The following is a 72,089-nucleotide window of genomic DNA, read 5'->3' on the forward strand; positions in this document are numbered from 1 at the left end:
CCAAAACATTAAAAACATAAAATAGGGGCTGTGAATACTCACAATATGCAAAATATAGCAACCAAGTTTATACGAGTCAAATAAATACAATGAACATAAATGGTTTAGGACATGCTTTTCCACCCCAAAACATTTAAAAAAACCGAAAATAGGGGAGTCATGAATACTCATAATGCATTGAGATGATGCAAATGATGCCTTGATCTAAGTTCCACTTGTACCACTACCGAATCCTACAATAATGGTATACGCTACTGAGTCTCTAGTCGAAATCTAATGCTAATATACTTATTACTACAATAGAATTATGCCAATATTGTGTCAAAATTTAATATTGATAAGTTACAAACATTTTTCTGAAATGGTGAAAATTTATAACTCATGTGATTAAGACAATTTTTGGATATTAATTTCCAGATTTTTATAATATTAATTGAGGGTATTTCAACACATTTAAAGGTGTTTTAAGCTCCTAAAAATCCAAAGTATTATCAAACAGTTTCCAAAAATTTTCAAACTTTGCATTTTCATTCCAAATACAGTATAGGTCTTCCATAAATTTTCCCTTGAATTTTTGATGTGATTAACTATTTTTCCCAATTTTTAAGCCTTCATAACAATATAAATTCGTGAAAAATAGTATCCAGATGATAAAAATTCTTAAACTTTTTATAATACTGCCATTAAACATACTTAAGCTGGGAAAAATCTAAAAATGAATTTCTGAACTGTTTAACCCATTTTTATGATTTTTGTGTATTTAATCTAACAAAAATTGAAATAAATATAAAACAGTTTACAAAATTTCCCAAAATTTTTGTAACACTGTTATTATACATATAGAAGCTGTGAAAAATATAAAATATATTTTTTTTTAATTAGTTTTGTTATTTTCTTTGTTATATGCTCTTGAATAATCATTAAATGGTGAATAATTACCAAATAGTTAAAGTAAATTACCAAAACTTTTGTAAACTCCATCTACAGTGTAAATAATCTGGGAAAAATACCAAAGGTGGTTTTTATCTACTGGAATCCGATTTTGTGGATTTAAGTGTATTTAATCTTAGAAAATAGGAGAAAAATAGTATACTGAATAGAAAAATCATCAAAAATTTTATTTAGATTTCTAATATAGTTTAAGGTCTTCTGGTAAATTTTTATGAATTTTGGAGGCGTACAAATATTTTTCCCATTATTAGTCCATTATAAATACAAAAATCGGGGAAAAATAGGAATTCATTATGAACAAGTCTGAAAATATTTTTCTGAGTACTCCACAGTAGGTAGGATCTGTGAAAAATAGTATATAGCCTTTTCACATTACTTAAACTGGTTTTATGATTTATTTGAATTAAACAAAAAGAAAATTCAAAACCATAGCAAACAGTAACAAAAATCGATGAAATTCACTGAAATATCATCATTCACTTTAGGCATTATCCACGAATTTACCTAGGATTTATATACCTCAGAAAGTATTTTATATGAATTATTGCCCTATTTTCTTGCAATAATTATAATAATTCGAGAAAACTGAATTATTTTCTGAAAATTTGTAGAACATCTCATTTTGTTGATGGAATTCTGGGAAAAATTGGATTTGATCAGAAAATAAGTTTTAGATATTTATTTGGGAATAAATCATTTATGAACCCATTTGAATGCTTTTTAACAACAAACTTTGATGATCAAGCCTCTAAGCTTGAAGATCATCACATGCATGTTGGTTTTTGGGTGAAATAATATCACCATAATCATAAAAATCATGGTTATGAACATGCATGTGAATAATCTCAAAGAAAAGTGTTTATGGAGAAGAAGAAATAGTAAAACTTGAAGGAATAGTGAAGTAGAAATCGATTTTACCTTCAAGAACACCACAATATGATGAAGATTTCAAGTTTGAGGAGTGTTCTTGGGTTTGTTTTTTGGAAAATTTCGTGGTTCTTAGGGGGAGGAAGAGATAAAATGTGTGTGAGAGAGAAAGGAAGTGTGGAGAAAAGGAGAAATGATTTATATTTTTGGGGAAATAGAGTATTAGGGTTTTCAAGTAAGAGAGAGAGAGAGAGGAGAGAGGTCCGAAATTTTTGAGGTATAATAACCTCTTTCTCTTTTACTTTTATAAAAAAAATTCCATTCTTTTATAAAATTATTAAAATTTTTATAAAATATACACCCTAACCTACTTTTTATTCATGAAACCTTGATTTTTGACTTTTAAATTAAGGGTAGATGTTAATGACTTAAAATTTTATTTTCCTTGATTTCATTTTTCCTGAATTTAGTTATATTAAATTGATATTATGTGGTTCATAACAAATTTTATGGAATTTTGGGTGTTAAAATTTATAAATTTGAGTTTTTAGGGCTTTTTAGGGTTTTGAGGAGTTTGTAAGTCTTTAGATATCAAAATTAATTAAATTTTGAGACTTCAAACTATTTTAGAGTTTCATAACTCTTATTCAAGTTAGAAATAATGTTTGTAATTTATTTTTATTGGTTTATTGACATTCTATGTAGTGATTCCGAGATTCAAGTGAAATGGAGGAACCAAGTATACTAGTCATAGTTTTCAACTTTAACTTAAGTTCGTACGAGACTCGGACCTAATTTCTACTACTAGTTCAAGTACATGATGTGTGTATATGATTCATGAAAAGGTGTTCGAGTCAAAGAGCGACCCGAATATGTATAGTCACTACAGTTAAGTAGTTGTAGAATTCACATATCAATGTGAAATCTAAGTACATTGTCCATCGTTTATAATTGTTTCCTAGTTTTTAGTAGGTTATAAATTAGCATCTAGTTACTAAGTCTAGTATGTGTCGTGCCTATATGTGCACCTAAGTTTAGTCAAATCAAGAACCGACTCGAATTTTGACGGTTGTCAGAATATCCCATTTGAGAATTTTTGGATGTGTAGTATATGTCGCTATTGCACCACCTCAATGAACAAAAATGGGTCCTCAAAGAAGGTTGGGAATATATGTTGGTTATGAGTCAGTCTCTACTATAAGATATGTTGAACCATTAACATGTGATGTTTTTACAGCACGCCTAGCAGATTCCCAATTTGATGAGGCAAATTTCCCATCATTAGGAGGAGAAAAGACGATTCTGGAAAAGGATGTGTCGTGGCATGAGCCTTCTTTATCATATCTTGACCCTCGCACAAAGAAATGTAACATGGAAGTTCAAAAGATAATGCATTTCCAAGAAATGGCAAATCAATTACCTGATGCATTTACTGACACAAAAGGGTGACTAAATCATATATACCAGCTGTCAATGTTCCAGCTCGAATTGACATTCTACATGGACAATCTGATGATAAAGTCACTCAAGAGTCTAAAACACGCCTGAAGCGTGGAAGGCCATTTGGTTCTAAGGATAAGAACCCACGAAAAAGAAGAGGAGCAGAAAATGCACTAGATCATGAGGAAAGTGTTCCTAGAGAAACACGAATTATTCAAATTCCCCCAGGAAAGGAGGATGATGCACAAAATTATAGCCAGACAAATAGAATATGTGAGCAAAATGAAACTGACAATATAGGTGCAATATTTTCTTATTCAGTTGCATGTGATATTATGAATGAGGATCCCAAACCACAATCTGTCATTGAATGTCAAAGAAGAAATGATTGGGATAAATGGAAGGAAGATATGCAAGTTGAATTAAATTCTCTTAACAAGAGAAAGGTTTTTGGGAACATTATCCTCACACCTGAAGTTGTGAAACCATTAGGATATAGATGGATCTTCGTACGAAAAAGAAATGAGAAAGACAAAATTGTAAGATACAAGGCCAGGCTTGTTGCTCAAGGTTTCTCTCAAAGACCTAGAATTGATTATGAAGAAACTTATTCACCGATAATGGATGTAACCACTTTCAGATATTTAATTAGCTTCGTAGTATCCAAAAATTTAGAGATGCGTCTTATGGATGTTGTTAGAGCTTACTTGTATGGTTCACTTGATAGTGATATCTATATGAAAATCCCTGAAGGATTTAAAATGCCTGAAGCGTTAAGTGAAAAACCTAAAGAAATGTATTCTATAAAATTACAAAGATGTTTGTATGGTTTAAAGCAATCTGGGTGCATGTGGTACAATCGTTTAAGCGATTATTTGACAAGTAAAGGTTATAAAAATAACACTATTTGTCCATCTGTATTTATTAAGAAAACAACATCTAGATATGTGATCGTAACAGTCTATGTTGATGATCTGAACAACATTGTAATGAATAAAGAAATCCTTGAAGTGATTGAACTTTTAAAGAAAGAATTTGAAATGAAAGATCTTGGAAAAACCAAATATTGTGTTGGTTTACAGATTGAGCATATGCCTAACGGAATACTTATGCATCAATCAAATTACACAAAAAGAGTCTTGAAACGTTTCAATATGGACAATGCAAATCCTTTAAGCACTCCAATGGTTGTTAGATCATTAAATATTGAAAAGGATCCATTTCGTCCATGCGAAGAAAGTGAAGAAGTCCTTAGTTCAGAAGTTCCATATCTAAATGCAATTGGAGCTATTATGTATCTTACCAATTGTACTAGACCTGACATTTCTTTCGCTGTAAACTTGCTAGCAAGATTTAGTTCAGCCCCAACAAAAAGACATTGGAATGAAATCAAACTTATTTTTCGATACCTTCGAGGAACTAGTGATTTAGGCTTATTTTACCCTAACAATTAAAAACAAGGCTTGATTGGTTATGCAGATGCAGGTTATTTGTCTGATCCTCATAAAGCTAGATCTCAATCTGGGTACGTATTCATGAATGGAGGTAATGCAATTTCCTGGCGTTCTTAAAAACAAACACTTGTTGCCACATCCTCAAATCATGCTGAAGTAATTTCACTAAATGAAGCTAGTAGAGAATGTACATGGTTAAGATCGATGACACAACTAGTTTTAACTTCATGTGGACTTGAAAAGGATACAGATCCAACTTTAATTTATGAAGATAACTCAGCATGTGTCACTCAAATGAAAAAAGGATATATCAAGAACGACATGACAAAACATATACCTCCAAAGTTTTTTTTGAGTACACTTAAGAGCTTATAAAGAACCATCAAGTTGAAATCAAATATGTTCAATCCAGTAACAATGCAGCAGACCTTTTTACAAAGGCACTTCCTACTGCAATCTTCAGGAAACATGTCCATGGCATCGGAATGCGACATATGCATAGAATATAATGTGACGGATGTCTAAATAAGGGGGAGTTAACTATACACTGCACTCTTTTTCCCTTCGCTAAAGTTTTTTCCCACTGAGTTTTCTTTAGCAAGGTTTTTAATGAGGCAGTACATCAAAGTTGAACGCTAAAATGATGTCATCCAAGGGGGAGTGTTGTAAATGATTGGTGGTGTTGTAAATAATTGGTGGATGACATAATAACCGGTGCATGATAAATTTGTCAACATTTCTAACTAGTTACAATTATATGTTAGTAAAATTTGTAGTATAAATACCCCTCCATTGTAAAGAATGATATACACCAAAAAAATTTATAAGAGATATAACTTTCATATTCTCTCTAAATATTTTTTCTTCTCAATTAAAGTTCTTATCAAAGTTTACTAGTTTGATTTGGTTTAAAGTTACATTAGTTACACTTAATTTATAACACACACACACACACACACACACACACACATATATATATATATATATATATATATATATATATATATATATATATATATATATATATATATATATATATATATATATATAGAGTGGGGCACATCAATAATGGGAGTGCGGCCTTTGAATTTCTTTTACATATTAATTTTTGTTCATGTACACATTTTATTACAAATGTATGAGTTCTATTAATTAAAAAATGTTTAAAATGTTTTGATTCTATAGGTAATTTATTTTGAATTTGAGTTTGAATTAATGTTTGAAATATTTGGATTTTATAGGTAATGGTTGGAATTTGGTAAGTTATTTTGAATTTGAGTATAAATTTGTGTGTTTTCTTGATTTTGGTAAGTATGAATTCGGTGTATGAAATAAAATACCTAGCATATTACCTTTGGTGTCTAAACTTTATTAGGAATAAGAGTGTGACTTGCAGCTTATTGGTTGGATAAGTGGAGGGTCATGTCTTAGGTTAATACATGTCATGTTGGAAGGTATCAAAAAACATGACAAGATTGCTTGGCATATGAACATGATTGTCTGGATTCTGGTCACAAGAAAGTAATAACAAACCAAGAGAGAAACATCAAAACCAATGTTTATTGGTAAGTTATTTTTGTGCCTATGTATTGTTCATTGAGTGTTCATGGGTATGTATTGATATTGAACAAATCAAAGAAGCTAATCACAATTTATTGGATTCTAGTCCCAAGAGTAATTCATTTGCATAATTTTGCTATTTTCATCCCCAAACAACCATACAACAGCTTTTGGAGACAACTGAAGGTCTTTTTACAAAAAATTTAAAATACATAAAGGTAGTATATGCTTTCTTCGGAACAATATTCTGGATTCTGTGGAAAACAAGGAACAAATTCATTTTTAGAAAGACGAATTTTATAACTTCAACAGTGGCGGATGACATTTGGCATTACTTATTTTGTTGGGTAAAAAATAGAGAAATTTCTTTTACTCTTAGTGGGATAACATTGGGTTCTTCTACTTTTGTGGGTTGTAATTTATAGGGCGATTTTAGTCGTGCTTTGTTAGTTACTTGCTAGCACTTTTGTCTGTAATAAAATCCTTTGTCATTCAAAAAAATATGCATATTTTAGCTTAAGTGAACTTCACCTAGTAATGGAAATCAACCCAAGAATAACGCTAGACATGGTGTTCTGGTTTTTCCAAATAAACTATCTGGTGAAGCTGAATTTAGAAAATTTGGTGGTGGTGGACAAAAATACTAATATTAATAAACGACAGAGACTTTATTATTAGTATGATTAGATTGTGATGGTAGTATATAATGATAGCAATAAAAGCTTAGCAATTGCTTAGCCCTAACTACAACAAGAATCAATAAGTTTAGAAAATAAACGGGGTGAAAATGTGGAAAACAAAAGGCGTATATAAGAAACCACAAGGGTACTTATAGATTGCGAGAATGAGATCTGTTTCTTCAACACCTCGTCTACCTCGAGATTCTCTAGGTTAAAAACCTCAGCTGATTTCCTCTTTTGGGATCCTGGAGTTTTGACAAATAGGTCTATGGGGGCTTTCTTGTAAAAGAGAGAGGACGAAGACTTTTCTTTCTTGGCCACCAATTGGTCACTGGACATGGCAGAGTTGAGATCGGCGAGAGTTGATCGAGCACCAAAACGAGCAGGCTGGAATCCTAATCATGGCAAAAAAGTTTTATCAGTTCAGGATCCTTCATAAAAAATACAATAAAATTGAGGATCCTTACCAGTAGACATAGGGATAATGGCAGTTGAACTTTCTTGATGGCTAGGGTGATCAAGCTTGAATGTTCTCTCAATATTGGGCAAGGCGAGGAAATTCTTAATCCTGTCTTCAGTGTCTTCAGCAGGAGGAACGAGATCTTCAAACTAGAAAGCTGCAAAAAAACTCAAACAAAATAAGAAGTGTGAATTCCAGGATCCTTAGTATAAAAATATGAAACCCTACCATTTTTAACCCAATCATGTGGTAAGAGCTTTCCACCTGTAAGGGAGTCACGTCTCACAAAGAAGTGTTTTCCTTTCCAAGCACCATCATTACGCTTGGATTTCAGAATGAGGGGTGATTTATCAGTTTTGACTTTTATCAAGAAACGAGAGTTCTTAAAGGTCAAAAGATCATATACATAAGCTAACTCATTCAAACCAATGTGAAGATCCATGGAGCAGTTCAGTCAATCGATCCAATAAAGGATCCTCCAAAGCGCTGACATGGCTTGAATATACGAGATTTTAGTAATCTCAAAGAAATCATAAATAATCCCAGCAAAAAGGATAAGAAAGGCCTAGGGTGAAAGGATATCCGGGAAAACAGACCCAAGAGGAAGAAATAAAGTTTGGCTGGATCTTTGCATCAAAAGATCTAAAAACGGTGTCGTCAGGAAAAGACCCAGCCGATTTCAGAGCTTCGATATCGTTGTCATCAAAGGTGCAAGTTTCCTTGTAATACAAGGCATTTTTATCCACGAAATCATCATCATAAATAACGATGACACTTGTACGAGAGTGAGTTGCTTTTTTTCCCATGATAAAAGACGAAAAAAGTTAAGGAGAAAAGAAACAAGGATATACCTTCGAAAATATGTAACAAACATATGGAAGGAAGCTAAAAGAGTAATGGAAAATCAAAAGGCTGAACATCCTATTTATACGAGAATCATGGAAAGGTAGAAGGGTGATTTCACAGATTACTATGCCTACTTCAACGGCTAGAAATCTATCCAGTGGTTTTCAAATTACCATATCCGTTAAAACCTCAAAATATTTACTCTTCTTTTTATTTTAAAATTATACCTTTAATTATTTGAATTTAACCTTGATATTTCACAGGTATAATTTCGGGGCAATTCTTAGGGCCAAGATCCTCAACCCTATTCAGGATCTCGGATCTTTAAGATCTTTTAGGATCCCAAACCTATCTCAGGATCCCGACAATTAATATTGTTATTTTATAACACTTCTAACGAATATATTTCTAGTCTTTTTTTGCACATGTATATAATTAGTTAACATAACACTCATTCTCAACGGATAAGTACTTCAATCAGGCAAAAGACCTGGGAATACCAAGTCAAACCAACGTGTTTATTTTTATTCAAGAGGATCTCGGGAATATCAGACTTATTGTTACTTAGACTAGACTATAAATACACATGAAATTTGCACACCAAACACACCTAGAGTAAGTGCGACAATTGTACTCGTATATTCATCATTTCATATGTAACTCCTCTTTTAATTAATACAGATTAACAAGGAAGGTGATCATTATCACCTCCCAAGGTTTTGTTCCGGAGATCCTAGCATGGATCAACGACTTTCCTTGTAAACCACTTGTGTCACATACTCTTGATTTACTCACTTGTTTCGATTACAACATCATAGTCTCTTATACAATTTGGTTGATTCACACTTGATTAATTTTCGACCAAAACAATTACTACATGAGGTTATGGTTCTTGACCTGCTTCAAGTTCCATGTGCCTCCCACTTGCTCTGTCATTAGCAGCTTGCTTTAAACTAACTTAGTTTTCAGAAGAATAAGAGAACTTATTCTTGGTGGGTTTGCATATACTAATCTAAGCCACATTTAGAGCATCATATAAATATGTATTTAGTAGATATTGGGTTTAAAAGCTTTAGGCCAACATAGGCCTCTAATCCATAAAACATTTAAATAAGATAGGGATGGAGCCTCTCGATACAAAATCTTATAAAGAAACGTTTTATCTACTTATTAGTTGGTATTTTCACTCAAAGTACAATTGATAGTGTTCTAGGTGTTATCCCAAGGAAATAAAAGGGGGATATTTCTACCGATTAGAAATTAAATCATACTAAGTAATATTTAATTCATCCTTTATTTTCAATATAGCTTTAGATAGATCTTACCGGTTTGATTCTCAACTTCATATTTGAAACATTCAACAAAGATTTCACATTTATGTTTTAACACGTAAAATATAATTTATAACTACTATAGTTTTTAAGAAAGTTGATTTGGTATCTTGTGCTAAGTCTTAGACATTCATTGGAAAGGAAGTCATACATCAAAGTGTATACTTCCTTAATAATTTATTTTCTCTACTACTTAGTGAAAATATCATTACAAATATTTTATATATAACTAGATTTCACATATTTCAAATAAGCTACATTATTTGCCTTCAAAGATTCCTTTCTTGAAGTTGGAATATGTGAATACCATTTATATAATAAAGATAACAATGTCAAAGACGATTTTGAGTTAAAAAAAGTTTAAGTAAAAAAATACTTTACATATAGAACTTGATATTTATAAAACATTGATATTTACTTTATAATTATTGCTAAGAGATCTAGTCTCATAAACTGAATTTTAATCAATTCTGAATATGAAGTTGATCGTTATGAAAAACGATTTAAGTAAATAGTCAATCATTCATAAATTAAAATAGCTGACATATATATTAGGCAAGCTAAATTAAAACATACATTGTTCCAAAACAAACATTGTTTTACATTACAAGTAATTTATGTTCTAAGCATAAATAATAAACTAAACTCCAAGAGCTTAGTTCCAACTTGATTATACTCAGCTAGTTACTCTTCTAAAAATATATGCATGTCATTAACAAATATTAGATTAACATTTAAGTATCAAGTACTTGAGTGTTATGTAAAAAGTAAGAGTTTTATTTAGTATATACTTGAAGTACTAGTCTCTTCTAGACTTTCTTTCCAGATAAGAGGAGTTCCTCTTCTAGTGTCCAGTTTCTCCATAAAAGAAAACATAATCCATCTATGTGGGCCTTATTGGATTTCTTGGGCTTAAAGGTGTCCAGTCCATAAAACATTGGCCTCTTAGATCACATAAGGTGACTCTTTTATTCTTTCACTATTCCAATGTTTGAACTAGTTTAAAAACAAAATAACACTATTGTTTGGTCCAAGATCCTCAGCACTGTTAAGGATCTTGGATCTTCAAGAACTCTCAGGATCCCAAACCTATCTCAAGATCCTGAGCAATATCATTATTATTATTATTTCCTAATATTTCTAACGGATATATTTCTAGTATTTTTCTCACATGTGCGGAATTAGTCAACATAAGACTCATTCTCAACAAAAAAATGTTTCAATTAGGTCAAAGACCCGGGAGTACCAAGTCAAGCCAACATGTTCATTTTTATTCGAGAGGATCTTAGAAATATCAGACTTATTGTCACTTAGACTAGACTATAAATACACATTTATTTCGCACACTACACACACCTAGATTTACTACAATACTTTTACTCATTTACTTACTTTCAATTCTGTAATCGATCTTTCTATTAATACAAATTAACAAGGCAGGTGACCATTATCACCTCCCAAGGTTTTGTGTCGGATATCCTAGAAAGGATCAAGGGCTTTCCTTGTAAACCACTTTGTGCAATCTTGTTTTATTTTGATAAACACTTTACCTACAACACTACAGCCTCTCATTCAATTTGGTTGATATTCACTCAATTGATTTTTTACCAAAACAATTTGGCGCCCAACGTGGGGCCATGGTGTTCGTAACCCATGAAAATCATGTCTACACAACCAACCTTCTCTTCTTCCTCTGTTCCCTCTATTCCTTTGAAAAACCTTCCACCTCCTCCTAGCAGACTCCTTGGTCAAAGGAAAACTTCCGATGTACCGAAGAAGAGCACCCCTCCGGTCGCCCCAGGATTCTTGTGATTCCATGATCCACCTACCTCAGTCTCTAATAATGAACTATTCTCCATGATTAAGATGTTGACACAACAGGTGGCTCAGCAACAACGATAGGAAGACAACAGAAAGCTGCTTAAGGAAGTGGAAAGGATAAAGGCAAAATATGTAAACCTTAGGAGGCCACACCCTCAGTCTTACAACCAATGATCCTGAATTTTGAGAATTCAGGATCCCTGGGGAGACGCCTGGAATCAACAAATCCAACATTCGTTGCTACCCCAACGGGGAGAACGATCCAAAAAATCCAAACCCCTATGACCCAAGATCTTGATGAGACCTTTAATACTCCTAATAACAAAAATACTAGTAACTTCTTTTAAAATAACACTATCAATAATAACTCTATGGATCTTGAGGCAGGAATAAGTCCAATTATGGCCAAAGAACTCCAACAACTAAGAAATATGATCTCAAGTGTACCAGGGGTGGTCCAACCTACACCAGAAGCATCCCCTACTAGTCACAGGATCTCAAAATTCATCCCTTCAATAGTTGAGACTGAAGTTCCTAAGCGCTTCCAAACTCCTAGCATGAAGCCTTACGACGGACGTAAAAATCCTAGAGAACATATCACACAATATAGAGAGATAATGGAGATCATTCCTATTTCACCACACTTAAAAGAATCCTATTTATGCAAAGGCTTTGGATCGACCCTTACAGGATCAGCCTTAAAATGGCTTCTTAATGTTCCTCCTTATTCTATTACCTCTTTTGTTCATTAAGTTAATCTTTTTAATAATCATTTTTCTTGCCGCATAATATTTGAAAGGATCACAAGTGATCTCTACTGGGTGGTCCAGGATCCCAAAGAATCCTTAAGGTACTTTGAAAGCAGGTTTGGTAGAGAATCCCTAAACATACCAAACATCAACATGGCCACTGTAGTTGAGGCCTTTGAGATGGGTTTGAGGAAGGATTCTCCATTCTACGAAGACCTTATGACGACTCCATGCAAACGTATGGACGAAGTCAGAAGCCGAGAACTAAGGTTTATCATATTGGAAGAAGACAAAAAAATACAAAAGAGGGCTAGCACGCCAAGTTCCTATGACAATCCTAACAGGAAGGCTGAATCCTCAGCGTAGATATCCTATAAGTCAAAACCGTATTCGAAACTCGATCATCAAATGGATAATGCCCTCGATGATGAAGGAGAGGACAAAGAATTTCCTAAAATTACTGATTGTTGCTTCTTTGTGGATGTTTCAGGTCTAATATTTTCCATGCAGGATGTTGGTGACAAAGCAAGATGGCCAAGAAAAGGAGAAAGGTCAAACAGATGGAAAACAAATCCAAGTGGTGTGCATATCATGAGGATTTCAGTCACAACACTGAGGACTGCATAGCTCTCAAGAGGGAGATTAGTTATCTCTTGAGTAAGGTTTATCTCAAAGAGATCCAAGGAAGGAATAATGAAAAATCCAAGGAAAAAGAGCAAGCCCTACAAAGATCCTGGAAAAACCAGGATCCCCTCCTTCGGATGTCAAGGTAATCAATGTTATTTTCGGAGGATCTGACATCTGTGGACTTCTTATTCTACGGCTAAAAGGCTTGCCAAAGTTTCCAAGATAGAAAAGGAGGAAAGACCTCGAAAAAACACATCGATAACAAGCAGCAAGGAGATCATCTTTGACGAATTGGATAGAGAAAATATCCAGGAACCTCACTGTTGGGACTAGGATCCTTACTATATTTAGGATCCTCAAATATCCAGGATCCTCGGCAACATCAGGATCCCGGTTAAATACCGTTATTATCAATATTTATAACAGTCACATTTTGTCTATAACTAACACGTGTGCAGAAGTAGTCAAGGGAAGACCAATTCTCAACGAAGAATCATCTCAACTATGCTAAAGACCCGGAATACTTGGTCAAATAATGTTCATGAAGCTGGTCATAGAGGATCCCGAAAATATCAGATATCTTGTTGGCTGGATTAGACTATAAATTGACACCTGTAATCTGCAAAATTCTACGAAATTATATATTCATTTTTACTAAGAAATCATTGTAATCTTTACTTTATATCAATAAAATCATCAAGGAAGGTGATCATTATCACCTACCAAGGTTTTATACCGGAGATCCTAGCAAGGATCAAGCGCTTTCCTTGTAAAGCATCGTGTCATTTTTCCTTTACTACTTGCTATTACACAATCTGAAGATCACATCCTCTCATTCAATTTGGTTGATTAGTACTTGTGTAATTTTTGACCAAAACAATTTGGCACCCACTATGGGCCGTGGTGTTCAAAATCCTTGAAAAAATCATGTCTACACAAACTAACCTCTCTTCGTCCTATGCTCCTTCCATTCCAACCAAAAGCCTACCACCTCCTCCGAGTGGACCCCCCACTCAGAGGAAAACGCCCGACGCTTCCATGAAAATCACCCCTACAATCGCTAATCCAGGAAGTTTGGGATCCTTAGGGCTCCAGGATCCGACTACCTTAGTCACTAATGTAGAACTTTTCGCTTTGATGAGGAAAATGACGCAACAGGTGACCCAACAGTAGGAAGAGAATATAGCACTACTCAAAGAGGTGGAGAGGATGAAGGCGGAATTTAAGAAATCCCAGGAAACTACGCCCACCGTTGTGCAACCAAGGATCCTGGACTTCGATAACGCAGGATCCTCAGAAAATCACCAAAAGGACACAATTCCTACCACTGTGGCATCACCCTGGGGGGAAACTATGGACAACTGAGCGTCTATAATCAATGATCTCAATGAGCCTTTCCACACTCCTAGAAACCTTGACTCTAATAACTTCTTAAACATCAATACTATTAATACTAACTACACTAATGTTGATGCAGGAATAAAGCAGAACATGGCTAGGGAACTTCAAAAATTATGACAAATGATCCCTAGTGTACCCGAAGTGGTCCAACCAATACCAAAAGCGTCCCCTACAAGCCACAGGATCTCAAGATTTGCTCCTGCGATGGCCGATACCGAAGTCCCTAAATGCTTCCAAACTCCCAGCATGAAACTATACGATGGGACTACAGATCCCGAAGAGCATATAGCCCAATACATAGAAAGTATGGAGATCATTACCATCCCAGGGCACTTGAAATAAGCTTGCCTGTGCAAAAGGATTTGGTTCGACTCTTACAGGATCAGCCCTCAAATGGCTGCTAAACGTTCCCCAATACTCTATTACTTCGTTTGCACACTTAGTCAATATCTTTAATAACAAATTTTCTTGCAGCAGAACCATCGAGAAGATCACTAGTGATCTTTACCGGGAAGTTCAAGATCTTAAGGAAAAACTTAGGGACTTTGTTATTAGGTTTGGCAGGGAAGCTCTGACCATCCCTAACATTGACATGGCCACCGCTGTGGAAGCTTTTAAAATGGGATTAAGAAAGGATTCACCTTCTACGAAGACCTCGTGATGACCCCATGCAAAATCCTCCACAGGAAGGCCAAATCCTCAACTCAAAGATCCTATTAATCAAAGCCCTACTCCAAACCGGATCATCACAGGGTTAATGCCCTTGAAGATGGAGAACAAGAAGAACTTCCTAAAATCAATGACTATTGTTTTTCTGTGGATATTTCAGGTGTAATTCATGCCATGCAGGATCTTGGAGATAATGCAAGATGGACAAAGAGAGACATCAAGTCCACCACTTGGAAAGACAAATCCAAATGGTGTGCTTACCATGAAGACTTCGTCCATATGACCAAGGACTGCATAGCTTTACGAAAAGAAATCAGCTACCTCCTTAGCAAAGGACACCTCAAGGAGATCCTCGGGAGAAAAAGAGAAAAAGCCAAGGAGAACAGCCAAGATGATTGCAGGATCCCGGAGAAACCAGGATCTCTACCCCCTGACGCTAAGATAATTAACGTTATCTCAGGCGGATCTAACATCTGTGGTACCTCTTATTCTCTGGCTAAAAGACACGCCAAGGTCTCCAAAACAAAAAAGGAGGATAGGCCATGAAAGAATACCATGGTTAGCAGTGAAAAAGAAATCTCGTTTGACGAGACTGACAGGGAAGGAATTCAGGATCCTCACCACAACGGACTCGTGATAACACTGTACATGGCCAACCATTTCGCCAGAAGGATCCTCATTGACGGAGGATCCTCGGTCAATATCGTACTCCTAGACACACTGAATAAAATGAACATCCCAGAATCAGAGATGGTCAGAAGATCCTCAGTCCTCATAGGATTTTACGGGGAAACAAAACACACAGGTGGAGAAATAAAGCTACCAATATACATCGAATGGGTAAACCATGGATCCACGAGATGAAAGCGGTTCCATCCACATACCATCAGTGTCTGAAGATTCCCACTCCATGGGGTACAATGAAGATCATGGGAGATCAACAAGAATTGAAAGAATGCTACAAAACATCTATGAAATCTACGACCAAACCCCAACAAGAATAGCAATTAAGGCAGGGGGCACGGCATGTTCTAGAGACAAAGGATCAAGACGTAAAGGAAGTGCCCTGGGCATCGAGGATCCTGAAGCCAAAGTCCTAATAGGATCCTCAATGCCTGAGCAGATCAAGCAAGATCTATTGAATTTATTAAAAACCAGAAGCAAGACATTCGTATGGAAACACGGAGATATGACAGGTATAGACAAATATTATTACTCATAAACTTAATATTGATCCTTCTTTCAGACCAATACACCAAAAGAGAATGAAGTTTGCACCCGAAAGGAATCAAATCATCCAAGAGGAAGTAGAGAAGCCCCTCAAAACAGGGATGATCAAGGAAGTAAAGTTCCTAAGATGGCTAGCTAACGTGGTTGCCGTACAAAAGAAAAACGGCAAATGGAGAGTGTGTGTAGATTACACGGATCTCAACAAAGCTTGTCCTAAGGATCCTTTCCCTCTACCACATATTGACTCTTTGATAGATGCGACGGCCGGCCATAAAATCTGAACCTTCATGGATGCTTCTGCATGTTTCTAACAAATCCAAAAGGAACCATCAGACCTAGAAGATATTGTATTAATAACACCAACAGGTATATATTGTTACACCGCAATGCCTTTTGGTCTTAAAAATGCAGGTGCGACATATAAAAGATTAGTGAATCGGATGTTCAAAGACAAACTGGGGGACACCATGAAGTTTATATTGACGACATGGTAGTAAAGTCGATGAAAGCCGAAGGTCACCTTAGAGACCTCAAGGAAGCGTTTGACATCCTGGACGAATACAATATGAAGCTGAACCCACTCAAATGTCACTTTGGAATGAAGTCAGGAAAGTTCCTTGGATACATGGTAACCAAAAGAGGGATGGAAGCAAGCCAAGAACAAATAAAAGCAATCATGGAACTAAGATCCCCGTCTTCAACAATGGACATCCAGAGGTTAGCCGGAAGAGTAGCTGCACTCAACATATTCATTTCAAGATCCTCAGAAAGGTGCAAGCCCTTTTACGATATCTTGAAAAAGAACATGAAATTTGAGTGGAAGGAGGAACACAAAAAATCCTTCTAGGAACTCAAAACATATCTAAGCTCTACTCTACTACTGGTGAAACCTACAGATAGAGAACCATATATTCTCTACCTCTCAGTATCCTCAAACGCGGTAAGCGCCGTTCTGGTCAAGGATCTTAACGGGGAGCAACATCCTATCTACTATGTAAGTAAAAGTCTCCTGGATCCTGAAACTAGGTACTCTCATCTTGAAAAATTAATTCTTGCCTTAGTAACACCTTCGACCAAATTAAGACACTACTTTGAAACACACATTATACATGTAAAAACTAACTATCCTATCAAGAATGTCATGAGAAACCAGAAATGTCAGGAAGGATGGAAAAATGGTTGGTAAACTAAGCAAATTTGAGATCAGATACGAACCAAGATCCACCATAAAATCACAAGCATTAGTGGACTTTGTGGCTGACGTTAGTGATGATCTACAAAACGAAGTAGACATGGAAGCCAAGTGACTCCTAGAAGATGAACACTTAGGAAGATGGATGTTGTTCACAGATGGAGCTTCAAATCAGAAAGGAACAGGCCTTGGGATCATATTAAAGGCGCCACAGGGGGACATCGTACCCCATGCCGTTAGTTGTGAATTCAACACTACCAACAATGAAGCAGAATATGAATCACTCATCATGGGACAACAATTAGATAAGGATCTTCAAATCTAGGATCTTCAGGTATTTGTTGATTCTTTGTTACTAACTAATCGCTACAATGGATCTTATACAGTGAAAGGTGAAAAATTAGCATTATACCTAGAGATCCTCAAAAAATTAGCTTCTGATTTCGAAAACTTTATCCTGACCCAAGTTCCCAGAGAGGAAAACACCGAAGCAGATGCACTAGCCAATTTAGGATCCTCCCTTAGGATCCCACCAGAGACGAAGATTCCTATAACTCACATAATAACCCCAGCCATAGAAACCCTCTCCGACAAGTCAGAAGATCCTAAGCGTCCGACAAGCATAGAAACTATCGAAGATCGTAACCCTAAGATCCTTCCTCTAAGAGATCCCGACGAACAGGATCCTCAAAGAAGTCTGCAATCATGGACCCAACCCATTATGGAATATCTCCAAAATGGCACAATCTCGACCGGAGAAAAAAAGTGAAAGAGCATTCAGGACGAGAGTCTCAAGATTCGTGTTAATCGAAGGTAAACTTTACAAAAAATCTATGGCAGGTCCATACCTAAGATGCTTGGAGGATCCTGAAGATGCGGAAGTCTTAAAGGATATACACGAAGGAGATTGTGGCAATCACACCGGGGGCAGATCCTTATGCTCCAAAATATTGAGAACATGATACTACTGGCCAACAATGAAGAAAGACTCCTTTCTACATGCTAAAAAATGTGATGCTTGCCAAAGACACCACAACATCCTGCACCAATCGGCAGAACCTCTACATCCTATTATCTCCCCATGGCCATTCATGAAATGGGGAATGGATATTGTAGGAAAATTGCCAGTAGCCCCAGGAGGAAAAGTCTTCTTGTTGGTGACGACTGATTACTTCTCCAAATGCATCGAAGCTGAAGCTTTCGTCCCGGTAAGAGACAAAGAGGTAGTATCATTCATTAAACGAAATATCTTGACTAGGTTTGAGATCCCGGCTGAGATCATATGCGACAATGGATCCCGATTTATAAGCAAAAGAACAAGAGACTTTTGCACTAACTGGGGGATCAAAATGATAATGCCCACTCCTGTTCATCCCCAAGCTAATGGTCAAGCGGAATCCAGCCACAAAATCATAGTCAACAATTTGAAGAAAAGGCTGGACAAAAAAAAGGGAAGATGGACGTAAGAACTTCATTTCTTTTTATGGGCAGATAGAACCACTTGCAAAGTGGCCACAGGCCAGACCGCCTATTCCTTGGTGTTTGGGACAGAAGTAGTAATCCTTACTGAAGTAGTGATCCCAACGGCAAGATACTTGCTACAAGACCAAGAAAATAATGACAGGATCCTAGCACAGGATCTTGACACCATTGACGAGCTTAGGGATCTCGCTAAAATACGCATCGCCGCTCACCAACAAATAATCACCAAGGCTTATAATAGGAATATAAGGGTCAGAAGGTTTCAAATAGGAGATTTGGTATTAAGAAAAACATTCCAAAACACCAAGGATCCTAGTGCAGGAAAATTGGCTCACAAATGGGAAGGACCATATCTCGTTGATGTTGAAGCAGGAAAAGGAGCATACTGGATGGCAACACTCGAAGGAGACGTTCTGCCTAGATCCTGGAATGCCATACACCTTAAAGCATACTACATGGAAGTAGGATCAAATGATCCACAACAAAACCAAGGTACACATGTCCTTTACCTTAAAACTTTTATTATCATTGATTTTCTCCTCAAACACATTACTAACTTAAGCATCGGAGGGGTGTTAGCTAGACTAACACCCACCCTTAGCTAACGTTTGCTATGCAGAACAACATTTTGGATTAGGTGTCTAAGCCCATAACTATAATTGGTATGTACTTGACCCGATAGTAGCATGGTCCTTTTGGGTTGCCTTCACCGGAGCAATTTGATAGGATGAATTTTTGAGAAAGAGGTTATTTGTGATTTATTAATATTTTATATGAATAATATATTAATTGAGAAATCATATTATTTAACTGGTATTGATCAAGAATTAATTTGGAATTAATTTAGTGATCAAAAGAGACTGATTAAATTTACATGGACTGAATCTATGTGAGAGTCCATGAAGATTTAGTCCAAAGGGCCTATCATATGGATTATTGGCATACTTAAAGGCTTAATTAAATTAGGGTTTTATTTAAGAAACCCTAAGGATTCCACACTATAAATTAAACCCCTAGCCTTCCTAAAATCGGCCTATCATTTCCAAGGCGAAACCCTAGCCGATTTTGGTGCTTCCTAACCTCTCTCTCATAAGCCTCCTTTTGCTTTTGGTGTTTGTGACTTATTAGAGGTATCACTTTGTAGGTACTAAGCTTTGAAAGGCTAAGAACTACAAGCTACAACAAAGAGGTATTCATCTAACTAGTTTTATGTTGTAAATCTCCAATTGTATGCTAGCTAGGGTTAATGCTTTGGATAAAATGAAATTGCATGTATAACTTGAGAAAACTTAGATCCAAAGCATTTAGGGTTGTATGTGCACCATAGGATTGTTATAGTGCTCAAAACCCATCAGTGGTATCAGAGCCTAGGGTGTTTTCTGGTATATTGATGCAATTGTATTATTTTCAAAGTTGAAAAAATTTCAATTTTGGCCTCTTACTGCTGGACTTGAAGAATCCCATGAGGTAACTCGACGATTTGGTCCAACTCGACGAGTCCATGCCATGAACTTGACGAGTTGGATCATCTGTTGGCAGATTTTTTGAGTTTTTGGCCAGATTTGGATTAGGATCATTACCACAAACTGTTTTGACTGATAAAATTCGATTTTTCTGATAAGGTAATGATTACCCTCATCCAATTAAATAATGATTGTCAAATTTTAAGATAATTACTTGATTTTGTGAAAAATTAATTATTTGTAGAATTTGATTTGAATCATCTTGCTATATGAAATTAGACTCGGTCAATTTTGTGATATACTTAATTATATGATTAATTTAATTATTTTCAAATTGATCCAAGAGTTTTGAAAAGTTTCAAAATTCGTCATCAAGTTTTGGAATTAAAAAAAAAATTGATTAAAATGTTTTAATTTTGAAATATTTAAATTCTAAACCCTAGAGTTTTAAAAGTGTAAAATTCAACCCTTATACTATTATAATATTAAAAGCTTAATACTTATATATATATATATATATATATATATATATATATATATATATATATATATATATATATATATATATATATATATATATATATATATATATATATATATATATATATATAAGACAATCAGTCTTATCGTTATTAGGCCTCGTTCATGAAGCTGGTCTATAAGGGGGGTTTAAGGAAATTGCCTATAAAATGGCGATTGAATGGGTGTCCACTCTCACCCACCGCTCTCTTGACTAGTGAATGGTCGTTAGCCGAACGGGTAGGATAGGACATTAATTCTCATTAAAAAGGATAATGATAATTGTAAAAGTAACTAAATATTTTTCATAAATTCTCAATCTTAGTTACTTTACGAAAAATGTGAAAACGGTGCTATTCCATGAAATTGCACTCTGCACCATGCCAAGTCATTAATGGAGCGTGTGTGGTTTACCGGCACACTAATTTGCACTAACAAGGGTGGCAAAGGGTAGCTCAATGTTTGTTATAAATCAATGGAACGTGTGTGGTTAACCGACACATTGATTAGGTGATAAATGACATCGAGAGTACCAATCACATTTGCATGGTTATTCACACCTTACTTGTGATCCTCGATATCCCAATCACAAACTTGAAGGGCATAATCGAAATTAAACATGCCATTGAAAAGTTCAACGAATCTCAAAGATCTAGAAATTTCCTAAAACTTAATTCTTTTAAATTTTGGTTTTGGGTGGTGAAATTGGTAAATCGTCATTTACCCCCCTTCAAATAATTTTCAAATTACGACATCCCTTTTCTAAGTTGTGAATTATTGTGTTTGGGTCCTTGCCTTAATATTTCATTTGGGTGTTATATTAAGGAATTTCTATCTAATGAAACTTGTCTTTCTTTTCAGATGTCTACCTCAAACAACGCTTCAAACTCAATCTCTTCCGGCTCTTCTCCCTCATGAACTTATGTGGGAGGGTCATTTTCGATGGGTCGAATTTCAATGACTGGATTCGAAACATTCGCATGGACATTCGATATGTGGAAAAGGAATATGTCCTTGACAAGGAGCTAAAGGAGATTGATGAAGAAACTGCTACTCCTGAGATATTGGTTGAGTGTAGGGCTCATGAGAAGGACACGATAAAGGTGTCGTGCATCATGCTAGCCACTATGACTTCTGAGCTTCAGAAGTCCTGTGAGGACTTCTGGCCTTTCGAGATACACCAAGACTTGATGCAAAGGTACCATCAGAGTGATCGACAAGAAAGGTATGAAATTATTGCTTCCATGATAACAACAAAAATGAAGGATGGAGAGTCCATCACAGCCCACTTGCAAAAGATGCAAAGATATGTGGACCGCTTGCTAAAGTTGAATGTCAATTTTGACGTAGATTTGGCTATCGACATTATCCTACACTCTTTACCTTCTTGTTATTATCAGTTCCGAATGACTTATCATATGAACAAGGAGGAAGTCACTCTAAGCAACCTTCAAGGCCTTCTGAGAACTGCTAAAAGTAGTTTAAAAGACAAGTCTGTTGTACCCACTCCTACTGCTGCTGCCCCAGTCCTGGCAATTGAACATCGTAAAGGGATGAAAAGGAAAGCACCTTCAAAGAATCACAAGGGAAAGTCTCGTGATGGATCCTCTTCTAGTGGGTCCAAAGGTGGTTCTGCTACTCCCTCATCCAATCCAAAGGAAGCAGAGTGCTTCCATTGTCATGAAAAAGGGCATTGGAAACGAAGCTGCCCTTAATACTTGCAGGACATTAAGGATGGGAAGAAAAAGCCCACCTTCGCAGGTATTTACATTATTCAATCTAACAACTCATCACATGCTAGTTCTTGGGTCCTTGATACAGGATGTAGTTTTCACATTTGTTCTGATTTGCAGGGTCTAAAAAGAAGTAGGGATGTGGAGCATGAGAAGATGAACTTGATCATGGGGAATAGGAAACCGTCGCCTGTCACCAAGATTGGAGTTTATTCTTTATTGGTTAGTAATGGGTTAGGGTTAGATTTGAACAATTGTTGCTACTAGTCCGATATCGCGAGAAACATTATTTCTTTTCATGGTTTGTATAAACAAAGTTTTAGATTTTCATTTAACAATGAAATTGGTTCTATTAATGCTTTTTATAATGATAAATTTTATTTTGAAGCATTGCCTTTTAATGGTATATATAAAACTGTGATGGTTGTAGACGACTTAGGAAATAATGTATTGTGTATTGATTCGTCCAATGGTTTGGACAAAGCATGCTTATGGCATTGTTGCCTTGCCCATGTCAACAAGAAGGCCATAGCCTAACTCCAAAAGGATGAAGGGTTGGAGTCATTTGACTTAAAGTCCTACGACACATGTGTGACAACCCGTAAATTTCTACCTTGTAAAGTCGATCCAAGCAACCAAAAGTCAGACTCGTTTCTATTTCCTTTTAGCCTTGTTAAGGGTCATTCTAATGAGTTCTAAGCCTAGTACACTTAAGGATTGAGTGTTTTGAGGCATTAGCTAGAGATCAGAAGGCTGCACCCGAACCAGAAAACCCAACACATGAGGTTCACGGTCATAAACCCTGTTCATGGCCGTGAACCACCCTCCATAAATAATAGATTTCTTCATTTTCTCTTCATTTCTCCAAGCTCCAGCCGTGAACTATCCATTCTCTCTCAAGTATCATCAAGTGAAGGCTCACTTTTCACTCCAAAACGTAAGCCTCTCATCCCTATTCTTGTTCATGCTTAGAAACCCCTTTGTTATAGCCTGGATTCACCAACTTTCATCATCATCTTCAATATCTTCAAGGGTTTACGGCCGTAAACCCTTCATAAGGGCCGTAAACCCTTCATAGGATGTTGGGCCGTAAACCCTCCCAAGGCCGTGAACTCCTAGAGTTGGGCCGTGAACTCCTTCTGATCAATCACAGGTGATTGATACACTCCATTGAGAGTGTTTCCTAGTTCCTAAAGTTGTTTCCTTACAAGTTAGTGGATTATAAACACTAATTACATGCCTATATATGCCGTTATATGTCATTTAGGACTTGTTGTGTCTCGGGAATTCATTCGTGGAAGTTCTCATCCTTACACGAATCTTCAATTGAATCACCCACATAAGGTGAGTTTATACCCCTATAATCTATCTTTTAAATTTTTTTAAATGCTTTTAAGGGGGGCAATACAAGTTGAACACAATGATATTGTGTAAATATTTACATTTGATAACCATCACATTAAAGGATTTCTTATGCTTTTATAAGTGATCAAATCAATTCAAAAACTCTTTCTAAAGATGTTAGTTTGTTGTTTATAAAACTTCATTCTTAAAGTACATGCTTAACTCAGTAGATAACTGAGTCTTTTCTACAGTCCAGTAACAGTTCAAACAAACATATTAGTAAACTATAATAGGTAGAGTTTAGAGGGTTACTACTACTATTTCTAGAATAGTGAAACTTACATGAGTCAGTTCAAACATGAGTCAGCTCAAACATACTATAACTAGAACAGGCAGGAACATAATATAACTAGAACAGGGAGGAACATACTATAACAAGAACATAAAGGAACATACTATAACAAGAACAAGATAAGAATAATGTGAAACCACTACTTCACGGCATAGCAATACACTTGTTATGTCGCGTTTTGTAACCAGAGTCTCCTGGACGGAGAGCGGGCATTGTGTGTATAGATCTATACGAGACTTGACAATTCCGCATCCCGATTGTTCGCTACAGTTTGGCTGGCAGGCCAAGGGGTGACAAATGTCACGTTAGTTTCGACGCCAGCAGGTCGTCGTGTTAAATACTCTTCAATTAGCATGGTTATAACCACATCACATTTTAACCTTCCTTAAGCTTATTGGTTTTAGGGTAGTTAGTACTTCAGTAGTTATTTTATACAATACTACTGTATACTTTCATTTTCCCATTACATTCATATAGTGATATTCTCACATAAAAGGTAATGAAAACTATTTTTCTAGTAAAGATAGTCATAAAACTTAGGAAAACATACATGCTTACGAGAGAACAAACAAACAAAACAGTTGGGTCTTAGTGCATTCAGCTAGAAGGGGGCCTATAATGCTAACTTTATGATTCCTCGGTAGATACATCAGGGATATATATTAATCGGATCCGACAGGAAGTAGGATGTGTGCTTTCCGCTTCATTTCATGTTCCTTTTTTGGTTGTGGGCTTAGAGCAGATTCACCCAATCTACTATCTATTAGATCTTATCTATATATATATATATATCTATATATATATATATATATATATATATATATATATATATATATATATATATATATATATATATATATATATATATATATATATATATATCCTGTATACACCAAGTAATCATAGGGAGTAACAGGTATCGGTCAGGTCATAGCATCCAAATTCAGTATACCGCTTTCTAGTACAAAAACATACTTTTCAGATAGAACATTAAATGGAGGAAACTAGAAAATTATCTGTAAATGGTTCAATACGCATTATTAAACCAGTATAACTAAAAGGACCTTAAATGGTTAAGTCTATAATACCTTATTTTGTACATCAGGGTTATATATAATTGACATCCGATAGGCAGTTGAATGTGTGTTTTCTGCCTCATTTCCTGTTCCTTTTTTGGTTGTGGACTTAGGGCAGATTCATACATTTAACTGTCCATTCGATATTAGATTATATATAGCTACTATAAACTAAGTGATTATAGAAGGAACTATTATGGTTACCATTTTTACTAATGGAAATATATGATTTTCATAAAGAATGTTTTCATCAAATATAAAAGAACTATTACAGTTAACTCCGTAAGTACCAAATGAATACAACAGGGTTATATACAATGAAGATCTAACAAACAATGGGATGTGTGATTTCCGCCTCATTTCCTGTTCCTTGATTGGTTGTGGGCTTAGGGCATATTCAGACAATCGATTGTCTGTTTACTCTAGGTTGTATGAAACTTGAATCCATTTAGTACTCATAGAAGGAATTGTAAAGTCATTTTTACTTATCTTTCATCACATCAGAAAATATAGGATTTTCTGGGGGAACAGACGAACTTTTCTAAAAGAACTTACAGTTTACTTTTCATCACTAAAATACTTATGAACTCACCAGCTTAAATGCTGATCTACTCATTCAAAATAACTTGTATTCTCAGGGAACTAGTAGACAGGTACGCGCTCAGGGATTCAGAAGACGCAGCATAGTAGCTTCATGTCCTGTTTTGTTATTTACTTTGGAGTCAATCTTCTGTGAATCTAATACATTGTAAACACTTTAATATGAATGCAATGGTTGTTTGTTACTTTTATTACTATGATGCATGTGTTGTGATACTACAGATGATGTCCTCCACCCCCGAACGTTTCCGCCGTTCCGGTTTGGGGGTGTGACAAATTGGTATCAGAGCATTGTTTATAGTGAACTAAGTATATCAACCTATAAAAGATATACAACTATTAATACAATGGGGCCAAAGTGCTCTGACTAAAAGTATATTTTTAAAATATAACAATATTCTTATAAAAGTATACATACCTGCATACACATATATACATACTAGAAAAAGCATCACAAGAAGAACAGAACTGAAGTATTTAAAAGTTGGACACTGCGGTCAAACCTGGACAGTTATGTAATCATATATGGGATCAATATAGCCCGATCAACTATATTCGTTTGAGATATGACCAACATGTGTTTGGGAGTGATGTGGTGTTGCAACAGTCTTAAAACTTACCTAACTCTATACTCGAGGGATTTCTAGATCAGAACATAAAGTTAAAATACTATAGGAGTATTTTATGATACTATAAGATAACAACAAGTTTAAAACATACCAAGTTCATTATGTTAAAATACTATAGGAGTATTTTAGGCACTATAAATAACTTATGTGAAAATATAAAAGACCCTTACGGGTAGGTCTATAATTTTAGAATGTATACTCCCAAGGTTTTATATAATTGAGATTTTATAGACTTAGAATTTGTGATATATGCTCTACTTCCTGTTCCTTGTTTGGTTGTGGTTTTAGAGTAGGATCACTTATTCGAAGGTCTATTTAATCTTAAATTATATACAACTTGTGTACACTGTGCAAATATAGGAGGACCCTGTAAGGATCACCCCATAATGTTTCACTTAATATCATAGATTCTTTAGACACTTCCATTCTCGCACGACAAAAACATATAGATGTAACCAATCCACCATAGCAGTTAGCAAAGGAGTCAAGGAGGAACAAGAAGAGGTTCATGAGGAGTTTTCCCAAAGAAGGATTGGCCGAAGAAACCAAACGTCTTATGCGTCACACTAATAAATAATAACCTTGATTGATTAGTGAGCTAGTGAATACACTGCTCACATTATGTGTTAGGATTATTTCTTTTTCGTGCAACTGGTAACAGTTATTCAATTCACAGAGATTCATTCGAGGATAGCCACTTCTGATTCATAAAGTTTATTTTATATAGACTCCCATCATTAATTGTTTTTTAGAACCCTATGAAAGTTAAGAACCATATACACTCAGAACTAGGATAACTTAGTCATTCAACTTTCGGCTTATAACCACTACTATAGACTTATCTCCGTTTCATATGTGTATTCATTCTAGCAAAAGATGCCTCGCGGTAGACCTGTAAGGCGTGTATTCAATACTACAACAGAGAATCCACCACCACCTCCACCACCACAATTTGATACTGCTGCCCTCCAAGCAGCGGTAATAGCTGCAGTAACAGCTACTATAACTCATATCCGCTCAAGTAGTACCAGTGGATCTGGTAGCGGTACCCACCTAACTAACCCCGGAGTTACCCATGGACACCCACGGGAGTGTTCGTACAAGAACTTCATGAACTACAAACCTAAATCCTTTAATGGAAATGGGGGAGTCATTGCTCTGATGCGATGGTTCGAGAAAACAGATTCAGTCTTCAAAATCTGTCTGTGCCCAGAAGGGAGCAAAGGGAAGTTTGCTGCCTGCACCTTCTCCGACAGAGCCCTAACATGGTGGAATAGCCATGTCAAGTCACTGAACCTATCAGTGGCTAACTATATAGGTTGGGAGAACGTGAAAGAGATGATGTTGGAAGAATACAGCCCTAGGGGCGAAGTTCAAAAGCTGGAGCAAGAGCTATGGGAGCATACCATGGTCGACTCAGACATAGTGGCCTACACTAACAGGTTTAGCGACCTGGCAGCACTGTGCCCCGGGATGGTTACCCCGGAGAGTAAGAAGATAGAAAAGTACATCTGGGGTTTATCTACCCCAATTCAAGGGGATGTACTGTCTTCTAACCCAACTACCTTCGATAGCGCCAAACGCATGGCCCAACGACTCATTCACCATGGAGTCCGCCATGGCGTGCTAGTCCCCGTTTCCGAGCCAACAAAGGGAGGAGACTATAAAAGAAAGTCAGGGAACAAGAGGAAGGAGCGAACGACACATAAACCCCTTGCAGGAGCAACAAACGGTTACTATAAACACCGCCACAACACCTGCCACTCTAGCATCTGTCAGTTGATATGCTGGAACTCTCCCGAAGTGTAGTAAGTGTAACTACCACTACACTAGAGTATGCCGATAAATGCAGTGCATGAATTGCCGCAGGAAGGGGCACACTGCCCGTTTCTGCAGGGCACCGGCAGAACCGATCTCCCAAGTCCCTGGAGTTGAAATAAACCAGGCATGTTAAGGTTGTGGTGAGACTGGGCATTACAAGAGGGACTACCTGATAACGAAGAACTCGGGCGCGAATGGACGAATTCTGATGATCACCGCAGGAGAAACTACCCCGGAATCACCAGCGAGCAGCGGTACGTCTTCGAAATAAAACAATTACTTAAAATTTTTAATTTATATTTAATATAAGATTGAAATTGGGGATACTAAAAGTAATTATAATAACTCACTCGTCTGAACAAGTCACAACATTCAGAAGAGAATTAAAAATCCGTACAGGTAAGCAATGATGGCTTAGTATGTATATTAGGGTTGTGCATAGCTAAGATTTTGCAGACTTAGAGTGAGTGATTCCGCCTTAATTCTTGTTCCTTTCTTGGTTGTGGATCTAGGGCAGAGTCACTCAGTCGACCGTATTATTCATCTTAATTATACATAACATGTATATGTCAGGCGATCATAGAGGTACCGAGAAGGATCATAATATAGACTATCGACACTAGTTATCAAAACACTTTCAATGTAAGTACTCGCTTATCGCGGTACGACATGGCAGTGGGAATCTCACGGAGAAAACTGAAAGCACTAGAAAGTCTACACATAATACATTGTCGAGTACACTAGGGATACGCCATCGTATAACAAACGTCTCTTTCAAATCGGACTAACCTTTGTTTCTATAAAGAGTCTGTCGTCATCATTCGTCGTGGATTGGCGTGGTCCTCACCATACTTGTGACAACCCGAAATTTCTATTCTGTACAACCATTCACTTCAATAGGAGTCAAAACTATTTCTACTAATTTTCAAGCTTTTTGGAATAAGTTTGAGTATTTTAAGATTAGTACTTCAAGAGATAACAGGAGAGAGGATGCCCTAGGGTTTATTGTGCAACAATATTATTCCAAAACACCAAGAGTTTGGAGTTTACGGCCTAAACAAAGGTGTTTACGGCCGTAAACCCTAAATTGGGGGTATATATATGACACTTAGTCATTATTTACCATTTTTCACAAATTCAAGATCCAAACTCAATTCTCTCTCAAGTATCATCCAACAATTCTTCAAGATCTTCAACTTGTAAGTGTTTCTAGCCCTAATTTGTTGATATATTACTTAATCTAGTGATCTAACATGATTCCATCTGTGAAATCATTCCAAAAGGTTAGATCTTCAAGTTTCACCAAGAACACAAAGAACACACACTAGTGTTCTTGGACTTTTAGCACCTTTTCAAGCTTCTATCTAGTAAGTACTCCTACCCTAGTGTATTGTAAGCCTTGTTACACTTCTAAACATCAAGAAAACACCCAAGAAACGCAAGATCAAAGGTGTTTACGTTTCAAGAACACCTTGGACCGTAAACCCTAAAGAGGGTGCGAAAGTGTGCCCTAGTCCCTTCTAAGCCTTGGAAACTTGCATAGATCCCTTCCTTAATGAGTTTAGTACTTGAAAACATCAAAAGACCATAAAACATTTGGGTTTATGGCCGTAAACCCAAAGGCAAATGGTCCAAGGACCGTAAACTCCATTTAGGAGTGAAATGGTGCCCTAATCACTTCCATAGGCTTATACTTCAAGTAGAAATACTTCTAAGGACTTATAATGCTTCAAAACTCAAAATGGACAAGAAGCATGAGTTTACGTCCGTAAACTCATGGGTTTACGATCGTAAACTCAATGAGTTATGGTCACAAAACCGTAAACTCAAATAAAACATCACTTAGATGCAATCCTTAGCACTTATAACACTTATAAAAGGTGTTTAACATGTCCTAGGATGTCTTAACTTTGTTAATTAGTTGTTTCAAGACTAATTGGATACATATATGTGTTATTATATGTTAACTAGGATCATTGTGTGTGTACAAGTCTTCACTTGACACCTAGCAATCCGATATCATCAGTTCATCCAAACCACTCATTACAGGTGAGTTCATGCCCCTTAATCAATCTTTTAAATGTTTTTAAATGCTTTTATGGGGGGGGGATACAAGTTGAATCATGCAAGTTATTATATCAATCACATGTGATTAATAACTAGCATACAAATGGATTTACTACACTTTTAGCTGTTTTACCAAACATATTACTTTAAAGGGGCTTTCTCAAACGTTTTTACATGTTGAAACTCTTTAAGAAACTGTCTTACAAACTGTATGTTTCCTTTCAAAATCTGTTACAGTTGTGTTTCAAACAAAGGTTTTCTTACACTTAAACTGTCTTGTCAAACTGTTTTCAAATCATTTTATAAACTGACATCAAGTCATGAATTCTTATTTATTAAACTTTTCAAAGGTTTTACAAAACTTCTGTTATACTTTTATATTGTTAAATGCATGCCTATATATGTATAGTTATATAGGTAATGTTTAAAGGACTTAGAACGGTTAGCTCGCCTTATTTCCTTTTCCTCGTTGGGATGTGGCCTTAGGGTATCGATTATTCGTCCGAATGTCGTCTAAATATCATTTATATATCATGTATACCTATAAAGACATAAAAGTTCCATCAGTCAGTTCAGTACCTTTGGGTAGCAAAGGTATACCTTCGATTATACTCGTACATTGCTAGTAACTATAATAGGTATAGTTAGGAGATACTACTTGCTATTCCTATTACAAGGAATTACACCAGAGTCAGTTCATTCGTGAGTCTATACTAAATGCTATATGAAGAGATACCCTTACATGGATACTTTTACATGGATACTGTTACATAGATACTATATGATGAGATACTATTACATATTATATATGTAGATACTATTATATATATATATACTTTACGGGACTAACCATTCTACACCCAGCTGTTAGCTACAGAGGAAAATGCACATCTACGGATGTCTACGGTTAATACTATTCGGCAATTACTATGCCGTGTTTATCCTAGTACCAAAGGATAATACATAAATGATTATATAGTTTTCCTTATTACCTTTATTTTGTGACACATTCACATAACCGATGTGACAACCGTCAAATTTCGGTCAAGTCAAAGTCAAACAAAGTCAACAAGTCAAACCGGTCAACTCCAATAACCCTTGTATGTTAGGGTTTACGTTATGTAATCACTGTACAATTCGCTATTTTAATGAGAAAACATCGTTTGGAAAATTCATGTGTTTGATTTTCCTTAGCCTTAACAGTGCTAAACAACGAACCAAAGCGATAAAACACTATTGCACAATCATCGGGATTGTGTAGGACACTAAATCATGGCTTAACGGGGTTTACGGACCTTGCGTTTCAAAGCCAAACACTTAAAAAGGTCTCAAAAGAACACTCTCTCAATCTCTTTCACTCAATCTCTCTCTATTAGAAATCTCTCCCAAATCTCTCTCAAAAGTTCCTTTAACTTTTTGTAATCATTCGGGTCATCACGACCCTTAACCGGGTCAAAAACCACTTGAAACGGGGTAAAAACGGGTAAAATAGCCTTAAGGACCCAAAACCGAAGCTTCAGGACCGAAGCCTCGCATCCGAAGTGCTCAGGACCGAAGCCTCGGACTGAAATGCTTAGGACCGAAGCCTCAGGACCGAAGCCTCAGGTCCGAACCTCGGCCCAGGACCGAGCAACTTCGCAGATTCAGCTTTTTTTCCCGGTTTTCGACTACGACTTCGTTTTAACTCCGTTTTTCATTATTTTAACGTGGGATTTTCACCCAAAACTTTATTTTATAAACTAAGGCCCCAAAATATATAAATCTCCAGGGTTTTTATAAAAATATATTAAAAGAATTAGTGGTTGAACTAATTATTGAGGGAATATTTGCTTTTCCTTAATTTATGGCAAAAGCAAACCACCACCACCTCACTCTATGATTAGCCACTCTTTCCACTACTCTTTGTCACCTTAGTGGACCTTTACACCCAATCTCCAGCTCTTCCCACGTTCTAAGAGCTGGAGGATTGATCCTCTCTCCTCATTCTCCATAAAGTTCTTTCATTCTACACTTAGTAACCAAAGGACACTCTCCAAAATTCTCTCATCTTTTCTCTCAACTTCAAGAACTTCAAGGCTTTCTTCAGGGATTTCTTTCTTCAATTAGTAAGTATCTTCATCATTTATATAATTATTCTACTCAAATCATTGATATCTTACACAAATTCCATCTTATTCGGTGTTAGATTCTCGAATCATCAAGACATCTTCTTAGTGTTCTTGGGTTGAATACTTCCTCTCTCTCACTTTCATCTACTGAAACCACATAAGGTGAGTTCATACCCCTACATTTACATGTTTTTCTTAAGTTTTAAGGGGGGAATACAAGTAAAATCATCAAGAACACAATTAAACTTTTTCTAACAGATTACATCAGAAAAGATGGACTTTAATCACGGACTGTTTTGGTCAACTTAAATATTTTAGTTTTCAAAACTGTTCCAGGTGCAAGTAGTTCAACTCTTAGCTTTAAAATGGCTATTTGCACATCTCCATATGATTTTTCTACAATTTATGGTGATTTTTACAAAACTGCCTGTCATTTCAGAGGCAAACCCGGACCAGTCTGTGATTATGAACATTTTCACCTCTGTTAGAGATCACTAAAAATCATGATAAAATTTACGAACAAACTAGACTCATATTCCAAACTCTCAGAATTTGCGGATTTGGATTTAGAGCTTTGATGATTTTTCTATAAATTTTCTAAGAACAGTAACAGAAACTGTATTCAACGAAAAGTTGTTGTCAATTTCATTTCACCTTGTAACATGTTGAGCAAGGTGTATATCTTTATGTGATTATATGTTATTGCAATATATGACATTTTATCTTAATATTTAGACACACATCAGTTTACAAATGGATTTGGACATATAGAATATAAATAATAACAAGTGATTATAATCAAAGTATAACCGATACATTCAAACATTTAATAAACTATTTTGAATATAGTTTGCATACATTACTACGTACTACCCTTGGTTGATAAACTATAATAGGTATAGTTAATGATACATTACATAACACATACATTTAAAAAGGGTACATTTATACAAAGGATATTTTCATTAAGCAAGGTACGGCCATACGGTACCAAGTTTTCATAACACGTAATTCCGTTAATGACTTTGTGAGACATTTACTTCGAATTACCATTAAGTCCTGTATTGTAACCAGAGTCTCCTTGAGGGAGAGCGTGATACTTGTGTATAGATCTATATTGGGTTTGACAAACCCACACCTAAACTGCATGCAACAGTTAGACCGATAGGTCTGGGGTGACAAATGTCATAACATTTCCGACGCCTGAAGAACATCGTTTTAGGCAACCTTGGTCATAGTATGGTTATAATAAACTCACATAAAGTATTAATAAACATTGGAATTTATGGGAACTTCATTAAAATTTAACGAGTTTATGTCGATTTAAACTTGCATTGTTTTACTATAAATATGATAAATTACTTGTACATTTCGGTCTTTGGGTTTTAAGACTACATTTACACATTAAGGAAAATATTGGATTTTCTAACACAAATACTACTTTTACAAACGAAAGGCTTTTAATAATACCAAACAAAAGCTTATGAACTCACCAACCTTTGTGTTGACACTTTTTCAAACAACTTGTATTCTCAGGAAATGATTAAACAGGTAACCAAGTGCTTTTGAGGATGTGGCGCTAAGGCGTCTACTATTTCATATTTTGTCAACATATTGTAATTGATTCGTAAACATGTAATTCATACAATGATGTCACTTTTTTCAATTATATATATGTTGGTTGTGTTTGCTTCAATTACTATTACAATTGTTGTTATGATACTATACATGAAGTCCTCCACCCCCGGACGTTTCCGCCATCCTTGGTTTGGGGGTGTGACAGATTTGTATCAGAGCACAGTTTATAGTGAATTAAGTATATCAAACCACATAAGATATACAAACTATAAACACAATTGGGACTAATAGTCTCTGATTTGTGCATTTTTCAAATAAATATACTCTTAGAAAATAAATGATTTTCTTGATTAAAGTATACATACATACATTACATGCTCGCATGGTATCATAACTAGCGAAAATATAAAGCAAAAGAAGAAGAGTTGAACATTTTGAGTATGCCTTAGTATATGTGGATTAAATCTGGGAAGGATATAGCCTGATCAACTATATCTGTCCGGGAATTGACTTGCATATACCGGGGGATGGTCAGGATGGGCAACAAATCTAACAAACCTAATAACAGACTACAAAGGATACTTTAAGAACTCAAAACTAAACATTTACAAATACTATAGGAGTATTTTGTGTTACTATAATAAATTATCTGAGAATTAAATAGGTCTTTATTTATAGATCAATAGCTGCTAAGTGGATGCGCTAAGGTCATATGTAACTAAGATGCTATAGACTTAGAATTTATGTATCTTTGTTTCACTTCCTGTCCTTGTTTGGTTGTGGTCTTGGAGTTAGGGTCATCTATTCGAAGGACTATTATATCTTAATCACATATGACTGGTATGCACTTTGCAACTAATTAAGTAACCGATAAAGATCATTTTAAAATATAATATATTAATTATGTCCCGACTAAATTAGTATATGTGAAACTTTTACAAACAGTCATATACTTGGAAACAAGGAAACTCAAATAAAATATTTTATACTTTCATTTTACCTCATAACCCAATGTATTGGGTCAATTAAAAGTATAAAATCGTATGTATCGTAAACATACCGGAAAACAACGTAATAATTTACTTTATGTATAAAAGATTTCTCTTCCTATAAATATACTTTTACTAAAAGTACATTGGTTTACGACTTATGACAGAACCATGCCGCCAAGGAGAATACCAAGACCTTCCGGCAACACAGCAACACCTCCTCCGCCGCTGCCTCCACAGTTTGATCCTGCGATGTTCCAGGCTGCAGTAACAGCAGCCGTAGCGGCCGTAATATCGCAGATAGGGACAAACGGAGCTGGTGGTTCTGGATCGGGTGCTACAAACTCTAACCACAGAGACAGTACGTGGCGTGCAAGAGAGTGTTCCTACAAAGACTTCACCAATGGCAAACCCGGCAACTTCAATGGGAGCGGGGGAGTCATCAATTTAATGCAATGGTTTGAAAAGACTGAAGTAGTCTTTCAAGTGTGCTCTTGCCCCGAAGCGAGCAAAGTTAAGTTCGCAGCCTTCACTTTCACCGGCCGGGCCCTTACTTGGTGGAACTGCCGGATTAATTCACTTACTCTCGAAGTGGCTAGCTCCATAACCTGGGCAGAACTAAAAACGTTGATGATGAAGGAGTACTGCCCGAGATGTGAGATTCAAAAGCTGGAACAAGAACTTTGGAACCTCAGGATGACGGGCTCCGACCTTGAAACCTACACCACCCGATTCAATGAATTGGCTCTCCTCTGCCCAACAATGGTTACTCCGGAGGAGAAAAAGGTGGAGCGATACCTTTGGGGACTGTCTCCCCAAGTGCAAAGTAGTGTCCTGGCTTCAAGGCCAACTACTTTTGACAGTGCCAGGGAGCTGGCATAACAACTTGTTGACCACCGAGCCGGTCATAATACTACAACCACCACCAATGATCAATCAAAAGGGGGAAACAACAAAAGGAAGTTCTGGAACCAAAAGAAGAGCCAACCAGCACAGGACCCCGCTAAGAAGCAACAAACTGTTGCTGTCCATGCTGCCACTAATGCTGCCACTACTGCACCACCGAAGCCATATGCTGGAACCCTACCCAAGTGGAACAAGTGTAACTTTCACCACAATGGTGCTTGTAGGGAGATGCACTGTAACAACTGCGACAGGAAGGGGCACACTGCTCGTTTCTGTAAAGCGCCGGCTCGACCAATCAACCAAGTCGCTAGTACGGGGGCAACCCGAACCTGCTACAACTGTGGAGACGCAGGTCACTTCAAAAGAAACTGCCCCAAAGCACAAGCCCCTAATGCTGGTGGAGTAGGAAGAGTCCTTGCAATAGGACATGGGGAAGCAGTCGAGGATCCCACGGTGGTTACCGGTACGTTTCTCCTCAATAACTCTTATGCATGTGTACTATTCGATAGTGGAGCGGAGAGGAGTTTCGTGAGCCACCAATATAAACAATTACTTGAACAAAATCCCCAATCACTAAAGGATACTTATGTAGTAGAAATGGCAAATGGGAAAGTAGAACGCACTAGCGATATATACTCAGAGTGTACTCTCACTCTAGACAACCATACATTTAAAATTGACCTGATGCCGGTCACCATAAAAAGCTTCGACGTAATCATCGGGATGGATTGGTTAGTTCCTCACCGTGCCGACATTCTATGTTACGAAAGGGCCGTTCGCCTCAATCTACCAAATGACGAAACCCTTCTCATCTATGGTGACAAACCTAGTGCGAATTTACAAATCATCTCATGCATCAAAGCCCAAAAGTATCTCCGGAAGGAGTACCACGCCTTCTTGGCCCACGTAGTAGACAAGAAACAAGACGTGAAAGACATCAAAGACATCCCCGAAGTGTGTAACTTCCCGGATGTGTTCCCAGAAGATCTTCCTGGTGTACCACTCGCACGACAAGTCGATTTCAGAATTGACTTAATACCCGGAGCTACCCCCGTAGCCAGAGCTCCATACCGCCTCGCACCAACAGAAATGCAAGAGTTGTCCAGTCAGTTGAACGAGCTTTTGAGCAAAGGGTTCATCAGACCAAGCTTCTCACCTTGGGGAGCACCAGTCCTTTTTGTAAAGAAGAAGGACGGATCCTTTCGCATGTGCATCGACTATCAGGAACTAAACAAACTCACCATCAAGAACCGATATCCTCTACCCCGAATCGACGACCTTTTCGACCAACTCCAAGGAGCAAATTTCTTCTCAAAGATCGACCTAAGGTCAGGTTACCATCAGCTACAAGTTCAAGAAGAAGATATTCCCAAAACTGCATTCAGAACTCGCTATGGGCACTACGAGTTTGTGGTGATGTCCTTCGGTTTAACAAACGCACCTGCGGTATTCATGGACCTAATGAATAGAGTGTGTCGACCCTACCTAGACAAGTTTTTAATCGTATTCATCGACGATATCTTGATCTACTCGCGAAGCGAAGAAGAGCATCGCCTACATCTACGCCAAGTGCTAGAGACACTAAGAGCGGAGAAGCTTTATGCTAAGTTCTCTAAGTGTGAATTCTGGATTAGAGAAGTGGATTTCCTTGGACATGTGGTAAGTGAGAAAGGCATACATGTGGATCCCTCCAAGATCAAGGCAATCGAGAATTGGTCAGCACCCAAGACGCCAACCGAAATTCGACAATTCCTTGGTCTTGCTGGCTACTACCGAAGATTTATACAAAACTTCTCCAAGATTGCGAAACCACTCACCACCTTGACGCAGAAAGGTGTGATATTCAAGTGGGAAAATAAACAAGAAACTGCTTTCCAAACGTTAAAACAAGCCCTATGCAGCGCACCGATCTTATCTCTCCCAGAGGGAACCGAGGACTTCGTAGTGTACTGTGATGCTTCGAATCAAGGCCTCGGATGTGTGCTCATGCAGAGAGGGAAGGTTATCGCGTATGCATCAAGACAGCTTAAGACGCACGAGGTTAATTATACTACGCACGACCTGGAATTAGGAGCAGTGGTATTCGCTTTGAAAATCTGGAGACACTACCTCTACGGCACGAAATGCACTATCTTCACTGATCACAAAAGTCTTCAGGATATCCTCAATCAGAAAGAGCTCAACATGCGACATAGGAGATGGGTAGAGTTGCTGAATGACTACGAGTGCGAAATTCGTTATCATCCGGGCAAGGCCAATGTAGTGGCTGATGCTCTAAGCAGGAAGGAGTACTCGGGCCGCCGAGTAAAATCCTTAACAATGACGATCCATTCCCACACGACCATACAAATCAAGGAAGCTCAACTAGAAGCTTTGAAACCAGAAAAGGTGGCAGGAGAGACATTAAGGGGAATGGATAAAAACTTAGAAGTCAAGGATGATAGAGTATGTTATCTCATGAATCGAATCCGGACACCGAAGTTCGGTGGACTCCGAGACGTCATCATGAATGAAGCACACAAGACTCGATATTCCATCCATCCCGGGTCAGATAAGATGTATCTGGACCTCAAGAAATTATACTGGTGGCCGAACATGAAAGCTGAGATTGCTACCTATGTGAGCAAGTGTCTGACTTGCGCCAAGGTCAAAATCGAATACCAGAAACCATCCGGGCTATTACAACAGCCGGATATACCTGAGTGGAAGTGGGAACGAATAACCATGGACTTCATAACCAAGCTGCCTAAGACATCGGGCGGGCTTGACACCATATGGGTAATCGTAGACAGATTGACCAAATTGACACACTTCCTACCGATAAAAGAAATGGACAAGATGGAGAAGCTGACTAGAACGTACATCAGAGAGATTGTACGACTCCATGGTGTGCCGATATCCATTATCTCCGATAGATATAGTAGATTTACCTCACGGTTTTGGCAGTCTCTACAAAAATCATTGGGAACTAGGCTTGACATGAGTACGGCCTACCACCCACAAACCGACGGACAGAGCGAACAAACCATTCAAACGTTGGAAGACATGTTAAGAGCTTGTGTGATAGACTTCGGTAAAGCATGGGATACCCATCTACCGCTTATCGAATTCTCCTACAATAACAGCTATCATACTAGCATCAAAGTCGCTCCATTCGAAGCTCTTTACGGTCGCAAATGCAGATCACCCCTGTGTTGGGCTGAGGTGGGGGATACACAGCTAGCTAGAGGGCAAGTCTCTAATAGCACCCTCACTGGCCCTGAAATCATAAGGGAAACCACAGAAAATATCGTTCAAATTCGAGAAAGACTGAAAGCGTCTCGCGATCGGCAAAAGAGTTATGCAGACAAACGACACAAACCCTTGGAATTCCAGGTGGGTGATCGAGTACTACTAAAAGTTTCCCCTTGGAAAGGAATGATACGATTCGGCAAACGCGGGAAACTAAATCCAAGGTACATCGGGCCATTCGAAATCCTTGCTAGGATTGGGCCAGTAGCATACAAACTTCGATTACCTCAGGAATTCGACAAAGTACATCCCACATTTCACGTGTCGAACCTAAAGAAGTGTTTGTCTGATGAGACACACGTAATACCACTCGACGAAATCGAAGTTAACGAAAATCTCCACTTCGTGGAGGAACCAGTCGAAATCATGGATCGGGAAATCAAACGAACGAAACAAAGTCGTATTCCCATCGTGAAGGTCCGTTGGAACGCTAAACGAGGACCCGAATTCACCTGGGAACGCGAGGACCAGATGAAACAAAAGTATCCACATCTCTTCCCAAACTCTTGAAATCCCAGTCAAAATGAAAATTTCGGGACGAAATTCCTTCTAACGGGGGGATGATGTGACAACCGTCAAATTTCGGTCAAGTCAAAGTCAAACAAAGTCAACAAGTCAAACCAGTCAACTCCAATAACCCTTGTATGTTAGGGTTTACGTTATGTAATCACTGTACAATTCGCTATTTTAATGAGAAAACATCGTTTGGAAAATTCATGTGTTTGATTTTCCTTAGCCTTAACAGTGCTAAACAACGAACCAAAGCGATAAAACACAATTCCACAATCATCGGGATTGTGTAGGACACTAAATCATGGCTTAACGGGGTTTACGGACCTTGCGTTTCAAAGCCAAACACTCAAAAAGGTCTCAAAAGAACTATCTCTCAATCTCTTTCACTCAATCTCTCTCTATTAGAAATCTCTCCCAAATCTCTCTCAAAAGTTCCTTTAACTTTTTGTAATCATTCGGGTCATCACGACCCTTAACCGGGTCAAAAACCACTTGAAACGGGGTAAAAACGGGTAAAATAGCCTTAAGGACCCAAAACCGAAGCTTCAGGACCGAAGCCTCGCATCCGAAGTGCTCAGGACCGAAGCCTCGGACTGAAATGCTCAGGACCGAAGCCTCAGACCGAAGCCTCAGGACCGAAGCCTCAGGTCCGAAGCCTCAGGTCCGAACCTCGGCCCAGGACCGAGCAACTTCGCAGATTCAGCTTTTTTTCCCGGTTTTCAACTACGACTTCGTTTTAACTCCGTTTTTCATTATTTTAACGTGGGATTTTCACCCAAAACTTTATTTTATAAACTAAGGCCCCAAAATATATAAATCTCCAGGGTTTTTATAAAAATATATTAAAAGAATTAGTGGTTGAACTAATTATTGAGGGAATATTTGCTTTTCCTTAATTTATGGCAAAAGCAAACCACCACCACCTCACTCTATAATTAGCCACTCTTTCCACTACTCCTTGTCACCTTAGTGGACCTTTACACCCAATCTCCAACTCTTCCCATGTTCTAAGAGCTGGAGGATTGATCCTCTCTCCTCATTCTCCATAAAGTTCTTTCATTCTACACTTAGCAACCAAATGACACTCTCCAAAATTCTCTCATCTTTTCTCTCAACTTCAAGAAATTCAAGGCTTTCTTCAGGGATTTCTTTCTTCAATTAGTAAGTATCTTCATCATTCATATAATTATTCTACTCAAATCATTGATATCTTACACAAATTCCATCTTATTCGGTGTTAGATTCTCGAATCATCAAGACATCTTCTTAGTGTTCTTGGGTTGAATACTTCCTCTCTCTCACTTTCATCTACTGAAACCACATAAGGTGAGTTCATACCCCTACATTTACATGTTTTTCTTAAGTTTTAAGGGGGGAATACAAGTAAAATCATCAAGAACACAATTAAACTTTTTCTAACAGATTACATCAGAAAAGATGGACTTTAATCACGGACTGTTTTGGTCAACTTAAATATTTTAGTTTTCAAAACTGTTCCAGGTGCAAGTAGTTCAACTCTTAGCTTTAAAATGGCTATTTGCACATCTCCATATGATTTTTCTACAATTTATGGTGATTTTTACAAAACTGCCTGTCATTTCAGAGGCAAACCCGGACCAGTCTGTGATTATGAACATTTTCACCTCTGTTAGAGATCACTAAAAATCATGATAAAATTTACGAAAAAACTAGACTCATATTCCAAACTCTCAGAATTTGCGGATTTGGATTTAGAGCTTTGATGATTTTTCTATAAATTTTCTAAGAACAGTAACAGAAACTGTATTCAACGAAAAGTTGCTGTCAATTTCATTTCACCTTGTAACATGTTGAGCAAGGTGTATATCTTTATGTGATTATATGTTATTGCAATATATGACATTTTATCTTAATATTTAGACACACATCAGTTTACAAATGGATTTGGACATATAAAATATAAAGAATAACAAGTGATTATAATCAAAGTACAACCGATACATTCAAACATTTAATAAACTATTTTGAATATAGTTTGCATACATTACTACGTACTACCCTTGTTTGATAAACTATAATATGTATAGTTAATGATACATTACATAACACATACATTTAAAAAGGTACATTTATACAAAGGATATTTTCATTAAGCAAGGTACGGCCATACGGTACCAAGTTTTCATAACACGTAATTCCGTTAATGACTTTGTGAGACATTTACTTCGAATTACCATTAAGTCCTGTATTGTAACCAGAGTCTCCTTGAGGGAGAGCGTGATACTTGTGTATAGATCTATATTGGGTTTGACAAACCCACACCTAAACTGCATGCAACAGTTAGACCGATAGGTCTGGGGTGACAAATGTCATAACATTTCCGACACCTGAAGAACGTCGTTTTAGGCAACCTTGGTCATAGTATGGTTATAATAAACTCACATAAAGTATTAATAAACATTGGAATTTACGGGAACTTCATTAAAATTTAACGAGTTTATGTCGATTTAAACTTGCATTGTTTTACTATAAATATGATAAATTACTTGTACATTTCGGTCTTTGGGTTTTAAGACTACATTTACACATTAAGGAAAATATTGGATTTTCTAACACAAATACTACTTTTACAAACGAAAGGCTTTTAATAATACCAAACAAAAGCTTATGAACTCACCAACCTTTGTGTTGACACTTTTTCAAACAACTTGTATTCTCAGGAAATCATTAAACAGGTAACCAAGTGCTTTTGAGGATGGGGCGCTAAGGCGTCTACTATTTCATATTTTGTCAACATATTGTAATTGATTCGTAAACATGTAATTCATACAATGATGTCACTTTTTTCAATTATATATATGTTGGTTGTGTTTGCTTCAATTACTATTACAATTGTTGTTATGATACTATACATGAAGTCCTCCACCCCCGGACGTTTCCGCCATCCTTGGTTTGGGGGTGTGACAACCGATGAGGTAGATTAGGTTTGTTTATCCGAGTACCAAAGGATAATACTTCAGTTATTATATTATTTTCCTTATTACCTTTATTTTGTGACACATTCACATAATCGATGAGGTAGATTAGGTTGTTTATCCTAGTACCAAAGGATAATACTTCAGTTATTATATTATTTTCCTTATTACCTTTATTTTGTGGCACATACACATAACCAATGAGGTAGATTAAATTTGAATAATAATAGTTGTGCAAGGAAAAACCTTCACTTATGTAGAGGTTCAAAATTTCAAAACATTCGGGTCTTGGTAAAAGACTACTTTTTATACTAGTAGGAAATACGGGATTTTCTAGGGTTTTCACACTTATACTAAATGTTTCATTAAACATTCACCAGTCTTTCATAACAGCTTTTCAAAGTAATGACACTAAAATACTTATGAATTCACCAGCTTTATTGCTGATACTCGCTTTCAAAATAACTTGTATTCTCAGGTCACAAATAGACAGGTACCGATGCAAGGTTTAGAGAAGACGGAGCAGTCAAGACTCGTCTTTTATTTTGAGTATTCATTATGTTGTTTTATACTATGAAAGAACACAATTGTAAGCAAAATTATACTATTAATGCAATGGATGATGTTGTTGCTTGTTTACTACTTTACACTGTTGTGATACATTACATGACGTCCTCCACCCCAGAACATTTCCACCGTTCTTGGTTTTGGGGTGTGACAATACTAAGTTCATGTGTTTCAAAAATCTATCGCCCTAATCGACAGACTAACGAAACCCTCGTCACTTGTAACGACAGCCCGACCCAGACCTCAGAATCGTCTCCCTCATATTCTAAACTCCGAAGTACTCATGCGATGAGTACCTTGCCCTCCAAAACCTTGCCACCGTATACTCAGCCGACCTTCCCGAACTACCACTCATCCAACATATCAAGTTCAAACACATAGGCTAAGGACGAATACAGCTCACCTATCACTATTAAGTGTATACGCGAGGGTGGTATATAACTATGATTATGCAGATTTAGTATGTGTGTTTCCGCCCTATCTCCTGTTCCTTTTTTAGTTGTGGACCTGGGGCAGAGTCGCACATCCGACCGTCTTACTAATCTTAATTATATACGACTTGTATACACGAGGTGATGATAGATGGACCAGGTATGAATCTTATCATGAGCGTCGGGGCAAAGTTGCCCAGGTCTACGAGTGGGTGTTTTGCCACTCAGAGGAGCACAACCCCAGGAGTACTGCTACGAAAGCTAATTTCGGGACGAAATTCCATCTAACGGGGGATGATGTGACAACCCGTAAATTTCTACCTTGTAAAGTCGATCCAAGCAACCAAAAGTCAGACTCGTTTCTATTGCCTTTTAGCCTTGTTGAGGGTCATTCTAATGAGTTCTAAGCCTAGTACAGTTAAGGATTGAGTGTTTTAAAGTATTAGCTCGAGATCAGAAGGCTGCACCCGAACCAGAAAACCCAACACATGAGGTTCACGGCCGTAAACCCTGTTCAGGGTCGTGAACACTCTTCTGGCCGTGAACCACCCTCCATAAATAAGATATTTCTTCATTTTCTCTTCATTTCTCCAAGCTCCAGCCGTGAACTATCCATTCTCTCTCAAGTATCATCAAGTGAAGGCTCACTTATTAGTCCAAAATGTAAGCATCTCATACCTATTCTTGTTCATGCTTAGAAACCCCTTTGTTCTAGCCTTGATTCACCACCTTTCATCATCATCTTCAAGATCTTCAAGGGTTTACGGCCGTAAACACTTCATAAGGGTCGTAAACCCTTCATAGGATCATGGGCTGTAAACCCTCTCAAGGATGTGAACTCCTAGAGTTTGGCCGTGAACTCCTTGTGATCAATTAGATGTGATTGATACACTCCATTGAGAGTGTTTCGTAGTTCCTAAGGTTGTTTCATTATAAGTTAGTGGATTATAAACACTAATTACATGCCTATATATGCCGTTATATGTCATTTAGGACTCGTTGTGTCTCGGGAATTCATTCGTGGAACTTCTCATCCTTACAAGAATCTTCAATTGAATCACCCACATAAGGTGAGTTCATACCCTTATAATCTATCTTTTAAATGTTTTTAAATGCTTTTAAAGTGGGAATACAAGTTGACCACAATCATATTGTGTAAATAATTACCTGTGATAACCAACACATTGAAGGATTTCTAATGCTTTTATAAGCGATCAAATCAATTCAAAAACTCTTTCTAAAGATGAACGTTGTTTATAAAACTTCATTATTAAAGTACATGCTTAACTCAGTAGATAACTGAGTCTTTTCTACAGGCCAGTAACAGTTCAAACAAACATACTAGTAAACTATAATAGGTATAATTTAGAGGGTTACTACTACTATTTCTAGAACAGTGAAACTTACATGAGTCAGTTCATACATGAGTCAGCTCAAACATACTATAACTAGAACATGGAGGAACATACTATAACTAGAACTGGGAGGAACATATGATAATAAGAACAGAAAAGAACACACTATAACAAGAAGAAGATAACAATAATGTGAAACCACTACTTCACGACATAGCAATACACTTGTTATGTCACGTTTTGTAACTAGAGTCTCCTAGAGGGAGAGCGGGCATTGTGTGTATAGATCTATACGGGACTGACAATCCCGCATCCCGACTATTCGCTACAGTTTGGCCGGCAGGCCAAGGGGTGACAAATGTCACATTAGTTTCGACGCCAGCAGGTCGTCGTGTTAAATATTAGTCAATCAGCATGGTTATAACCACATCACATTTTAACCTTAATTAAACTTATTGGTTTTAAGGTAGTTAGTACTTCAGTAGTTATTTTATACAATACTACTGTATACTTTCATTTTCCCATTACATTCATATAGTGATATTCTCACATAAAAGGTAATGCAAACAATGTTCTAGTAAAGATAGTCATAAAACTTGGGAAAACATACATTCTTACGAGAGAACAAACAAACAAAACAGTTGGGTCTTAGTGCATTCACTTAGAAGGGGGCCTATAATGCTAACTTTATGATTCCTCGGTAGATACATCAGGAATATATATTAATCAGATCCGACAGGCAGTAGGATGTGTGCTTTCCGCTACATTTTATGTTTCTTGTTTGGTTGTGGGCTTAGAGCAGATTCACCCAATCTACTATCTATTAAAGCTTAGCTATATATATATATATATATATATATATATATATATATATATATATATATATATATATATATATATCCTGTATACACCAAGTAATCATAGGGAGTAACAGGTATGGGTCAGGTCATAGCATCCAAATTCAGTATACCGCTTTCTAGTACAAAAACATACTTTTCAGATAGACCATTAAGTGGAGGAAACTAGAAACTTATCTGTAAAAGGTTTGATAGGCATTATCAAACCAGTATAACTAAAAGGATCTTAAATGGTTAAGTCTCTAATACCTTAGTTTATACATAAGGGTTATATATAATTAACATCCGATAGGCAGTTGAATGTTTGTTTTCCGCCTCATTTCCTATTCCTTGTTTGGTTGTGTACTTAGGGCAGGAACTATTATGGTTACCACTTTTACTAAAGGAAATATATGATTTTCTTAAAGAATGCTTTCATCAAATATAAAAGAACTATTACAGTTAACTCCGTACGTACCAAATGAATACACCAGGGTTATATACATTGAAGATCTAACAAACAATAGGATGTGTAACTTCCGCCTCATTTCCTGTTCCTTGTTTGGTTGTGGGCTTAGGGCAGATTCACACAATCGATTGTCTGTTTACTCTAGGTTGTATAAAACTTGAATCCATTTAGTACTCATAGAAGGAATTGTAAAGTCATTTTTACTTATCTTTCATCACATCAGAAAATATAGGATTTTCTGGGGGAACAGACGAACTTTTCTAAAAGAACTTACAGTTTACTTTTCATCACAAAAATACTTATGAACTCACCAGCTTAAATGCTGATCTACTCATTCAAAATAACTTGTATTCTCAGGGAACTAGTAGACAGGTACGCGCTCAGGGATTCAGAAGATGGAGCATAGTAGCTTCATGTCCTGTTTTGTTATTTACTTTGGAGTCAATCTTCTGTGAATCTAATATATTGTAAACACTTTAATATGGATGAAATGGTTGTTTGTTAATTTGATTACTACGATGCATGTGTTGTGATACTACATATGACGTCCCCTGCCCCCGAACGTTTCCGTCGTTCTAGTTTGGGGGTGTGACAACATGCGAATATTGTTTTTTTGGAAAGATGACCAAGACACCTTTCACTGGTACTTGTTAAAGACGTGAGGGTTTGTTGGACCTCATACACACTGATGTGTGTTGGCCCTTCAGATCCTCCACAAGAGATGCTAACCGCTTCTATGTAACCTTTACCGACTATTATAGCAAATATGAATATATTTACTTAATCAAGCACAAGTCAAAAACCTTTGAAAAGTTCAAAGAGTTTAAGCAAGAAGTGGAGAATCAATTGGGCAGGAAGATAAAGATGATCCGATCTGACCGAGGTGGTAAGTATCTTAGTATTGAGTTCCATGACTATCTTAAGGAATGCTGAATTGTTTCACAATTGATGCCACCTAGGACACCGCAGCTAAATGGAGTGGCTGAGAGGCGCAATCGAACCTTGTTGGATATGGTTCGTTCCATGATGAGTCGAGCTTCGTTACGTATCTCATTCTGGGGGTATACCTTAGATACCACCCCCCCATATCCTTAATCTAGTCCCAACTAAGAAGGTTACCAAAACACCTCACGAAATGTGGACAGGGAAGGTTCCCTCGTTAGCGCATATCAAGGTTTGGGGTTGTGAGGCTTTTGTAAGATGAGAGACTCACAACAAGCTGGAACCTCGTAGTGAGCATTTTATTTTCATCGGCTACCCACAAAAATCCTTTGGATATTTGTTATGTGGACCTAGTGAGAACGTGGTGTTCGTAGCGCGAAGGGGTGTCTTTCGTGAAACAGAAATCATATGCCAAGAGGATAGTGGGAGGCAAATTCACCTTGATGAGCTTCAAGAGTTAAGCGATGAAGGAACCTCTAAAACTAGCACTCAACCTGAGGATGAGACTCCTGTTGAACCAGTTGACCAGTCCTTACCTCTGAGACGTTCCAGTAGAGTTAGTGTTCCACCTGTGTTATATGGTTTTCATATAACAAGTGAAGGTGATACGTTTATCAGTGATAGCACACTGGTAAATTTTGATGAACCCAACAACTACAAGGAAGCCATGGCGGGCCAAGAGTCCGCAAAATGGAAAGAGGCGATGGACAGCGAGATTCAGTCTATGTATGAAAATCAAGTTTGGAACTTTGTTGACAATCTACCAGGTCGTAAGACGGTCGGGTGCAAGTGGATCTTAAAGAAGAAGACCGACATGGATGGGAAAGTACACACATATAAGGCGCGATTGGTTGTGAAGGGATTTACTCAAACTCCTGGAGTTGACTATGACGAGACCTTCTCACCAGTCGCAAAGATCAAATCTATAAGGGTTATGTTAGCCATAGCTGCGTTTCATGATTATGAAATACGGCAGATGGATGTCAAAACCTCTTTCCTTAATGGGAAGTTGGTTGAGGATGTTTACATGTGTCAGCTAGAGGGTTTTGTAGATGCGAAGTACCCTAATAGAGTGTGTAAGCTCGAGAAATCCATTTATGGATTAAAGCAAGCGTCTCGCAGATGGAATCTTTGTTTCGATGAGAAAGTCAAAGAGTTTGGTTTTCGAGAAGCGAGGATGAGTCTTGTGTATATGTTAAGGCTAGTGAGAGTATAGTTAGCTTTCTGGTATTGTATTTGTATGACATACTACTCATAGGAAACGACGTTCCAACCATGCGGGAAGTTAAGTCCTGGCTTGGGAAGTGCTTCGCTATGAAGGACCTCGGGGAAGCTGCTTACATTCTAGGGATAAGGATATTGAGAAATAGGAGTAAAAGACTAATAGGACTGTCTAAGTACCTACTTGGATAAGGTGTTGAAACATTTCAACATGGAGAATTCCAAGAAATTAGAATTTCCTATCCAGAGCTATACCAAACTAAGTATGACTCAGAGTCCGAGTACCGATGCCGAAATAGCATAAATGAGTCGAGTACCATATGATTCCGCTGTTGGCTCGATCATGTATGCTATGACATGTACTCGCCATGATGTGGCTTTTGCTTTGATCATGGTTAGTCAATATCAAGGGAATCATGGTAGAACTCACTGGATAGCAGTAAAGAACATTCTTAAGTACCTGCGGAGGACTAAGGACTGGGTCCTTACCCTCGGTGGGAGTGATGACTTGAGAGTGACAGGGTATAGTGACGCCAACTTTCAGACCGACAGAGATAATTTCCGCTCTCAGTCGGGCTAGATAATTTCCATGTGTTTGTCCACATGATATCTTGAAGAATAGAGGATTATATGATCCCCTATCTAAAGGACGAGTCATTGACTAGATCAGAGTTGGAAAGCGACTTTCGAGAGCTACGATTGCTAATCGAATTTTGGAGTCGCATTGGCAGTTATAGTTATTCGACATATCCAAGTGGGAGACTGTTGGATTAGGTGTCTAAGCCCATAACAATAATTGGTATGTACTTGACCCGAGAGTAGCATGGTCCTTTTGGGTTGCCTTCACTGGAGCAATTTGATAGGATGGATTTTTGAGAAAGAGGTTATTTGTGATTTATTAATATATTATATGAATAATATATTATTTGAGAAATCATATTATTTAATTGGTATTAATCAAGAATTAATTTGTAATTAATTTAGTGATCAAAAGAGACTGATTAAATTTACAGGGACTGATTAGGTAAATCAGTAATACTTATAGTTTGGGCTAATGATCCATGTTGATTAGGGATGGACTAAATCTATGTGAGAGACGATGAAGATTTAGTCCAAAGGGTCTATCATATAGATTATTGGAGTACTTAAAGGCTTAAGTAAATTAGGGTTTTATGTAAGAAACCCTAAGGATTCCACACTATAAATTGAACCCCTAGCCTTCTCAAAATCGGCCTATCATTTCCAAGGTGAAACCCTATCCGATTTTGGTGCTTCCTAACCTCTCTCTCATAAGCCTCCTTTTGCTTTTGGTGTTTGTGACTTATTAGAGGTATTAAATTTGAGGTACTAAGCTTTGAAAGGCCAAGAACTACAAGCTACAACAAAGAGGTATTCAACTAACTAGTTTTATGTTGCAAATCTCCAATTGTATGCTAGCTAGGGTTTATGCTTTGGATAAAATGAAATTGCATGTATAACTTGAGAAAACTTAGATCTAAATAAGTTAGGGTTGTATGTGTACCATAGGATTGTTATAGTGCTCAAATCCCATCACAACGTACGGTTAACGATCCTTAAGAGTGAAGATCCTGAGACATCGGGATCCTCACAATCGGAGATACCGAAACGACCGGATCCTCAAATTTAAACAACCGAAGCACATTGATCTTGACACATATTGATCCCAATACTTGGTAAACTCCATTATATTTAAGAATATAATCCCTAAACTATTATGTACATAAGCTAGAGACTGATCATCTCTCCCACATCTAAGGGTACTTAATCCCCTCTAAGGTTTAAAGAGCTAATTACCTCTTTCACACGAACTAACGTTTATACACCTCGCTTGGGCGCATGATATCTAACTGTGAGATACGGATAAGGGATCATAACACGATTCAGTGGCTTGGCAACCCTCTTATCTTTGAACGCAAGTTGAGATCCTTATGGTTTATAACATCTTCATGTTATCCAGAAATCGCAATCCTACCCCAGCGATTACTTAAGGATTATAACATTTTCATGTTATCAAGATTTTACCCTAGTAACTACTTGAGGCTCATAACATTTTCATGTTATCAAAGATTGGGATTTTGCCTCAGAAATTATAAAAGACCTACACCAGCTTCGTGTTGTCACATGTTGGGAATGTTCCCCAAAAAACCCGGTCAGATGGTAACATTTTCATGTTACCTACCCAATGAATTATACCGAAAGTAGGGATCCTACCCAGAATATAACATTGACGTGTTATCTATTTTAATAAAGTCTATAATCTAAACAGGTTGTCCTAAGGAAAAATTTCCTTTACAATATCCAAAATCTTTAGGATCTCTGGCGGTAAGGATCCTCATCAACCTTCGTTGGTTCCTAACATTGAACCAAAGTGCTCTCTTAAGTTGAAATTTACCCTCAGTAAACTCTCAAAAACTTAAGGAAAACCCCGAAGACAATCAGGTTCTATCTTTCCTTAACTTTGAAGTTTTAAAATCTAGGATCCTAAACTGATCACTGACATATAAACTCTCGTCACTTCCGGATAATTCGCTATTCTGATATCTTCACAAAAGTCTTAAAAGTTTATTAAAAAAACTCTTGTGAGTTGCGAGTTAATCGCTAAACTTCTAAGAGAAACTTTTAGAATCAGTTATTATTATTTTTAACTAATCATTATCAGTTCGTTTCATTTTCAGGATCTTAACCATGCAAAGACCTTAATATTGTATTATGCAGGAAACGGAGAAAGACGAAAAGAACATCAATCATTATATTTAAAGAAGAAAAAGGCCTACAACCTTAAAAAAGCCATGCATTAAACATCAAAAGATTATACTGCCCTAATCACCTGAAAGGCCTAGACCTTAACCTGGTCATCATCAGCCTTCTTCTCCTTCTTCTCCTCTTCCTCTCCTCCTGGCTGCGCTACAGGATCCTCAGCGACAGTGGTAGGCTTGCCAGTTAGCTTGGCTAATGCCTCACGCCATCCTGTCACGTCTTAGGATCCTGAATGTTCAAGATCCTTATCCAGCTTGATCTTGGCCTCTAGGGTAACCACAACAGCGCTTGCCTTCGCATCCGTTATCACCTCCTCAAGGTCTGCAAGGTGCTCCTCCTCTTTCTCGGCCTTCCGCTTGCTCAACAGCTCTACCCTCTGGAGAGGATCTTTGTTGGTGGCCTTCCAGACTTTCTCTTGCTCCTTTAGAGCGTACTCGACTTTCTCAGCCCGGATCCTAAAATCGTTTGTGCTTTGAGAAATATGAGTGGAGGCCTAGAAGAAACACAAATTTCAGCATAGGAAGAAAAATAGGTACGAAAAATAAATTCATTCATGCAGAAAACTTACAACCTGGGAGAAAGAGGTCAGCTTCCCAAGAGCATCCTCAAGATTGAGGCCCTCCACATCGAAATCTGTGGCCCCGGAGGTCTTTCTTTTTCGGGATCCTGGAGTCCTTGCAACCAGGTCGAGCTGGGCTTTCTTTGGAGGAACCGGAGTGGAATACTTTTCCTGTTTGATTCTGACCAAGCCGCTGGTCATATCATCCTCGAGGTCAGCTTGAGCGAAGCGAGCACTGGAGCGAACGGTCTTGGAACCTAAACAGAACATAAGGATCCTAATAAGATCGAGGATCTTAAGGCAACTACTTGAAGTCAGAAAGTAAAAAGATGTGTACCTGTAGCCATGGAAGCTGTGGTGGAAGATCCTTCTTGGAGACTAGACCGGTCAAGTTTAAGAGATCTATCTGCCTCCGGGGGGGGGGGGGGGGGAGAAAACTGGCAATGTTATCCTCTGAATCCTCAGCAATGGGAACAAGTTCCATGAATTTGAAACCTGTAATAGAAAAAACAAAATAAGCATAAGATTTCAGGATCCCAAAGGAAAATATTGAAATCCTACCCTTCTTAACCCAATCCAAGGGCAAGAGATCCCCGCCGGAAATAGAGTCACGTCACACGAAGAAGTATCTTCCTTTCCAAGCCCCATCATTATGCTTGGTTTTCATAATCAAAGGAGACTTGTAGGTTTTGACCTTAAGGAGTAATCGGGAGTTTCCAAAAGTTGTAAGATCATATACACAGGCCAGCTCAGAGAGGCCTATATCCATGCCTTTCGATTGATTTATCTGATCGATCCAATAAAGGATTCTCCAAATAAAAGACATGGCCTGAATATACAAAATCCTGGTCAACTTAAAGAATTATGAGATTATTCCCATGAAAGGATACCTCAGACCGAAAGAGAAGGGGTGCTCAGGAAAATACACCCAAGTGGGAGAGACAAAGTCCGGCTGAATAAGGGGATCAAAGGGTATGAAAACGACTCCAGAAGTAAAGGGTCCAACAAGTCCTAGAGACTCGATAGCATCATCACCAAAAGAGCAGGATTCCTCATAAGAGAGGATCCCCTGATCAACGAAATCATCGTCGGGGAGGGTGAAAATGATTTTACGAGACACTGCCATATTTCGACCCATGGTAGAGTAAAAGTCTAGAGGGAAAATTACCTTCTAAATCGCAAGACGGCTCAAGAGAAACAAAGGAGAACGGATAGCAGAACATGAAGATGATCCCTCATATTTATACTGAAACAATTAATATGATTTGACTGCTAACGGCTAGTAAACTATCCGTTGGAATTTAAATCGTCTAGCCGTTACAGGTTAAAATTGAAAATTACTACTATCCCCTGTTCTTTTACCTATTTAATTTAAGTTATTCCTTTAATATTTACGGAACTAACCCATATATTTTCAGGAATAACTTGGGGGCAATTTTTGGGACCAGGATCCTTACTATATCTGCTGTTGGATTAGGTGTCTAAGTTCATAACTATTTCTGGAATGTACTTGACCCGATTAGCATGGTCCATTTGGGTTGCATGACATTCCAATACTTGGATAGACCAAATTTAGAGAAAGGAAACTTATGGTTTATTAATATATTATAAGTTCTAATATATTAATAATATTATTTAATTAGTATTGATCAAAGAATTAATTTGGAATTAATTAAGTGATCAAAAAGAGACTAATTAAATATATGGGGTTGATTGTGTAAATCATCTATTCTTGTATAGTGGGCTAATGATCCATGGTTTGTATGGATTGGGTTAAAACCCATAAGGTGCTCCACGGATAATCCATGGAGGTTACAAACCCATGGATAATCGAATATGGAAATCCATGACAATTAGGGTTTACATGGTGTAACCTTACTTGTGCCACAACTATATAAAGAACCCTATGCAAGCAAAATCGATGACTACTTGTACAAGATAGAGGGAAATCCGATTTTGAGGTGTTAGTGAACTTCTCTCATGGTTATTCCAAGTGTTGTGGTGTTGTGTGAGACATTTGAGGCATCACACTTGAGGTGCTAGGCTCACAAGGTTCTCAAGGAATCCAAACCACAAAACGTATGTTCTTCTTCTAGCATTTATGTTTAAAAGTTCCCCATGCTATGCTAGATAGGATAAGAACCATGGAAAATCAATTTTGCATGTATATTAGTAAAACATAGATCCAAGGTTTCTAGGGTTGCATGTACACCTTAGGAGTGTTAGAATGCTCAAAACCCTTCATCTTGGATCCTCAAATATCCAAGATCCTCGGCAACATCAGGATCTCGGTTAAATACCGTTATTATCAATATTTATAACGATCACATTTTGTCTATAACTAACACGTGTGCAGAAGTAGTCAAGGGAAGACCAATTCTCAATGAAGAATCATCTCAACTATGATAAAGACCCAGAATACTTGGTCAAATAACGTTCATGAAGCTGGTCATAGAGGATCCCGAACTTATCGGACATCTTGTTGGATGGATTAGACTATAAATTGACACCTGTAATCTGCACACAACAAAATGTTCTTTAGCTTAAGCTTACTCTACGAAATTATATGTTCATTTTTACTAAGAAATCATTGTAATCTTTACTTTATATCAATAAAATCATCAAGGCATGTGATCATTATCACCTCCCAAGGTTTTATGTCGGAGATCCTAGCAAGGATCAAGGGCTTTCCTTGTAAACCATCGTGTCATTTTTCCTTTACTAATTGCTATTACACAATCTGAACATCACAACCTATCATTCAATTTGGTTGATTAGTACTTCTATAATTTTTGACCAAAACACTCACCATGATGGGTTGGTGATTACTCTATATATTGCTAACCACTTTGTCAGAAGGATCTGGCTAGATGGAGGATCCTCAGTGAACATCATACTTTTAGATGCTCTAACTAGGATGAACATCGTGGAATCCAAAATAATCAAGAGATCCTCGATCCTAATAGGATTCAGTGGTGAAAAAAGTACACGATTAAAGAAATCAAGCTACCCATCCACATGGAAGGGGTAAATTCGATGCAACGTTTTTGTGTTTTTGATGCTTTGTCTTCCTATAATGTTATATTAGGTAGACCATGGATCCATGACATGAAAGCGGTCTCGTCGACGTACCACGAGTGCATCAAGATGCATACCCCATGGGGGACAATGAAGATTGTCATGGATCAATAAGAATCTAAAGAATGCTACAAGAAATTGATGAAGCCTTCAACAGTACCACGACAAGCATAGAAATTAAAGCAGGGAGCACGAGGCGTACTAGAAACAAGAGAGCAAGATGTGAAGGAAGTGCCCCTAAACCTTGAGGATCCTAAAGCCAAAGTCCTCATAGGATCCACAATACCATAACAAACCAAGCAATAACTAATAAAGTTCTTAAAGGACAGAAGCAAGACCTTTTCCTGGAAGCATCAGGACGTGACAGGTATAGATAAGAAAATTATAACTCATAAACTCAATATAGATCTTTCTTTCAGACCTATACAACAAAAAAAGGAAATTTTCACCCGAGAGGAACCAAGTCATTCAAGAAGAAGTTGAAAAACTTCTCAGAACCAGGATGATTAAAGAAGTGAAGTTCCCAAGATGGCTAGCCAACGTAGTGGTGGTCCAAAAGAAGAATGGAAATTGGAGAGTGTGTATGCATTACACGGATCTCAATAAGGCCTGCCCAATGCATCCTTTCCATTTACCACACATAGACTCGATGATAGATTCCACGGCAGGGCACGAGCTACTAACATTCATGGACGCTTCAGTAGGATTCCAACAAATACATATATAACCATCCCATCAAGAGCATATTGCCTTCATAACCCCTATAGGTATATATTTCTATATTCCCATGCCTTTTGGTCTTAAAAAATACAAGAGCAACATACCAAAGGCTAGTGAATCAAATGTTCAAGGACAAACTGGGGGAGACCATGAGTCTACATTGATTACATGGTGGTCAAGTTTAAGAGAGCTGAAGATCACCTCAAGGATCTTCATAGAGCCTTCGAAATCTTAAATGAATACAATATGAATCTGAACCCCTCCAAATGCCACTTTGGAATGAAGGCAGGAAAGTTTCTTGGATATATGGTCACCAAGAAAGGGATAGAAGCCAACCATGAATATATTAAAGTCATAATTGTTCTAAGATCCCCAACTACGACTAAAGATTTCCAAAGGTTTACTAGAAGGGTAACAACTCTAAACAGGTTCATTTCAAGATCCTTGGAGAGGTGTAAACCTTTCTATGACATCCTAAAGAAAAAAAATAAGTTCAAATGGAAAGAGGAGAACACAAATGCTTTCCATGAACTTAAAAAGTATTTAAGTTCAACACCCCTACTAGTAACACCATTAGATGGAAAGCCATTCCTCCTATAGCTTTCAGTATCCTCAAATGTTATGAGTGTAGTTCTGGACAAGGATCTTGATGGGGACCAACATCCCATTTACTATGTAAGTAAAAGCCTCCTATATGCAGAAACCATGTATTCTCATCTCGAAAAATTAATACTAGCGCTAGTTACAACTTCTACTAAGTTAAGACAATATTTTGAGACTCATACCATACATGTAAAAAACGAATTATCCAATTAACAATGTTATGAGAAAGCTAGAGATGTCAGCAAAGATGGCTAAATGGTCGGTAAATCTCAGCACATTCAATATAAAGCGTGAGCCAAGATCCGTAATAAAGTAACAAGCACTACAGACTTTGTGGCTGAATTTAGTGAAGATATACAAGTTGAAGTGGAGATAGATACTAGACAACTTCTAGAAGAAGAAAAAATACGGAGATGTATGCTCTTCACGGACGGAACATCCAACCAAAGAGGAACCGACCTTGGGATCATACTAAAATGGCCACATGAGGAGATACTACCCCAGACCATTAGCTGTGAATTCGACACAACCAAAAACGAAGCGGAATACAAAATCAAGGATCTTCAGGTATTCATCGATTCGTTATTAATTACTAACCACTTCAATGGATCGTATGCAGTTAAAGGTGAAAGGATAGCATCATACCTTCAAATTCTCAAAAACTTAGCCTCAAAATTTGAAGCCTTGAGCCTAAACTAAGTACCCAGGGAAGATAATGTCGAAGCAGATGCATTGGCCAATATGGGATCTTCCCTTAGGATCCCACCAGAGACAAGGATTCCAATAATCTATGTAATGATCCCAACGATTAAGGATCCCACCAAAAGAACAGAAGATCCCGATGATCATGATCACACCGCGAACATCGCAATAATTCAGGATACTACTCAATTCGCTCACCATCATCCTAGTAAATAGAATATTGATCCAAACAGTCAGGATCCTCAGAGATCCTAGATCAAACCCATTATAGAATACCTTCAACATGGCAGAATACCAAAAGAAGAAAGAAGCGAAAAAGCATTTAAGAAGAGGGTCTCACGTTTTGTGACGATCCAAGGGAAGTTATATAAAAAATCCATGGAGGTCCATACCTAAGATGTTTGGAAGATCACGAAGCTGCAAAAGTTTTGAAAGACATATACGGAGGAGATTGTGGCAACCATACTAGGGGTAGATCCTTATTTGTCACCCCCGAACCAGACGGCGGAAATGTCCGGGGGCTCGTGTGACTACAAATTGAAATATCATCACAATGAATATACATGAAACATAACACAATCGTCACCAACATTACATATTACAACTGGCATTGTTCACATCAACTACATTGTTTTACATTATATAATTCGAAGACATAAATTGTGCGATAATTGACATATGCATAAAAGAAATCCCAAGTTACTCTCGACGATTCTTCAGCTTAACGATTACCTGAGAATACAAGTTATTTTGAAAACGGTCAACATATATAATGTTGGTGAGTTCATAAGCATGTTTGAATAAAAGTTTTTGCATCTTTTGTAAACCCAGAAAACACGATATTTTCTATAAAAGGTGTGAAAAATGATGTGAAAATCGAGTATAAATGCATGTGTGAATTTCATAGTAGTAACATATAGAAATGCAGTTCGAATTTCTTTATATTCTTTCTGTTGTATGTAAGTAGTATTTGAATAATAGTATTTCCCCAGAAAATCTGATATTTTCTGATTTATAAAAATGTCACGGTCCTTGCACTGTAGAAATGTTTTGTATCATTATGACTTACGAGTTTTTAATTTTCCGTAATGTCTTAATGGGGATGGATCTCTATATGAGTCTTATAACCATACATGATAGTGACAGATTTGCCTGTCTTGGCATTTTCCAAATGCCGGATTTTGATCAAGGTTTTGTCACCCTAGGCTGGCCTAGTCTAACTGTAGCGAATAGCTCAGGTGTGGGGGAGTCACCCCCGTATAGATCTATACACAAACTCTAGGTCTCTCTCCAGGAGACTCTGATTATAACTACAAGCTACGGCTATACACTCAGTGGTGTCAACCGACACGTCTCACTAGATCCCATTTGTATTCACATGAATTTGTATAATGGTATATGTATTTAGAAGTTCGATCGCTAGATAATGTATGAAATGATAAGATAAGGCCCAACAAACATGAAGAAAAGGCAACTATGGCCCATTAGACTTGTAAGTTATTTCCAGGCTAAATTAGCATGTAAATGGGCCACTAAGGCCCAATAACATGTAAATGCTAAATTAGGCCCATTTAACATGTAATTGGGTCACTTAGGGCCAATAGACATGTGATGAATACATTGGGCCCAATAAACATGTAATTGCACCACGAAGGCCCAATAAACATGTATAGCAATTACTAGGCCCAATAATCGCACCATTGTTGTATTTCGTTTGTTCGTTATAATATAGTTTGTTATGTCGTAATTCCATAATTTGAACTTATTTTTTTTATAAAACTTGCGCTTTAAACCTCTTAAGAACTAATTTGAGACATTTCAAGGCTTATTTCACAAAAATGTCATTTTTGGTCTATTTTAGTTAAAAATAACATTTTAGCCCATTAATTTATAAAAGTTCTATATTTTCGACCCAAATGTTTAATAATTGACAGATTTTACCCAAAATACATGTATTGGCGTTTTCAGCCCACTTTTGCAGAAAATTACATTTTTGACCCATTTTTCATGAATTTTACATTTTTGGCCCAAATTCCAAAGAGTTTGCATTTTTAGCCCAATTTAGAAATAAATGACACTTTTAACCCTGATTTCGGTTTATTTACATGTTTGGCTCAACGTTTGATCAAATAACACTTCTAATCCTAAAAGTCTCATTTTTCGCAAATTGGGCCCAAAACCGTAAGGCCCAAACTTCTAAGCCCAATAGGCTAAAATTTACATCTTTGGTCCTTTAAAAAGTGTGATTATCAGAAAAACTCAGTTTTATACAAATACATTTATTTTGATCCTCATAAAACCGAAAATGACATAAATGGCCCAATCTTTTGTTTATTTGACAAAATGATCTTACTACACAAGTTTTGTTTTGTTTTTACACCTTTAAGACATGCAATATACTTTTATCTTTGTAGTATGATGTATAAAATGTTTTATTTTGTGAATTTTACTCATTCTTGTCAAGGATTTCAAGATTTGTCAAGTTCTAACACATATTCACAACATAATTTAAGAAATCTGACATGACATGCATAAAGCACATAGATCTACACATTTTACTTGTATTCTCCCCCAAAAACAAGTAGAAAACCGAAAACAAGGGGGTATAAACTCACCTTGCTTGATTGACCTCGATTTGAAGAAGAAGAAGTGAGTGTGTTTTCGGCCCTAGCAAGCCTTCTTGAGTAGATTTCGAGCTTAAGAAGTTTCTAAGAGTGTGATCATGTAATAAAGCTATGTAAGAAGGAGTTCTTAATGGTAAAATGAAAGGAGATGTTTGTGTTTGATAATAACTTACAAAAAATTGAAAATACGTGATGAAGATCCTCTTGCATGCACTCAAAAATCTCGAATTTTTGATGGATGAAGGGAGAGTTCTAGAGTGTTTTTGAGAGTGTTTTGAAGAAGATTATTGAGGTGGTATGGTGGATGGTTCGGCCGAGAGTGATAAGGGGAGAGGAAGAGATAAGATCTTTAGTTATTACATGAGAGGTAATACATAGATTACCTCTAAATAATACTTAGGTGTCATGGTGAGATAATCCTTCATTAATCCTTTTTTTTATTCTTTTCCTCATTGGGCCGAGAATGGACTAAAGAGAAAGGAGGTGGATTAGCTTGGCCCATTTCTAGCCTTGGTTCGAAATTATGAGGCCCAATAATTACTTTTTGGCCCATTGGGCTCATTAGATAGTTCACGGCCCATTGGAAGGAAGAAAGGGAGTTTATGGCCCATTAGGGCAATTTATTTCATTTATGGCCCAATAAGGCCCATTAGTGTTAGAATGAATCATTTTAGGCCCAAATGGTCCAAAATGTTATAGATTTATGAATTGGGTCTATTTAGAATCCAAATAGGGTTTCCAAGCCCAATGTCGTTGAATTAAATGCTTATTGGTCTATTAGGCCCAATACGGAAATCCTAGTCCATGATGAACTTGAACCAGGGTCTCTAGGGTTTTCAACTCCCCAACTGACTCTTTGGATACTTTGTGTAGAGTTTTGAGCTTCACTTGTGAATCTTGATTAAGTCTGTGGTCATAGAATGAACATAGTGTATGATATCAAGTTAATGGTACAAGTATTATCATAGTTGATGTTTACATGATCACAGAATTTCCTGGCAAAAATGCCAGTTGTGACATTATTCTCCAAGATACCAAGGACGGGGTACTACTGGCCAACAATGAAAAAGGATACCTTCTTAAATGCACAAAAGTGTGATGTATGTCAAATACATAGCAACATCCTTCATCAACCAGCAGAAACTTTACACCCTATTGTAGTTGTGATTTAATCGATTATGAATTACGAGAGTAATGTAAGAATTAACAACACGAGATCTAAAAATAATATGGTTGGCTCGATTACGCTTTCAAGGAATGCATAGAAATCTCAGAGAGTACAAGACGAATACAAAAAGTTCTCTCTAACTCTAGTATTCATCCCATATATATATAGGGATAAGAAAAGCATACAAAAAATATAAGGGACTAAGACTCTTAATAAACTTATAAACAAACATTCGATAAATGACCTAGACAACTTTTGACATCTCACAACAACTTTTGACCTTAACATTCTCCCCCTTTGTGAGAAGTGTCGAATCTAAGTCATCAGCATCTGATTAGCTTGTGTATCACCCTTCGAATTTCAGTATACCAAGTAACCACCTTGCGAATTTTAGCATTCTCTCCTTCATTGTTCTTTGCACAACTATTCATTCGAACAATAAGGTTGGTGTAATGAGGTGTGGTATATCTTTCAACATCACAAGCTTGAAACAGAAACTTCGTAACCTTTCCCTTCTTTTTCTTTCCAACAAATATAATCCCCAAAGGCTTCAAGCATATCTCCCCATCTTCATAACTCTTCAAACTAGCCTGACTTTTTAACATCGATTTTGGCACAGTGATTTGGTTACCAATGGCCAAGGCTAATTCGGCATCAATTAAAGCAAGATATTCATAGTAATTGTCTATGAATAGCTTGATGCGAGCAAATCCAACTAAGAAATCTTCTTTGTTGGTTAACTAAAGCTTTGAGACATCAGTTCCCTTCAGAATTCTTGCAACACAGATCAGATCATGAACATTCATTAAAGGAAAGTCAGGCACTGAGAAGTCAAATGCAACATTATTTGCTATCACTGCATGATAACGATAATTCTGCAATACTCCGTCGAACAATACGTCTTTGGAAATATTGAGAAGTCAAACTATCTTGACCAAAGACAAGATCTCATTTTCCCTTTTTCCCTGAACTGCATGAAAACGAATCTTCATTCTCTTATATTCTTCTTTGTCTTCGAATTTATTAGCAATTTGATATTGAGCATCCATAAACATCATCTTGTTGATTGGAAAAATCTAACTGATTGAAATCAGAATTTTCTGTGGCAAAGCTCTTTTTGGGAATTTTCTCAAAGTCACGCATCTCACCAGTTAAGACCTGTGCTTTAGTGTATTCATAGCAAAAATGTTTTGAAGGATCACCCTTGTCATGACCAGGAGGGTCATTCTCCCTTTGTCGAAGAATGCTTTGAATTTGCCTCTGCTTCTCCATCTAGTTTTCTACAGCAGCTTTCTTTTCTTCGGCAGAGGGTTTAGTAGAGATGCCTTTCCATTTATTTTCATCTCTTCTGTCGATGGAGGTGGCTTTGACGAACTTGAACCTCGAACTCCAGAACCAATCATAATCCCTTTTGTTAATGGTCTTGTTGTTGTTATTGTTGAAGTAATTGTAGATGAAATCTTTGGCAACGAAGTATAAAGTTAAGTAGTTATAACTTTCCCAACAACTTTTGCATCATCATCACCTTTTGAATATCCACTTCCTCCCATACCCATGCCAACACCTATTCCTTCTCCCCCTTCCACCCCTGCATGAACAGGTCGGGCATATGTTGGCATTAAATTCAACAACTTCGCAAGAGGATCCACTTCAGCCTTGAGTGTCCACTCCAAAGCATTGAATTTCTGAGACAAAGATTCTTGAGTGAGCAATGAAGAAGATGATGAACCAATCTTCGAAACTAATTGCTTTAGATTGTTCAACGTGTCTTCAATCTTGGTAAAACTCTAACAATCAAGTTCAGCCTTCTGTGCAACTTTCGGAAGTAATGACTGATACCACTTGACCACATTCATTACAGCATCAGCTATAATTTCGACCTTGGTATGTAGAGAAGAATAATCATGAGAAATGGCTGAACTTCCTTCACCATATTAACCCAGAGTTCTTCAATATCCAGGTTGACATCTTCACGAACCTTCTTTACATTTTGAACAAATAAAAGATGTCTTTCTTGTGCCACATATTTCAACTCCTTAAGTTCATGATTGAGAGTCGAAGATTGAGCCTTTACATGATTCTCATGATTCTAGTCCAGTATCTTCAACTCATTTAGCAAACAAAGCTCTTGATCCTTGATCATAACATCAACTTCAATTCTGAATATCGAATGACGACCCCTGCATCTGCCTGAAGTTGTAACAACGAATTAAGCTTCCTATTGAGAATCTTAAACTGTTTACCAGACATTAACATGTGATCTAGTATATTTTCTTCTTCTGGATCGAACTCAATATTAGCAAATGTGCCCATAAATTCACCATCTACAATGGTGTCATCGTCAAGAACTGTTATGCGACCTTCAGTGGATTGTGATGAGAATAAAGAAGTGATGGGTTGTTGTAGGATGTTTTCAAAAGTTGGTGATTATGTGGATTGAGGTAAGATTGTTGAAATAGGAATATGAAATGGTGGTAGTGAAACAGGGGTATCAACAACATATGTTTCGAAAGATGAGGAAATAATAAGAGTAGGATTACCCTGGGCTTCGTTTCTTCAACACTCCTTCACCCATGTTGACATTTGCGTCCACATGAGATATGTTCGCAGGGATGCCTCAAGTTTGAACCTCCTCAGAAACTAATTCGGCATTCGAAAATCTGGTCGGTGTGACAGCAGTCTTCTCAGGAGTGGATACTTTCGGATCATCACCTTGATTAATGGTTGTGTCCACATTAGATGTTTTCACAAAGCCATCAAGACCTCCAGTCTCCTCGAAATTCGACTTCATTGGAGAGTCCCTCGTTGGTGATGGAACACCCATATTATCATCATGAAGTGGCGATTCTGGTACTACTTCTTCATCAATTGAATCTTCAACCACCTTATCTTATTCTTCTTAGAAATTCATTTAGCCATATCTTCAGCTCTTCAGTTTTTAGACACAGGAGACACAGGAGTCGGAATTTCACGAATAACAACACATTTTCGATTGATGTGTGGCTTGCGAGTGATATTGGATACACCTTTAGGAGAAAAACTATTGGACCTCTCTGGTGAATGATGTGGCCTATGAGGCATTTTCTTCAAACGTTTCAAGACACCAGATTTCGAAGGCATGACCTCCTTGGCAGGTGTAAAAGATTCTTCAACAATTGGCTTAGTAACTTTCTTTGGAGATTTATCAGACTTGACAACTTTCTTTGGAGTAGCTTTTACAACCTTCTCCACTCGCTCAGGACTGGGTTTTGAAGGACTACCCTTAACCTCTTTCTTGGATTATTTTCTCTTTGTCGATGGACCACCAGTGCTCTTTGGTAATAAAACACCGATTTCAATAGAATACTTGATTATTTTCAAGTATGACACCAAAATTGGATTTAAAGGATCAACCTTGCAAAGCATACCATCCGGAATACGTGCAACTGTCGGAAACATATTGGGATCATCTTCCACAGTCTTAGGATAGTGATACAAGGAAAATTCAGCTGTCTGTTCATCTTCACGGACCAATAACGAGCACACAAAATCCCATTCACCACATTTTTGTTTCCAATACTTTTCACAAACTCTTCCCTCAACTGAGTTGCATAATCAACGAGTAAATCATAATAGATGCATGCCACCAAGGAATAGATTTCCAACTTTGCCTTATCTAATCCAACACTTCGACCCGTCAATCATTGAAGGTAAATACCATTAGAAAATTCCAGATAAAAGGTAAACAAGATTTATTGAAATCACTTATTTTTGTGAGAAACGGTTGATATCCCATCTCGTTGAACATGTGAAGTACCTGTTCATTCGATACCTCATAGAAAGGTTCGATATTAGGGATATTCAAGATCTAAGCAAATAGCTTCTTGGTTAGTTTAAACTTCTTGTCATTGATCAACTGGAAGGTAACCACTTTCATTGTCTTGCTATACACCGCAGTTGAACTAGCAAGAGATAACCATGTCAATGGCACAGAAAAAGAAGAGAACATTACCGTTGACATAACAGAATTTTGCAAAGCAACGTTTAGTATCTGCAATGCTTCAGGATACTGAGTAACATCATATTGGACTCGGAAATGACTGCTTTGAATGTTCATAAGTGGTTGAGAAGTAATGTCATCAGTTGTTAGAGATGGATCAACAGTAGCATGTGTGGCCGCCATTGTTAGGGTTTGAACAGATTGAAGAAAACAGAGTGTAGAAGGGATATTCAATTTGGGGATATTTTGATTGCGTAAAGTCGGAATGAAATCACCAAACCCCTTTTTATATATAAGGCCCAATTTGAATTTGAAAACTGGGCCTGTAGCCATAAAGTTAGCCACGTCTAAAAAGTAATGATCACTTTTTCCTTGAAAACCACAAAGTAACCAGAATGTCACATAAATCAGTCTGTTCACATGCACCAATGGGATAAGAACCGTCAGTAAACCTTCGGCATGGAGGCAAGGCTCTTTCACTTTTAGGTTGAAAAGCAAAGTCATACGCTAGACTTTTTGAAATCATCAACCTGAGTTGGTATTGCCTAGAACCTCAAGAATTTTGGTGTGCGTATGTGTCCCAAAGATTGAGATGAAATCAAGATAAAAAAATTAGATCTGTGATGTCAATGAAAAAATCGACATAAAGCAATAAGATCCCAGGCAAAGATCGCTTCGTTCTATATCAAGATAGATGTCAAACAGCTTGTGTGGGTTCCCGTGAATTACAATTGAATACTTATAGAGAAGTATCGAAGGGCTTCTTTTATAAGGCTTCACGGGTGGATAATAATTTCGTTACATATCACAACTCAACATAAGTGTGAGAATTTGTGAACGAAATGACTTGTTTGACCAGTGTAGTCAGTGACAAGTACGGTGAGAAATTATTTCAAGTAACAAAGAATCGAACTGATACTCAGACAGAAATCAAATTCCAAAAAAAATAAGGCCTGGATCTTGTCGGATAAAAATGTCGTGGCTTTCGAACATTTTAGCAAGACCATGCAAAAAGAAATAATATGATTTTGAGTATCGAGAAAAGATACTGAAACAAATGTTTCGTTACGGGCTGGAACAAAAGTTCGCCGTCAATTTCGTTAATGTTTTGAAATATTGGGTTTCACTTTCATCACGGTCTCATGAATCCAGATCATAAACACAGATTGGTTACATACCTATAACCTGGTTGGGTTGGACCAGAGATGTCTTGGGTATGTTTCATTGTGTGTGATCGTGTAAGAATAGTTGATGAAAAAGATTAGGTAAAGAATCGAAAGTACCTCTGCTATTAGTGGACCAAGCAGAAAACTCTTAACTCGTTTGAGAATAGTAAGGTAGCTCAGGGACTAATGTGAATATAGCTTGATTGGGAAGGAATCCTTGTAATGAGAAATCCATTAAGGCTTCGAAAACACATTGAGTCATGGAGGCTTGGGTCGACATGTTGCAGCATGCTTCTAGGGACGCCTAACAAGTGCAGAGTATCGAAGATTTACCTTTCCCTAGAGCTACAAAAAATAAGAAAATCTTTTTGTTATTTTTGATTTTTAAATGAAAATAACAAAAATAAGAAAATATTTTTGAGATTTTTTATTTTTGAATGACAAATAATAAGAAAAGAAAGAAAAATGTACCAGACATGCGAACTATAAAATGTCGACATAAGAAGTGAAAGTATCGACATTACTGACAGATTGAGGTAGCGAAGTGTGTACTGAATCGTTCAGAGGAATGTCGAATGTGAAGCATGTCGAAGCGTTGACTATGAACAGTAATCTTTGAATGGATCAGCGAGAGTTTGAAATCACTTGTCATTCTAACAATTTTAGACCAAGGACAACATTCACATCTAGCATGCCTAAGCCCGATCAAATTCTTAGAAAAGTTTTCTCATCCAATGGTTTTGTGAAAATATCAGCAAGTTGATCAGTAGTTTTGACAAAATGAACTTCAATGTTGCCTTCCTCAACATTATCTTTGATAAAGTGATAACGAAGCGCAATGTGTTTTGTCTTTGAATGTTGCACTGGATTATGGAATATGCGAATGGCACTTTGTGAATCATAATACAACGGAATCTTCTTCATGTTGATTGCATAATCACGTATTTGACTTTAAATCCATATGATTTGAGAAGTGTAAACTGCAGCAACAACATACTATGCTTCTGTTATGGAAATCGAAACACAAGTTTGCTTTTTCGATTGCCAGCTGACAAGCTTCCCATCCAAAAGTTGACATCCACCAATTGTGCTTTTGCGATCAATTTGACAACCACCCAAGTCAGCATCCGAAAATGCTTGAATGAAAAACCTTGTTTTCGAAGGATATTATAATCCTAACGAAATTGAGCCTTTGAGATAGTAAAAATGTTCTTGACATCTATGAGATGGGGTTCACTGGGATTCGATTGGTACCTAGCATAATTACAAATAGCAAACATCATATCAGGTCGACTAGCTATTAGATATAATAATGAGCCAGTAATGCTTCAGTATAATGTGAGATCAACAGCTGGTTTGTCCAACGAAGGACCAAGCCTTGTTCCAACTGTCATCGGTACACGCAACTTTGAACTATTCGTCAAACCAAACTTTCCAAGCAGGGTTCGAGAGTATTTCTCTTCATTGATAAAAATTCCATCTCTGCTTTGAGGAATGTTTAACCCAAGAAAATTATTTATTTTGCCCATCATGCTCATCTCAAACTAGCTTTTCATCATGTTCTCAAATTCCTTCAACATATTAAGATCAGTAGAGCCGAAAATAATATCATAAACATAAATTTTAACAAGCATGAGATGATTCCCAACTTTCTTTCGAAAGAGAGTGGGATCAACTGATCCTTGTATGAATTTTGATGATTTTAATAAATTAGTATGAGTAGCATACCAGGCTCGGGGCGCTTGTTTAAGTCCATAAACAGCTTTATCTAATACATAACAATGATTGAGATATTGAGAATTGACAAAACCTGGGGGTTGCTCGACATACACCGTTTCTTCTAGCGCTCCATTGAGAAAAGCACGATTTACATCCATTTGATATACGTAGAAATCCTTGTGTGTTGCATAGGCTAAAAAGATTCGAACAGCCTCGAGTCTTGCGACAGGGGCAAAGGTTTCTTCATAATCAATACCTTCTTGTTGCAAATATCCTTTTACTAGCAGCCTAGCCTTATTTCTAACAATGTTACCTTCTTTATCAGTTTTATTTTTGAAAATCCATTTTAAACCAATTACTGATACATCTTCAGGTTTCGGAAGAAGTCACCAAACTTTATTTCGTTCAAATTCAGCCAATTCAGATTGCACGGATACAATCCAATCAGGGTCATCCATAGCAGTCTTGACTGATTTTGATTCAATCTTAGAAATAAACACATTAAACATACAAAACTCTTTATTAGCATTAAGTACATCATTCTTCACACGTAACTGAGCCCTCGTCAAAACTCCAGCTTGTGGATCACCAAGAATTTTTTCATGTAGATGACTTCGTGTCCATCTATCCATCGGTGGATATGCAGGATCAAAATCTAAAGGTGTATATTCGAATGTTTCATCTGTTTTAGATCCTTCACCTGCAATGGACATGTTATCAGGTATGCCATGAAAAACATCAGTATGTATATGTGAATAATTTTTTAAATAATCATCTTGCTTCCCCTCAACAACTTGATTAACAATAGGATGCTCCCCCTCGACATCATCATTCAATTGACTTTGCTCCCCCTTGAAAGTATGATCCCCATCAACATTACTAGTTGACCTCAAATGCACCCGCTCCACTTGAGCATTAAGTTTCGTTGTTTATTGGAGAATTTGTTGAAAAGTTCATATCTACAACATCTTGTGTGATAGTCGAATCATCAATATGCTTTGATGCTTCAAGTCCTTGTATATCATCAACATGAACTTCTGCATCAATAGCCCTGTCATGACCACCAAAAATGAAATCATAATCAAAATCTAAAGACTTTAAACTTTGAGTATCATCATTTGATTCATTCATAATTGGATTTTGTTCAAAACACTTTTCAACTCTCTTGACATAATAATTATCAAAAGTAATATTAAAAGTTTCTTTGATTTTCCTGGTTCGTTTGTTTAACATCCTGTAAGCAACAAAATTATGAGAATATCCCAGGAATATTCCTTCGTCAGGTTTTGACTGAAACTTCGAAAGGTTGTCCTTAAGATTCATAATGAAGCATCTGCAACCAAAAACATGGAAAAATTCAAAATTTGGTTTCCTGTTGTTAATGATCTCATAAGGGGTTATATTAAAACGACGATGAATGAAAGATCGATTATGAGTAAAACACGTTGTCGGAACGGCTTCAGCCCAAAGATATTGTGGAACATTCGCATATGTAAGCATAGATCTTGATGCTTCACAAAGAGAATTAATCCTCCTTTTGACAACACCATTTTGTTGAGGTAGTAAGGAGAGAAAAAATTAGGCGAAATTCCTTTGTCAGTTAAGAACGAATCAAGAACCTTGTTTTTGAACTCTAAGCCATTGTCACTCTTGATCTTTCGAACCTTTTTCTTTAAACTCACTTCTATGTGCTTGATAAAATCAATCACTGCTTGAGTTGTTTCTAATTTTAATCTAAGAAAATACACCCAAGTAAACCTGGAAAAATCATCAACAATAACAAAAGTGTACATCTTCTTGTTGAGAGTTTCAACAGTCGAAGGACCACAAAGGTCAATATGAAGAAGTTCCAAAGGTTCAACAATCTTTGAATAAATGACAATCGGATGACCTTGTCTATGTTGCTTCCCATGTTCGCAAGTTTCACATAAAGTATCTTTATCAAATTTTAATACAGGAAAAGCTCGAACAAGATCATTGATGACCAGTTTATTTAAATTCTTGAAATTCAAATGAGAAAGTCTTCGATGCCATAGCCAGCTGATGTCTGATGATGCTTTCGAAAGTAAGCATACTGAAGGAACACCTACAATAGGTTTGATGTCAAGAGTAAACATATCGCCTTTCTTTCTGATTTGAGCAAAACTTCTTTTGTGTCTATATTCGAAATCACACTTCCTTCTTCATTAAACACCACCTGATTGCCAGTGCCCACAACAAGTTGTGAAACAATTATCAAGTTATGTTGAAGACCTTATACATATGCTACTCGATTAACAGTAAACTTGCCATTCCTTACTTTTCCATATCCTATAACTTTGCATTTGTTATTATTTCCAAACTTCACCACTCCAGCATTTCCCAGACTTTGAAAATCTCTAAGGTTTTCCTTCTTCCCAGTCATGTGACGAGAGCAACCACTATCAATATACCATTTGTCATCATATTGCTCGTCACGCAATACCTGCAATCAGTGAAAGAATTTAGGTCCCCAAGGCTGTTTGGGTCCTTTGTTATTAGAACAAAATGCATGATGAAATGAAGATCCTAAAACCCAATTACGAACTTTTTATTTTAAACTATCAATTAAGTCCACTTCGTTAGAAGAGGAAATTGAAATAAAATAATTCATTGGTTTAGAATCAACAATGACTTTCCCTTTAACCTTCTCAGTTCGTTTAACCTTAACTTTCACCTTTGGAACAACTCTCCACTGTCGAACCGATGAATTCGACTCCTTTGATGATGAGCTTCCATTTGTTGATTCATTCAAATAACTTTCATAAGTAACCATGATTTCTTCTTGTGAAAACTTCTCATTTTGATAAATTTTGCCTTTCCCTTTCAACCAATGATTGATGTTTTTAACATTTGTTGTTCCTTTTGAAAACGAAACATTACTTGGCTTCTTCGAGGATGGTGTTGGATTAGGTGTCTAAGTCCATAACTATTTCTGGTATGTACTTGACCCGGTTGGCATGGTCCATTTGGGTTGCATGGCATTGCAATACTTGGATAGACCAAAATGAGAGAAAGGACACTTAAGGTTTATTAATATATTATAAGTTCTAATATATTAATAATATTATTTAATTAGTATTGATCAAAGAATTAATTAAGTGATCAAAAAGAGACTAATTAAATATATGGGGTTGATTGTGTAAATCATCTATTCTTGTATAGTAGGCTAATGAGTCATGGTTTGTATGAATTGGGCTAAAACCCATAAGGTGCTCCATGGATAGTCCATGGAGGTTACAAACCCATGGATCATGGAATATGGAAAGCCATGACAATCAGGGTTTACATGATGTAACCCTACTTGTGTCACAATTATATAAAGACCCCTTGTCTAGCAAAATTGGCACTACTTGTATAAGAAAGAAAGAGGGCTAGCCAATTTTGAGGTGTTAGTGAACTTCTCTCAAGGTTATTCCAAGTATTGTGGTGTTGTGTGAGACATTTGAGGTATCACACTTGAGGTGCTAGGCTCACAAGGTTTTCAAGGAATCTAAACAACATAAGGTATGTTCTACATCTAGCATTTATGTTTAAAAGTTTCCCATGCTATGATAGATAGGTTATGAACCTTGGAAATCAAATTTGCATGTATCATAGTAAAATATAGATCCAAGGTTTCTAGGGTTGCATGTACACCATAGGAGTCCTAGAATGCTCAAAACCCTTCAGTGGTATTAGAGCCTAGGCTTGTTTATTTGATACTTGATGCAAACTTATTGAAAAAACTCAGTTTTCTGCATTCTGCAGCATGAACTCGACGAGTCCATGGGGGGACTCGACGAGTCCATGAGTTAATTCATCCTACTCGTCGAGTAGGTTTGTGCACTCGACGAGTAGGAGCCCCTGAATGCAGATGGACTAGAAACATTACTCTAAACTGTTTTGATGTTATAAAACATGTTTTAGATGGCGTAATGGTTATGCTAATCCATTTTCAATGGCTATTATCAAAATTTCAAGTTTTATATGGTTTATTTATGATTCTTGAAATTGTTGATATGAATATTCCTGAACTTATGAGTTTAGACGATCATAGGAATTATTTGTAACCTTCTTGTTAGTTTAATTCTGGATCTTGATGTGTTTTAATGGAATCCATAATTTGTCCTCAAGTTATGGATTACCAAAAGTCACTCTTTTAAATTCCATTATTAAACACATAGGTTACATAAAATGAAAAGTCTCTCATTTTATTAATCCATTAACTCATAAGTTAAGAAAGATGAAAAGTTGTGAAAGTTACAAAACTTGCCCTCAAGTTTTGGAACATGTAAATCCACTTTAAAAATAACTTTAGTTCCAATCCCTAGAATTTTAAAAGTTAAAATTCAACCCTTATACTTTATAATATTATAAGTTTAATAATTATTATATATGTATAAGAACAAGTCGTTTTACCGTTAGTAGGCCTCATTCACGTAGCCGGTCTATAAGGGGGTATAACGTTG

General features: G+C 37.0%; 1 protein-coding gene across 1 annotated transcript; it reads left to right on the top strand.

Moving 5' to 3' along the window:
• The first annotated feature begins 18,369 nt into the window (after window positions 1-18,369).
• Window positions 18,370-18,744, top strand: LOC145140368 (uncharacterized). Its single transcript, XM_079073882.1, has one exon. The coding sequence runs from the start codon at window positions 18,370-18,372 to the stop codon at window positions 18,742-18,744; it is 375 nt and encodes a 124-aa protein (XP_078930008.1).
• The last annotated feature ends 53,345 nt before the right edge of the window (window positions 18,745-72,089 follow it).

Source organism: Lactuca virosa, chromosome 9 (assembly GCF_052849685.1).
Source record: "Lactuca virosa cultivar CGN04683 chromosome 9, Lactuca_virosa_CGN04683_v6, whole genome shotgun sequence".
NCBI classification, from domain to species: domain Eukaryota; kingdom Viridiplantae; phylum Streptophyta; class Magnoliopsida; order Asterales; family Asteraceae; genus Lactuca; species Lactuca virosa.

Bases quoted from the DNA above. Each gene is read 5' to 3' on its own strand.
- LOC145140368 (XM_079073882.1), top strand. From the start codon at position 18,370: ATGAAATGGGGAATGGATATTGTAGGAAAATTGCCAGTAGCCCCAGGA.